The 72,089-nt window shown below is 38.0% G+C and overlaps 5 protein-coding genes across 9 annotated transcripts; 4 read left to right on the top strand and 1 right to left on the bottom strand.

The window, feature by feature from the left end:
• Positions 1–15,183: 15,183 nt before the first annotated feature.
• Positions 15,184–16,957, top strand: LOC141714917 (uncharacterized). The gene is made up of 3 exons (XM_074518413.1): positions 15,184–15,530; positions 15,767–16,559; positions 16,658–16,957. The coding sequence occupies exons 1-3, from the start codon at positions 15,184–15,186 to the stop codon at positions 16,955–16,957; spliced, it is 1,440 nt and encodes a 479-aa protein (XP_074374514.1).
• Positions 16,958–17,023: 66 nt separating this feature from the next.
• LOC141714916 (uncharacterized) lies at positions 17,024–17,512 on the top strand. Its single transcript, XM_074518412.1, has one exon. The coding sequence runs from the start codon at positions 17,024–17,026 to the stop codon at positions 17,510–17,512; it is 489 nt and encodes a 162-aa protein (XP_074374513.1).
• Positions 17,513–46,704: 29,192 nt separating this feature from the next.
• LOC141714915 (uncharacterized) lies at positions 46,705–47,332 on the top strand. Its single transcript, XM_074518411.1, has 3 exons — positions 46,705–46,909; positions 46,999–47,200; positions 47,242–47,332. Exons 1-3 carry the CDS (start codon positions 46,705–46,707, stop codon positions 47,330–47,332), a joined length of 498 nt encoding a protein of 165 aa, XP_074374512.1.
• A 613-nt stretch (positions 47,333–47,945) lies between these two features.
• Positions 47,946–49,612, bottom strand: LOC141714914 (uncharacterized). The gene is made up of 5 exons (XM_074518410.1): positions 49,519–49,612; positions 48,987–49,417; positions 48,628–48,737; positions 48,183–48,585; positions 47,946–48,071 (listed from the first exon to the last, which is right to left on the bottom strand). The coding sequence occupies exons 1-5, from the start codon at positions 49,610–49,612 to the stop codon at positions 47,946–47,948; spliced, it is 1,164 nt and encodes a 387-aa protein (XP_074374511.1).
• A 4,268-nt stretch (positions 49,613–53,880) lies between these two features.
• Positions 53,881–58,199, top strand: LOC141713216 (uncharacterized). Of its 5 annotated transcripts, none has more exons than XM_074516528.1 (10): positions 53,881–54,340; positions 54,798–54,945; positions 55,030–55,116; positions 55,283–55,410; positions 56,205–56,301; positions 56,395–56,472; positions 56,541–56,766; positions 57,016–57,239; positions 57,344–57,612; positions 57,695–58,199. In XM_074516528.1, exons 2-9 carry the CDS (start codon positions 54,844–54,846, stop codon positions 57,455–57,457), a joined length of 1,056 nt encoding a protein of 351 aa, XP_074372629.1. In that variant the 5' UTR covers positions 53,881–54,340; positions 54,798–54,843; the 3' UTR covers positions 57,458–57,612; positions 57,695–58,199. The 5 variants fall into 5 exon arrangements, with proteins under 5 accessions (XP_074372629.1, XP_074372628.1, XP_074372625.1 ...); XM_074516527.1 differs by having other exon boundaries at positions 54,788–54,945; XM_074516524.1 differs by lacking the exon at positions 53,881–54,340 and adding an exon at positions 54,526–54,708.
• Positions 58,200–72,089: the final 13,890 nt, after the last annotated feature.

The following is a 72,089-nucleotide window of genomic DNA, read 5'->3' as shown; positions in this document are numbered from 1 at the left end:
CTTGGCCCGTTCTTGTTTTGTTTTTGGCACCAACCCCGACTCGTATCCAACTTGGAAGAGCGAGTGGTTTTGTGTGTATTTGGATGCCGAGGAGGGTTAAGACCATTTTTTCAGGCCCAATTTCTCAAAAAGTATAGATGGATCCTTAAGAGACCAAAAATTGGGAATAGATGAAGATGCGGCCATCAAGGCCATCACAGTTGATAACTTGCATCATTGCGCTCTCATCCTTTCAGAGGGCAATTTGCAAAATTTGGGCCTAAGTGACCTGGGTCCTGAGGGTATTTATTTCCCCTTTTTACTTCGTTATTTAATTCCATACTTCTGTTATTCTTCTTATATATATGTACCTCTGTACAGCTAAGGCAGCTTTGGACTCCATTTTTAAGAAAAGGGAGGCCCGTGCTGCTAAGGGCTCCGCAGTTGAGACTCACCACGACAAGCGGGTAAGGATTGGCGACGGTCCTTCGGTCACGGTCAAGGAGACTGTCCCTACCTTCATATCTGAGAGGCCCCTTAGCCTTGATGAGGATACATCTCCCTTCACCGTGACATGGGGCCTGTAGATGAGGGATACAGTCGTGGGGAGCTCTGAGGTGGCCGCTATATGGTCTGAGAGCGTGGTGACGCCACGAGACCGGGCTAAGATAGTGGAGTCTTCTGACGATCTCCAAATTGAGCGCCTTGGTTCTCAAACAGTGGCTTCGGTATGTTTGTACATCCTTCTTTTAGTATTCCTTTCCTTCCCTTTGCGCTATATATTTAGCTAATTATGTTATATTATGCTTTTACAGATGAACACTTACCTTCAGGCTGCTCTTCATAACCCGAGGGAAGTGAGGGCCAACCCAACTATCACCGAGAGGGATAGGGACAGGTATTTCAAGGCTTCAGAGACCAACTTTACTCATTTTAGAGAGGCGGAGAGAGAGAGCTAGCTGATGAGAAGGAGAAGGTTCGCAGGCTAGAGTTGGAGGCTCAGAGGAGTCGAGTTGAGGTGATAGCTGATTACAAAGAATCCGAGGACTTTCAGGAGGTCCTCAATGCTGAGTATGATGCTAACTTCCATGTGATATTCGCCAACTGCTGGGAGCAGATCGTGGGAGAGATTGGGAAGAAAGTGTCAAAGGTGACTCTCGAGGTGTACCCAGTGCCTCCTGTTCCTGGGAAAGGGTCTCCTTTGGAGGATCTTCCTCCTTCTCCCATTCCTGCTACCTCTGAGACCATAGCTTCTCCTTCCCGGGATGTTACTCCGATGGAAGACGAGCCCATTCCCCCTCCTACTGCTACTGATGGGGGAAATAATGACGATGATTTGTTTAAGGACCTAGATTAGTTTTCTTTTCTTATTGGCCCATCGTGGATTTCTATGTATTAGCTTATTGTACTTTGAACTTATTACCCTTCGGGTTTTATATATGCTATTCTCCTTGCTTTTTCATAGCCTTCCCTTTAAGTTTCTTAGCACTTTCGAAATGTTATACTTTTAAGGAAGATGATTAACAACTTGAACTACACAGAGTCATAGATTGAATATTCGGAACAAGACTGAAAAACATATGGATACTCATACGATAGACTTGTAAATGCTACTCATGTTATTCTTATAATAGAAGAATTCTTGAACCTTTCTTTCTTTTGTTATCAAAGCAAGAATTTTGCTAAAGTAAATAAACCATTATCATAACTTGGATATCCAAAGTTTGATATAATTTTAAGGTAAGAATATATAACCCGGTCTTCCAAAACCTTATATAAAATGGGTCCAACCCTGATAATCACAAACTAGAATATAAAATCCTACTAAAAGTGAGAGATATAAAATCCTAAGCAAGCAAAACTTCAAGGTGCTTTTGAACCTTGTTACCACTATAGTAAGTACTAGCTATAGGTAGTAAACTTTCAGGTTTTGAGCATGCCAAGTTCGAGGTACTTCTTCCCCATCCATGGTCTCCAATTTGTAAGACCCTCTTCCTTGAACGCTCTTAACCTTGTATGGCCCTTCCCAATTTGGGGCGAGTTTTGCTTTCTGCCCTACTCCAGAAGCTTCCACCTTCCTTAGGACCAAATCCCCCGGCCTGAAAAATCTCTCCTTCACCCTCGGGTTATAGTAAAATGAGGCTTTTTTTATGGTATTCTACAATCTTTGCATGTGCTGCATCCCGTACTTCATCTATCAAGTCCTAGGGCTAACCTTTTCCCTTCTTCATTTTCCTCAGCGTTGAATGTTTGGATCCTTGGGGATGAATGTGATATTTCTACTAGTACAACTGCTTCTGCTCTGTATGCTAACATGAAAAGCGTTTCTCCTGTTGTGACTCTACATGTAGTTCTGTAGGCCCAAAGTACTGGCAGTATTTCATCCACCCAATTATTTATGGACTTTTCAATCCTTTTCTTTAACCCATCTAAAATGATCCGATTTGCAACCTCTGTCTGCCCATTAGCTTGGGGGTGAGCAACAAAAGTGAATATCAAGTCAATTTCAATCTCTTCACAATACTTTCTGAACTCTTCATTATTGAATTATGTTTCGTTGTCAGTCACCAAGATTCGGGGAATCTCGTATCTGCACATAATATTCTCCCACGGGAACTGAGCGACCTTCTTAGTCGTAATCTTTTCCAAGGGCTTAGCTTTAACCCACTTGGTAAAATAATCAATTGCTACGATCAAGAACTTCCTTTGAGCAGTAGCCATGGGGAAAGGTCCAAGAATATCCATTCCCCACATAGAAAATGGGATTAGGGGATTAATGGAAGTCAGGATTTCAGGAGGTTTCCTTACTACAGGGGCATGTTTCTGACAACGATCACATCTCTTCACATATTCTTTGGCGTCAGCCATCATTTCTGGCCAATAGAAGCCTAAACGGGTGATTTTATGGGCTAAGGCCCTGCCCCCCAAGGGTTGGCCACATATGCCCTCGTGTACTTCCTCTAGAGCAAGTCGAGCCTCGTCTGACCTGAGGATCTTAAATAAGGCACTACAAAAGATCTTTTATATAAAATTCCATCAATCAAGGAATACCCTTTGAGCAGTAGCCATGGGGAAAGGTCCAAGAATATCCATTCCCCACATAGCAAATGGGATTGGGAGATTTTGGAAGTCAGCATTTCAGGAGGTTGCCTTACTACAAGGGCATGTTTCTGACAACGATCACATCTCTTCACATATTCTTTGGCGTTAGCCATCATTTCTGGCCAATAGAAGCCTAAGCGAGTGATTTTGTGGGCTAAGGCCCTGCCCCCCAAGTGTTGGCCACATATGCCCTCGTGTACTTCCTCTAGAGCAAGTCGAGCCTCATCTGGCCTGAGGCATCTTAAATAAGGCACTACAAAAGATCTTTTATACAAAATTCCGTCAATCAATGAATACCTCAGTACTTCCACGGCTAACTTTCAGGCTTCAGTCATATCATTCGGGAGCCAACCAGTTTGAATATGGGTCTTAATAGGATCTATCCATGATGTCCCCATCCCTGTAGAGGCAAGAAGCTTAACATCAATGCTTCGTGTTTTCAAAATGCGGAAGTACACACTCCCTGAACTTTTCTCTATCTTTGATGAGGCGAACTTAGATAATGCATCTTCCTTAGCATTTTCCTCTCTTGGAATGTGCTTAACATGGCATTCATCGAACTGAGTCATCACGGCCCTCACTAGGCGCAAATACCTTGCCATGGTTTCATCCCGTGCTTCAAACTCCCCCTTGACATCGGATACGAAAAGCTTCGAATCTTCACAGACTTTTAAGTTCTTGACCCTCAATATCCCCGCTAGGCCGAGGCCAGCTATCAGAGCTTCATACTCAGCTCCATTATTTGTGGTTGGGAAGTCTAACTTCATAGCATATTCAATCAAGAATCCATATGGCCTTAGTAAAACTAGCACTGCCCCGCTCAAATTTGTCTTTGATGCTCCATTAAAATAGAGAACCCAGTATTCCTTCTCTTTAACACCCTCTTCTTTATCTCCTTTATTACCTTTCGTGTCTTGAGGTATAGTATCTTCCTGCCCCCGACTTCTTGGTTAGGTATGGTACACTCCACCATGAAGTCAGCCAATGCCTGGGCTTTTATTTTCGTTTGCGGCTTGTACTTGATGTTAAATTCTCCCAATTCTATTGTCCATTTAATCAGCCTCCCACTAGCTTTGTGACTGTGAATGATGTTTTTCAAGGGCTGATTTGTTAGCACTTCAATTTTATGAGCTTGGAAAGTAAGGACACAACTTCCTTGAAGCCATCAATAGGGCTAAAGCAAACTTTTCAATGGTCTAATAATTCAACTCAGCTCCGTGCAGAATCTTACTATCATAATATACGGGTTTCTGGACTTTAAGTTCCTCCTTAACCAATACAGCGCTCAAGGCATTTTCTGAAAAAGCCAAATATAAGCACAAATTTCATTCAGAGCTGGTTTGGCCAACAACGGGGCTTGAACCATATACTTCTTCAATTCTTCAAACGCCTCCTGACTTTCCCCAGTCCATATGAAAATTTTACCTTCTTCAAGGATTTAAAGAATGGCAATCACTTGTCTACGGACTTGGAGATGAATCGTCCTAAGGTAGCGATCCTTCCAGTAAGTTTTTGAACATCCTTGATAGACTGCAGAGGCTCCATATCCAAAATGCCCTTTATCTTATCAGGATTTGCTTCAATTCCCCTCTTGGAGACCATCAATCTCAAGAACTTTCCAGATCCCACTCTGAAACAACACTTTGCAGGATTCAACATCATTTTGTGGTATCTCGGGACCTCAAATGCTTCCCTCAAATGGGTTATGTGGTCATTCTTCACCAGAATCTTGACTAACATGTCATCTACATATACTTCCAATATTTTCCCAATAAGATCTTTAAAAATTTTATTCACTAACCTTTGATAGGTACCTCCTGCATTCTTGAGACCAAACGCCATAACAAGATAACAAAAAACACCAAATTCAGTGATGAATGATACCTTTGGGATGTCATCCTTATGCATCTTGGTCTGATTGTATCCACTTAATCCATCCATAAAACTTGGCATCTCGTGCCCAGCGGTCGCATCTATCAATGTATCTATCCTGGGCAGGGAAAATAATCCTTCGGGCATGCATCATTTAGATCAGTGAAATCGACACACATTCTCCATTTTCCATTAGCCTTCTTTACCATTACAGGGTTTGCTAACCATTATGGAAATTGTATTTCTTCAATGAAACCAGCCTCTAAGAGCTTTTCTACTTCTTGCTTGCCTGCCTCCTGCCTCTCAGGGGCGAAACTCCTTTTATTTTGCTTCACAGTCTTTCGATTCAGATCTACATTCAATTTCTGAGTGATTAGCTCCGGGTATATTCCAGGAGTATCAGCTGCCGACCATGCAAATACATCACTATTCTCTTGTAAAAACCTCACCAACTTCCCTCAAAGGGGCTCCTCTACTAACGCTCCAATGAAAATTACTTTCTCAGGATCCTTGGGAGCCAAAGGAATCGGAACCAAGTCTTCTACTGGCTCCCCTCTTTTCTCGTCATTCTCGCGGATATCCAGATCTTCAATATGCAATACCCGCCCCCCAACTTCTTCAGCCCTAATGGAGGCGACATAACAACTCCTTGCCATCTTTTGATCTCCTCTCTCTTCTCCAATCCCGTTCTGGGTGTGAAACTTCATCACCGAATGGTAAGAAGAGGGGACTACCTTGAAAGCATGTATTCCTGTTCTTCCCATGATTGCATTGTAATTTGATCCATCCTTTACCACTATAAAGTCCAACATCTGTGTTGCTTGTCTTGGTTCCTGACCTATAGTCAGGGGCAACTTAATTATTCCCTTCATGGGGCACTCGACTCCAGTAAAACCATATATAGGCATATCAGTTGGTGTTAATTGAGAATTATTGTAACCCATCCTTATAAAGGTATCATGGAGTAAGATGTCCACTGAAGCTCCATTGTCTACAAGGACTCTTTTTATCAGGCTATTCCCTAGTATTGGTGTTATGACCATAGGATCGTCATGAGGAAATTTGACACCCTTTAAATCAGAATCATCGAACATCATTATTACTCCTCTCTTAGCCCTCTTCGGGGCTTCTCCGACAATATGCATAACTTTTCTAGTATATGCTTTCCTTGAGTTTTTAGACGAACCAACAGCAGTTGGTCCTCCAAAGATTGTATTTATTACTGGGCCTCAGGGTCTTGGTCCTTCAAAGATTACGTTTATCACCATTCACCTGGGTTGGGGATTTCGCCCCTGATCATCCTAATCCCTTTTGCGATCATCGAAGTTCCATCTTCTATTATTACTTATATCTCCTCCATCTCCAGTATACTTGCTCAGCCTTCCTTTTCGAATGAGGAATTCTATTTCATCTTTTAGTTGCCTACACTCATCGGTGTTATGGCCAGCGTCCTTGTGAAATCTACAATATTTGCTCTTATCTAGCTTAGTAGGATCAGCCTTCAGGGGCTTAGGCCAACGATCTTCCCTATCTCTTTCGATTTCCATTAGGATCTGACTTCTAGGAGCGTTCAGTTTAGCATATTCGGTGAACTTTTGTCCAGGTCCTCCCTTCTTCGGGGTTGAATCAGTGTTTTGCTCAGTTCTAGGATACTTATCCTTAGTATTATATTCTAGATCAGTCTTTCGCTTCTTGCCACCAGCAGGCTCGTTATTCACTACCGTCTTCCTCATGCTTTCCTCCACTTTGATATACTTCCCGACCCTATCTTGGAGCTGCAACATGCTTTCAGGGGGGCACTTGGCTAATGACATCTTAAAGAACTCATCCCTAGTTCCTTGCTGCAGTGCTATCATAGCTAACTTGTCATCAAGGTCTGGGACCTTCAAAGCTTCCTTTGTGAAACGGTTCAGATAATCCTCAAGGACTCCTTTGCTCCTTGCACAATGCTCATGAGAGATGCTGAACTTTTCTCATGTACTCTTTCACTGATGAATTGCTTGATAAAAGCTTGACTTAATTCCCTGAAGGACCCAATTGAATTCGGAGGCAAACGGCTATACCACCTTTGAGCCATTCCCGAAAGGGTTTGAGGAAAGGCCTGGCCCTTAATAGCATCGTTCACGGGCTGCAACAACAGTGCATTAGAGAATATTCTAACATGATTAGCGTGATCTCCAATACCTTCATGTGCTTTCATGGTGAGCATCTTAAACTTCCTTGAGATGCGGGCATTCATTATTTCTTCAGTAAATGGCGGAGTTGGATTGTCTGGATCTCTTTAGGGGCATGAGATCACTTGGGCCATCCCTTGGGACAACGACCCTTCTTGGTATGGGACCATCCAGGTCTATGATTGGAGGAGGATCCCTCCGTCTTGGAGGAAGTGGGGGTCTTGGAGTTAAGTGCGCCTCCAGGTCACGCTTCAGCCTTAGGATCTCAACTTCATGAGCCCTGATCCTCTCCTGCACTTCTTGGGGATTTGTCCCTCGGGTGCTCCCGGGACGCTGATTAGCATCAGGCATTGGTTCTTTACCAGCACTGTAATATCCCGAATATATCATGTTATTATCAATAATAATTATTATGTGATTATTACGTGAATTTTTGGTGAATTATCTGATGATTGATATTGATATTTGGGTGTTTATATATGATAAAATTAGGATATTTTAATTTTTAATTATCAAGAATCAAATATAGATAATTTTGGTATTTTTCTGGTAATTTTTGGATTGTTATATGACTCTATAAGGATTTATAGAATTAATAATTATTATTTTTAGGTAATTATAAAATTACTTTATGAAATCGGGAATCGTCCAACCTCAACCGTTTTTGCGTTTTTACAACCCGAAACTCTTCGAAAAACTCCTTCCTAACCTAATCTGATAATTCTGAATACTTTCTGTTGTTTTGACTTTTTTTATCCGGGTACGGTTTGACCTGTACGAGTCCCAGCGTAAAATTTATACGACAACCATCTTTATAGATCGATAAAACCCGTATTCTCGAGAGACGGGGTAGTATTACTTTATTTTCGTATAAAGTGTTTTATAAGAAGCCTGGTTATGATAATTATCTAAATCTGGTATTAAATTGAATCATTTTTATAGTAACTTACCGGTTAAGTAATCTATTTTCGGATTCCGATATATAAGTGTAATTATGGAATTATTAAGTAAATAAGATGTGTCACGGTTCTGCCAACTGTGCGTTACCATATTATTAATTATGTGTGATTTGTTGGGTACGAGGATTATTGGTATAATTAATTATTAAATTGAATGGTTTTGTTTTTTTTTACTTTTAAAAGTGATTTAATTGATGATTTATTTTCATAAATGTTAAAATTATTTCTAAAATTATTTTTATACTTTTATAATTTTAAAATTTATTTTTAGGAATTTATAAAATTCAGAAATCAATATTTTATCAATTATTTAGCTTTAAATGATTTTCCGATTGCATTTAAGTGTAAATTCAATATTAAATTCTAGAATTTTTCAAAAATTATGAAACTCATATTTTCTTAAGTTTAAATTATTTCGAGAATTTAAAATTATTTTGGAAATATTTTTTGGAATAAATTTACCCGCACGTTTGTTCGCTAAATCATAAAATACGGGTCCGACTCACGATTCAAAAATATATTAAAAATTACAAAATTTTTATTTTTATTAATTTTTGAATATTTTGAAAATTTTAAAATTATTGTGGAAATGCTTCGATGAATTGTTGCACGCGATGTCGATACTTAATTTCACAACTCGGTGTTAGAATTAGGATAATAACAAGAATTAAAAATACCACAAATATACCCATGTTTCCCCCACCTCCATTTCAGTCGTCTCTCTCTCAAATTTTCTTCTCTCTCTTCTTTTAATCTCTCAAAAATCTCTCATGTACTCTCTCCCTCTCTCAAATCTGTCTCTCTCACGATTCTCTACTTCATCCGTTTCTTTTCCCACTGATTCTCCCCTCCCCGTTCTGGTAAGTTTCCTCCGGCCGCCGCCTTACTTTTTTCGATTCATTTTTCCAGTTGATTATTGGTTCGGTTCCTGCCTATTCGATGTATATACATATGTATACACGCATGTTACAAGCGTGTGTTGTGTGTGTAGTTTCGATTGATGTTTTACTGTGTAGCCGGTTTCTCTTTTTTTTCTGGTCGCCGCCGGTTTCCACTCCGGCGAGGTGACCGGGTGCGCGTGATACGCACGTTTGCGCGTGTGTTGTTACCGTGTTACATGGATAATTCGAAGTATGGTTTTGTGTATATTCGAATTTTTTAATTTTGTGAATAAAATTTGAATGAATATTTTGTGATTATTCGAATTATTATTTTGGTTATTCGGAGATTTTATCGGTGAAAGTCATGATTGGAAACCCGATTCGGGTATCTCCGGGTTTTACCGCCGTCAGCGATGAATTTCGATGAGCTGAGGGGGACCGTGATGTAATAACTGAGTCTTATAATTTACAAAATATTATTTCGTAAATTAGTCGGTTATGATTATTTAATCCGTAGTGGACATTGGACTGTGAAATTGTGTTGATTGTTGTTGATTGTGTCGATATGATATCGACTCGTGGTCCGATAAATAGAAAAAATGCTGCCCGATTTCTAAGAAAATATTATTTTGGAAATTCAGGAGGGTGTTCTTTAATTATCAGAAACTCTAATCGATTAATTTGTGTGTATAATTATGTAAATTGTTTTATAAATTTACTTCTCATTACGAGAAACTAACTCGGAATAGTGTGACCTTGAGTTGTATTTGGTTAAACGTTACTCATATAAACTTACTGATATAAATCAGTCGATTTGCCTTATTAATGCTTAATTAAATATAAATTCGGTTCCGCCAATCTAAGTTAAATTTTGAACCAAGATTCAAAACAGCTAGCAGTATGTAAATCAGTTAGTGAAATATTTTGCAACAAGAACCCTATGACCTTATTTTTCTGTAACTATTGTAATACGTACTTTCCGAAAATAAGTGCTGAACCGAATTTCGAAGACGTAAACCTTGATTTTTATGTGTATTCTAATAATACATTTAAATACGAGTCGGGATTTCATATTGAATGGGTAGATTTGATAGCAAGAATATGCTAAGCATAAATGATTGTCTATATTAGGGTATTTCGACCCTGTAGGTTATAGTTAGAAGACCCGAGGGTTGACGACAGACAAAAAGTGGCCTAGTAGTCAGTCTTCAAGCTCAGCAAGGTTCCAATCGAAGGACCTGAGTATTGGAATCGTATCCAGGATAGTTTAGTGGTTAGAAGATTAAGTCGAACGTCCAAGTCGGTCCAAAGTCAACCAGTAATAATGGTTAAAGCTCATCAAGGCAAGTATTCCTGAACTTTCTCATAATATACTAAAAATTCTTCATTCATATTCTAAGTTTAGAATAGTTAACTGTTTTATATTCCGATGCAATTACTCTTAATTATGCAAGTCCCTTTCATTATTGTTCCTATATTATTGATTGATATCTGTTATGCCCGCTTTCGGTCATGGGCCCTAAACAGGTCCCCATAGGTGCATTGAATGGCTGGACTATCATGTGTGGGCTAGAATCATGGACCAATGTGACTTGGGCTAGCACATGCGAGTTGGGCTCATGACATGCGAGCTGGGCTCACACCTGTAAGGTAGGCTCATACTTGCCGACTGGGCTCTGAGGTGGGCTCAAGTGAATTCATGCGAGGTGGGCTCAAGTGACAGTACTCGAGTTGAGCTCGGTTGCCCACACGCGGGCTGGGCCCATGAGCTCACATCTAATGGAGTTGAAGATAATATTGTATTTATTGATTGAAAATGAAGGCGGTGCAGGCCGAGGCCGCCAGGCCGGCCCGCATTAGAGGACTTTGTGTTCGATATGGAAAGTAACTCATAGATGATTGAGTTGCTCGTAGATTTCGGGGCCGACAAGGGTTGTTCCTACAATCACGGGAAGGATTGTGGAGATGCCATGAGATTGTAGGAAGCATGTGGAGCCGGTTGAGATTTACGTGACTAAATTGGCTGAAGGCCATACTCTATCATAGGCTTGGGCTGCACGGGCTGAGGAGTCCTAACCCTAGCCTATATGACTTCTTCCCCAAGAACTACGTGAGGCTTGATCCCTATAAATAGGGTACGTAGGCACTTGTATGAGACATGAGTCGACACTTGATAGAGAATAACAAACCCTATTCTTTCTTAAGGAGTCAACATACAAGCTCAGCCACCACCAAACAACCTTCCTCCGCCCTCAAATACCATCCTTGATCTTTGTTCCGCCCATTAACCTCCACAACACTGTTATACAAAATTCTCCCTATAACAATTGGCGCTAGAAGGAGGGGGTTTTTCATCTTAGGGAGAAAGATGACCAAAGAAAGCAAACAAGCGGCGACACCAGAAAGCGGAGGCAAGAAGAAGGACCATAACGAGGTCGAGCACACGCCCCTAGAGAATCAGGCGCCACCTCCACCAATTGCAATCGTGGACGGGCAGGCAGGTCATGACGTATCTCGAAGGGCTAGCCGATCAGAAGAATTAGATCAACGCCCGGATGTCAAGGGTAGAGAGAAGCTCGGTCCAGAACGCCAAGGGTAAGGCGCGCCGCCTCAAGGTCTCTCAGCGTAGCTGGAAGGGCAAAGGTCCTCAGAAGAGGCTAATCCACGATTTCGATGACGTGGCAACTGAGACCAAGCAGAAGAAAGAAACATCGCACGAAAAGAAAGATATACCCCGAGGTCATGATGAGCGGGGCAGCCAGATCTCTACGAGATCGGGGCAGAAGCCAGCTTCATCTGAGGCAAGGTCGACTAGCGTGCTAGACCGAGTGGGTAAAAAACTAAGTGAGCATGACCTCAGGCTCAAATTAGAGAATTGCAAGAAGGAAAGAAAAGAGAAAGAGCCCGTGGATCAGAGAGGCTCGAAAAGAGAGCGGGCAGCGACCCCTCCGGAAAGACGTCAACACGCCTCGCCCAGGAGGGAGGAGCGACGTAGGCGCAGAGACAATCGTGAAGAGGAGTCGCAAACGCGAGCTGGAGGAGGGGGACGCCGCAAGCGACCTCAGGGCTCACACCATTCGAGTAATGCGGGAGGTGATAGAGAAGGAGAAGTTTTTAGAGTAAGAGACCTAAGAAGGATCTTGGATGATATGGAGCGAAAGAAGAGGGGGGCCCCGGCCTCAGCTGCCCCCTCTCCATTTACGGCTGCTATCCGATCATCCCCCCTACCTCAGGTGTTTAGGCATAACCCCGACCTTCTATTCAATGGCGAGGACAACCCAGCGAAATACCTTATACAATTTAACACAGAGATGGAAGTCTATCAGGTGCCAGAGATGACCCGCTCCAGGCTCCTCACTGCATCACTTAGAGGTAGTGCCCAACAATGGTTCTCCAAGTTGGGACCGGCTAGCATAAGGACGTGGAGGCAATTGGAGGACTTGTTTGTCAGAAAATTTCAGTCCACCCTCCACTACTCACCTCATGTGGCCACGTTAGCCAACATCAAGCAAAGGGAAGGGGAGCCCCTGGCAGAATACTTTCGTCGGTTCAACGCCGAGGTCCCCAAGGTGAGGGGAGCCAGTGAGGAGACTATCAAGAACTTCTTGATTGCCGGGTTGAAAGAAGGGTCAAAATTCTGGAAGAGCCTCCAAGCAAGTGAGCCGAGAACCTTGACTGAGTTCTATGAGCAAGCCGAACCCTTTAAGAGGGTAGAGAAATCGATGAGAGAGCTGAAAATCAGCGAGAATTATCGAGATAAAAGAGACCGGTCTTCAAGCCCTGATGAGAGGAGAAAGACGTATCGGCGTAGCTCAAGCCCCAAAAAGTCTGCCCGAGGTAAAGAGATAAACAAAGATTAGGGGAGACCTTATACAAGAAAATGGCAAACACACACCCCTCTGGTAGCCTCTATTGACCATATTTATGCTACCTATGCTGGGAAGGGGGTATTCAGAAAGGCAACCCCTCTCATAGACTATAACAAGAGGGATACTTCGAAGTATTGCGCATACCATGAGGTCACGGGGCACGATACAGCTGATTGCAGACAATTGAAGGATGAAATCGAGACATTGATAAGACAAGGGAAGCTTACAGAATGGGTTGTCAAGGAGGTTCGAAGGCACAAAACTGATTATCATACCGTCCCTCCTCCACCCCCGGAAGATAAAGAGAGGGTAACTCGGGCCAGGAAGCATTCATATTATTCTAGGCGGGTCTCACATTGGCGGAGATAGCCGGAAGGCAATGGACAGATATGCTCAAGAAGCAAAGGATAAGCCCCTCACCAATGTCAATCATTTGAGCCAAAGGCCCCCAGAGCTCTTTGAAAGGGAGGCTGACGATATCGTGTTTAGGGAGAACGATGCCAAATGAGTGCATTACCCTCATACAGATGCCCTGGTCATAAAAATGAAGATTGGGAAGGTGAATGTTCACCGGGCAATGGTGGATACCGGGAGCTCAGCTGATGTTTTAACTTATGATGCATACAAGAAGCTAGGATTGCTGGATAGAGAGCTAACCTAAACAGGGGGACACTTGTACGGGTTCACGGGAAACTCGATCGGGGTGAAAGGGACAATTCGGCTCCCAGTGACCATAGGAGAAGAGCCTTATGTGGCCACCCGGATCGCTACGTTTATAGTAGCAGAACAGCCTTGTGCCTACAACGTTATAGTGGGAAGACCCCTTATGAGGGCAATGAGGATGGTGACCTCAATCCACCACATGACGGTAAAATTCTCAACCCCCGTGGGGGTCGGCTTCCTGAAGAGCTGTCAATATGAATCAAAGGTCTGTTACAACCAGGCACTCAGGGCAGCCGAGTCAGGGAATGCCTCAAGGGAGGTAGATGAAGAAGGTGAGTGCGACGTCCCCATGGAAGAGGCAGAGGGCAGGAAGAGAGTACATCCCGAGGGCCACGAGACTTGTAACTTGATTTCAATCGAGGAGTTGCCCGAGAACTATTTCGAGCACATGGGGATTTGGGTGGAACCGTGCCCAGGGGCCTTGCTAATGGAAGCCTCTCAGCCCATCATGTTGATACAAGAAGGGATTATGGAGGAAGCAAGTGATGAAGAAGAGAGCCCAGAACAAATCACTGCAAGGCTCAGGAAAGGGAAATGGGCATGTGAAGAGACGACAACAACTATGGATCTTCCCAATGGAATCACTCGTACTGTCATTACGACCTCTGAATGCTTGATAAATCCGGCCCGAGTCTATCAGCCCGAGCCCGAGGATTCGGAGGGTTTGACAATCAAGGCAGTAGGAGAATCTAGGGAGGCTCGAGCAGAATTAGACCCGAGAATACCCCCAATGGTTGAGAGGGCTGGGGCCGTAGAGGATACGATCCCGATCTTGGCAGACCCAAGTGATCCCTCCAAGGTACTCAGAATAGGCTCTAACTTAAGTCCTGACTTGAGGGAAGATCTAGCCCAATTCCTGAGGAGAAATTTGGATGTCTTTGCATGGTCACACTCGGATATGATAGGGATTAACCCGAATGTCATGTGCCATCGGCTCAACTTGGACCCAAAAAAGAAGGGGGTCAGACAGAAGAGGCGGCCGATTAGTGGAGAGAGGGCAGAGGCCCTCAGAGAGGAGGTGGATAGACTGATAGAGGCAGGACTTGTAAGGGAAGCCTTCTACCCCATATGGCTGGCCAATCCCGTGCTTGTCAAGAAGCCCAATGGCAAATGAAGGACGTATGTGGACTTCACCGACCTGAACAAAGCTTGTCCGAAGGATATTTTTCCCCTACCCCGAATCGACCAGCTGATTGATTTCACGGCTGGGCACGCATTGCTTAGCTTTATGGATGCTTATTCGGGATACAACCAGATCCCCATATATGGGCCAGATCAGGAGCACACCTCCTTTATTACTGATCGGGGCCTCTACTATTACATCGGGATGCCCTTTGGGCTCCTTAACGTTGGGGCAACGTATCAAAGGCTGGTAAACAAGATGTTCAAACACCAGTTGGGAAAAACCATGGAGGCCTACGTAGATGATATGCTTGTGAAGTCAAAGGAGGAAAAAGATCATGTCCTCCACCTATCAGAAATGTTCCATATCCTGAGAGAGTACAGAATGAAGCTCAATCCCCAGAAATGTGTGTTTGGGGTCAAATCGAGGAAGTTTTTGGGATTTATTGTCAACCATAGAGGCATTGAGGCCAACCCCGCCAAGATACGAGCCCTACTCGAGATGAGATCCCCCCGACGGGTGAAGGATGTTCAAAGCTTAACGAGGCGAGTGGCTGCCTTGAACCGCTTCCTCTCGAAGTCCTCCAATAAATGCCAGGAGTTCTTCAAAGCTATTAAAGGAGTGGGGAGGAATTTTAAGTGGACAGAAGAATGTGAGGAAGCCTTTCAGAATATAAAGAAGCATTTCAGCAGCCCTCTAATATTGTCCAACCCAAAGGCAGGAGAAACTCTGATCCTATACTTTGCTGTCTCCGACTTTGCAGTAAGTGCGGTATTAGTCCGAGAGGAAGATGCTATCCAGCTCCCGGTATATTATGTGAGTAAAAGGCTAGCCGACGCCGAGACTCGGTACACAAGCCTCGAAAAGCTAGCATATACTCTGATCCTGGCCTCCCGAAAGCTCAGACCCTATTTTCAGGCGCACAAGATAGAGGTGCGAACCTCCTACCCCCTCAGGCAAGTGATGCACAAACCAGAGTCCTCTGGTCGAATGTTAAAGTGGACGGTTGAGCTCGGCCAGTTCGAGGTGGATTATAAGCCAAGGACCACAATCAAAGGCCAAGCCCTGGCTGATTTTGTGCTAGAATTTCCTCCACATCAAGAAGTGGAACTGGAGCCCTTGTTGTCATAACTAGCTCAGAAGAAGTTGGGCTGGAGGGCCAAAATAGTGCCCCATGGTGGAGCCTATTTGTGGATGGAGCCTCTAATGGTGATGGAGCAGGAGCTGGAATTGAGCTAATCAGTCCAAAGGCGCACAAGATCAGACGTGCGACCCATCTGGCCTTCCATGCAACCAACAATGATGCTGAGTATGAGGCCCTGATCAACGGCCTCAAGCTAGCTTTGGAAATGAAGGTGGAGAATTTAAATGTGTTTGGTGACTCCATAATTGTGGTCTATCAGATAAACGGGGGGTATCAAGCTAAGGGGCCGAGAACGGAGCCTTACTTGAAGTGCGCGCAGAGGATAATCGCAAGGTTCAACGAAGTGAGGCTGGAACTAATCCCGCGCGGGCAGAATGAAGGCGCGGACGAGCTAGAAAAACTCGGATCGCGTCGCGAGGCCACCGTACTAGGGGTCGTGCCCCTTGATATACAGAGGCATCCTAGTGTGCCCGAGCACGAGGTGGGCAGCCTCAGTAATGACCTCGGCCCCACATGGATGACACCTATTCTAGCATACATAAAAGAAGGTTCACTTCCGGACGAAAAGAATGAGGCAAGGAAGATAAGATACAAAGCGGCCCGCTATGTGGTATACGATGGGATCTTATACAGAAGAGGGTTCAATATGCCTCTCCTCAAGTGCATAGATGGGGATGAATGCAATTATATCCTAAGTGAAGTAACGAGGGCATTTTTGGCAATCACTCGGGGGGTAGCTCTCTAGCTCAGAAAATCCTCCGTCAAGGCTACTACTGGCCAACGCTAAAAAAAGATGCCTTTGAATTCTCCCGAGCTTGTGATAAGTGTCAGCGATATGCCAATTATTACAACAACCCCGTGGCCTCTCTCACATCCCTCATGAGCCCTTGGCCCTTCTCTATATGGAGAATTGATCTGATTGGGGAACTCCCGAAGGCCAGGAGATGTGTCAAGTATGCGGTGGTTGCGGTAGACTACTTCACTAAGTGGGCAGAGGCCGAGCCCCTAGCCACTATCACGGCAAAAAAGCTCAGGGAGTTTGTACACAGGGCTATTGTGTGTCGCTATGGCATCCCTTACAAGTTGATATCTGACAATGGGAAACAATTCGATAGCAAGGAAATGCGATAATTTTGTGAGCAGCTGGGGATTCATAAGAGCTTTAGCGCAGTCTGCCACCCCCAGAGTAACGGGCAGATGGAGGCCGTTAACAAGATCATTAAGCACACCCTGAAGGCAAAGCTAGAAGAGAAAAAAGGGACATGGACAGAAGAGCTCACCCAAGTCCTATGGTCTTACAACACGACACCCCGAACTACAACTGGAGAGACCCCTTTTTCTTTGGTGTATGGATGTGAAGCTATGGTGCTCGTTGAAGTGGGGGCAAGATCTTTCCGGAGGGACAACTACGACATAGAGGAAAATGAGGTCAACCATCGGCTCTATATGGGTATGATTGAAGAAACTCGGGAAGATGCTCAAATTATGATAGCAGCATATCAACAGAGGACAACTAGGCACTATAATAGTAAGGTTCGAGCCTGGACTTTTAAGGTGGGAGACTTGGTTCTGCGCCGGGTCATGCCAAACACCAAGGTTGTGAGCCACGGAGTCTTTGGGGCAAATTTGGAAGGTCCCTACAAGATAAAAACTAGTGCTCTGGGAGGGAACCTACCACCTCAATGATATGCAAGACAAGTTGATCCCGAGAGCCTGGAATGCGGAACACCTCCGCAAGTATTATCAGTAATATTATTCTTTTCAGACTTATAATTATCTTAAAATATTCCTAAGTCTCGGGGGGTAGTGCCATATATGTGCCTCTCTGAGACCACAAGCATGTACTCCTTTCACTTTCCATTATCTATGAATAAATGATTGATATCTATTTGTGCACTTGATATTTTAACTTCTGTTAATAAATTAAATACCCAGCAGGGGAGCCCATCCTTGGGAACCCATGCGAGGACAGAACGATCATTTTATTAACATGTTAAAATCACAAATCAGGCCGGACCCCGACCCGCTTGACAACAAGTATAGGAAACGAGCTGGGCCACGGCCCACTTGAAAAAGATATGAGCACAAAGAGAAGATAAAACTATATAAACAGTGAGAAGCGCCCATAAGTTATAAAAGTTAGAGACGACCGCGATGCGAGCCCAAATTTGTGGGCTTGCAGGATGATGGATGCGGGACAGGTAGCCCAGCCCTCTAACATAGCCAGGGCCGCATGATGCGAGGAGAAGACACATGAACAAGATATGAGCTCCTAGACCCGGCCCGCTAATGCGAGCAAACCTACAACACTTGTGAGTTAGTAATGAGGCGAGCCCGCTCTACTTAAATTATCATTGATTTTTGCTTAATTAAACATGGATGCGAGCTGACGAGCTCGGCTCGCTGGGAGGGTGTAATACCCGCCATACGCGGCCAGGGCTATGATAGCTTTTGGTCAGTAGGGGCATGGTAAGTTTACACAAAATAAAAAAAAACAGCTAGCACAGTAAAGACATATGCGGGCTCAAAAGACTTGACATTTTATACAAGCAAGTTGTAAATAAGTTATGCCCCAAGGCAGAATATTTCAAATACAAGCGCGAGGCAAGAAGGGTGCCCGCCTACCCAGTCAAAAGTTTAGTTTCAAGATAAAATTAAATCTAAGGGTTATCAGCCTCTTTCTCCCGAGCTTCATCAGCCACGACCCGAGCCTGCTCAGCTGCGAGCCGGGCCTCCTCGGCAATTTGGGCATCCCGCTCCATCTCAAGCTTCAGTTTCTCGGCATGCCTAGCTGTGCTCGCACCCAGAGCCGTCCAATCGAAATCAGGAACCTTCTTCATAAAAATTTTCATGAAATTCCTGGCCCCCAAGTTCCTAGCATCAGCGAGGGTGGCCTCACGACCCTCGGGCAGGGCAGAAAGTGATCCCTCCAGCTCGAGCACCCTCTCCTCGAGGCTATCCTTCTCCTTCTTCCACGCCTCAGCGGCCAGATCATGAGCTTCCTTCTGCTCCCTTAAGGCCTTGTCATGAGCAGCGTTCAGGTTAATCATCTTCTGATTATAATTGTTCACCAGCGTAACTTTCTCTTGCCCGTGCTCAGCGACCTTACTCTGAAGATACTTGACTTTGGACTCGAGCTTTGTGTTGGTCTGGCTGAGGACTCGCATCTCTCGAGCCTTAGATAGCTGACGATAGTATACTTCGGCCGCGGCTCGGGACAATGGTAGAAAAGACGAGAGCGGCCAGGGAAGACTTACATGGATTGTAATAAAAAAGAGTCTGGACCCGAGGCACCTCGTGGATATAGAAATAGGGGCTCTTCCACTTCCCTGAGTTGTTCGGCCCATTGTGGATGAGGTTCTTTTTGTTGAAGCACGGCTAGACAGAAAAATAGAAGTACCTGAAGTCATTGGGGGAATGCTTCAGGTTAAGAAAGTAGCCGAGCTGCCTCGTTGTGAGAGGAGGAAATCCATATTTGCTGTACATGATATACAACGCGAGGGCGGCCCAGTATCCATTCAGGTTGATCTAAAGGGGTACGAGCTGGTAGTGCTCACAAACATCTTTAATGAAGGGATGAAGGGGTGAGGAGATTCCTAGCCTTAGTAGGAAGATGGACAAAACCATGCGAGGCACCCTGCCTCCATTCTCCGGATGGTTAAATTTGTAGCACCTCATGTGAGGCAGGGGCAGGACAACATAGCCCTCGAGCTGGAATTGCTCAATGTGTTCGACCAGGTGTTTCTGAGTCAGCGAGGTGGGAAGGTACCGGCAAGCGAGCACCTTAACCTCCTCGTTTGCAGTTGATCTCCCCTCCCCATCAGGAATGATCTGCCTCTTAAAAATAATTTCTCCCTCAAGCTCGGGCTGGGCAGGAGGCACATAAGGCTCAGGAGAGGCCACGGAGATGTAGTTATAGTTATAAATCTTGTATTGACTTGTAACATCTACCACCTCCTCGCTCTGAGGAGAGTCATAGGACCAATGCGAGCCGTCCTCTTCAACCTCGAGCCCCAAGATAGGATATTCAGCAGCTACGGGCTCCTTTCCTTTCTTCTTGGTGTCATAGTATGCACTCCTCAAGTCACTGTCGGTAGATTCTGAGTCGAGGTGACTGAGGTCGAGGTTGTTAGCTACAGCTTGCCTCAGGCGGGCTACCCTCTCCTCAGCCATTTCTCTTAAATCTCATCGGCTCGCTCTTTATCCAAGGGAGCGGGCTCGCGGTTTAGCAGCTCTTCTACCCCAAGGGAGGCTGGAATATGAGAGAGGTCCACGGGCCTATCTCTCTAATCATATATATTCTTCTCCCTGGTGAAATCCTCAGGGTTCGGGTCGAGGTGAATTTCAAGCGAGCCGGATCCAGCTGCTCGCATCGAGTTCTCAACTCTGGCAATGTTCAAAGCCCCTTGAGGGGTGATAGCTGAGCTAGGAGAGATGGGTTGGCTAAGACGACCAGAAAGAGAAGTCAGCTCGCGTTGAAAGTCCATTGAGCCTCGCTGCTCGGGTGGATATTGGTTTAATGGAGACGGGGTGGCTGAAGAATGAACCGGGCTAGCAGAGGTGCGAGCCGGGCTCGAGGAAGAGTGAGACGATCCATAGGAGCGGGCTGAAGACGCACTCGACATCTGTAAAAGATGGTGAAAATTAGTGTGTGGCCCTAAAAAGAAAACAAAAACAAATATGGGGGCGCACCTAAGTGTTCTCAAATTTCACACGAAATTGCACCTAGGTATCTAAAATGGCGGGCTCGCATCGCATGTCGTGATTGTGTGTGGGATCGCATCGAATTACAAGAATGGGTGAGAGTTCGCATCGCATGTTGTGAATGTGTGTGGGCTCGCATCAAACAAATGGCTGTGTGCTCAAATTGAAGGACTAAGTATGAATGCAAATGGGCTCGAATCGAAGAATACCTGTTGGAGAAGTGTATGAAGATCCTGATGAATCTGTGCCGGGAGAATATCACCACCGGTAAACGGTTCTTGTGGAGATTATGATCTTCGCCGTGGTAGATCCTTGAGCAAATTTAGCAGCAATTCGAGAAGTGTTCTTGGAAATGTGAGAAATGAATTGAAATCTCACATGTTTATAGGGGATAGGAGAGAGAAAGGGGAAGTGACACGTGTCACCCTCTCAGATGATGACACAGATCCCCATGCCAGTTGTCCAATGGCTGTCAAAATGAATGTTAAATGAAATGCATGTGAGGCAAGGCATGCGAGGCGGTTTGGTGCGGCCTGGTGGGCTCGCACCTTCGAGGCCATAAAAGACTAAAAAATTTCTAGCCTCAAAAGGCGACCAGGAATTTTTGGGGGTAGTTGTTATGCCCGCTTTCGGTCATGGGCCCTAAATAGGTCCCCATAGGTGCATTGAATGGCTGGACTCTCATGTGTGGGCTAGAATCATGGACCAATGTGACTTGGGCTAGCACATGCGAGCTGGGCTCATGACATGCGAGCTGGGCTCACACCTGTAAGGTAGGCTCATACTTGCCGACTGGGCTCTCATACGCGAGGTGGGCTCAAGTGACTTCATGCGAGGTGGGCTCAAGTGACAGTACTCGAGTTGAGCTCGGTTGCCCACACGCGGGCTGGGCCGATGAGCTCACATCTAATAGAGTTGAAGATAATATTGTATTTATTGATTGAAAATGAAGGCGGTGCGGGCCGAGGCCGCCAGGCCGGCCCGCATTAGAGGACTTTGTGCTCGTTATGGAAAGTAACTCATAGATGATTGAGTTGCTCGTAGATTTCGGGGCTGACACAGGTTGTTCCTACAATCACGGGAAGGATTGCGGAGATGCCGCGAGATTGTAGGAAGCGTGTGGAGCCGGTTGAGATTTACGTGACTAAATTGGCTGAAGGCATGACTCTATCATGGGCTTGGGCTGCACGGGCTGAGAAGTCCTAACCCTAGCCTATGTGACTTGTTCCCAAAGAACTACATGAGGCTTGATCCCTATAAATAGGGTACGTAGGCACTTGTATGAGACATGAGTCGATATTTGATCGAGAATAAAAACCCTATTCTTTCTTAAGGAGTCAACATACAAGCTCAGCCACCACCAAACAATCTTCCTCGACCCTCATACATCGTCCTTGATCTTTGTTTCGCCCATTAACCTCCACAACACTGTTATACGAAATTCTCCCTATAACAATATCCTAAGCAAATACCTATTATGTCGGGTTATTTGCGAACCCTGAATCAGGATGTTTTGAAATCAATGTAATTTGACATCAAAATACTCTATGGACTGGATGGTTATGATGAGGGCCAGTGATGGACTGGACCCTAATGGCCAAATATTGCTGGACCCTTAATTATGGAGGCCTTAGTTCCTGGGTACCTTATATGTTGGTGGGTCTATACAGACGGGTATAGATCTGCACTGTATCCTGACTGATCAGCAGAGTATAGTGCATATGTTGGTTCTAGTGTCTAGTCTAATTTATTGTTGATCTCCATTAACGGCATTCCTTCTTGAAAAGTTTTATGATTACAAAACCAGACAAAACCTTGATTCAGGAGATGAATCCGGGAATTGCTCGTCACTTTTGATTTATAGTTAAAGGCTAGTAACGACCAATGTTTATTCACTGAACTACTTCAAATAAATAGAAATAATTAAAAAATTATGTCCGGAAATTTCCTTTGATAGTGATACTTGGAAATCAGTTATATACTTGCTGGGCATTTTTTGGCTCACTCTTTCTTTGTAAATTCTTATTTTTTTCGGAGACAAATGAGGATAAAAGTGAATAGCTTTTAATAGACAACAGAAGTTAGAACAATCTCAGCTGCAAGAGGATGAAGATGCTAGAAAGATAAGACAAGGGAATTAGTAGAAAGGTATTTAGACTTGTGTTTCAGTTATTGTAAATTTTAGAAGGTTAGATTTTTGTTTCATACCATAACCTGTAAGCGATCCAGAATTAAGGGGTCATTGTATATTATTTTATATTATGTAAAAATTGTTTAGTAGCACCAAATCTTGACCCCGGATTTGGGGTGTTACAAGTTGGTATCAGAGTTACAGGTTATTGGTCCCAAAAATAGAATATGTGAGAGTAAGATAGGAGTAATAGACCATACAAGCTAGGAAAGACCCTAAGTATACTCATTTTGAGTTCGAAATGAGTGTGAATTAGGATTAGTGGATCCGATATGGATTAGTAAGGGAAGCTATTGTTAAGAGAAGTGTAAGGCGAATATATTGACGCTATAGATATATTGAGTTCTCAGACCCTATAGTAGTGAAGAGTCGACAGCTCGGCGGAGACTGGGTAAATTACCCTGCCTTGCATATGGTTTAAAGAAAGTGTGATTGTTTCTCGTGGGAACTTTGTATAAGGAAAGCTAGGTGAATTTTAGAAAGATCCAACTTAGAATTGCGTAGTAGGGCAAACTCTAGCCTGGAGGTAACGAGTTGATTTAAGCTAACGAAGAACCAACTTCGCAAGTTTAAAGGCACCACTGTGGTGAGAAGCTTCTTATCACTTTTCGGGTGTAGTGTAAGGAATGACATATAATATATTAGGTATACTTAACAAAGATGCGACTTTATTTGCGGGTAGAACATCGAAGGACATCAATTGGTTATAACTATAACATCAGGAATGACACTGAGAATGTCAAAAATAATACCAGACGTCGGTATTGGGATTAGAGTTACGAATAAAATGGTATACAATGGTAAATGAACTTTCGCCGACTAGTAAATGCGAACAGAATCCAATGAGAAATAGAAGATATACCAAAGTGGAGAGGCCCTTATATGGACGTTCCTTTAATTAGATATCTCATTAGGAATTATAAGAATGATGAGTAACTTATATAGTAATGACGACCACATGTCTGAGTTTCAAAATTTTAAACAAGTTTTCGAAAAAGTTTTTCTTAATAAACTTTCAAAATATTTTTACACAAAATGAGTTTTAAAAATTGGTTGTCAAATTACTACTTGAGTTCTTGTTGTGATATGTAATAAATTACCGGGAAAATAGGCGATCAAGATTCAGTATGGTTTATTCAGAGGGCCAAATAGACCCACTATTATAGAGAAGATTAAAGTTTTCTCATCAAAGACGTATGTAAACCTTGTTTAATAATAACAATAATTGAATAAACATGTTAAAACATTATTTACCCAATTCATAAAATTATTAAAATTAACAAGATTTGTGATTTAAAAAGATAGAGGATGATTGATGGAAATGGAAGAATCTTCCAGATGATTGGAGAAAAATAATATTCCTATCGACGAAGTTGAGATGTTGCGATGGTTATTCTACGCAACATAGATGAAGTTGTAAGCAATGACTATAAATTTCGTAAGGACGCGATTATGATTGAATTATTAAAGTATTTAATTTGGAAGCATTTCCAGATGACATTCTGAAGTTATGATGTGACCTAAATTGCGAATCTGTTAATCGAATGATCCCTGAAGGTATACTTAAGTGAAACGTGGACGGTGACCAATAATGTCATTCTTTTCTCTAATACGATAACATATATTTTTCTTGATTATTGCATACATATGAGCTTATTTTATTAATAAATTATATGAGGCGAGAAGGAAAGAAAATTTATTGTATTCCTTCCGAATTATTTCTCTTCTCAAAATATTGCTTTCTGATTGAGACAAACAGGGTTGTGGTGTGACGCTTTGTCGGAATGATGAAGAGTCTGATGGGACGCAACCTAATCATGTGTTGTATGCCATATAGTATGAAAGACTGGCCATCTTGAGTACAAATATGGTTGTCTCATTCGTATCTAAATCCTCACTCATTCTTCCTCCTTCAATTATGATTTGACCTACAGATTCTCCCAATTGTTTTGTTGCGTTGTTGTTCTTTACACAGCAGTTCAATCAAAATCATATACACAAAATCTCCTCTTACGTAAAGTCTACTCTTTGAAGATTTTAAAAGAAGTGGAATAGTCCAGTGTAGCAGGTGGAATTACATGTCGAATATAGATATGATTGCAAGCCGATAAACGGTGGACATCTGCAGGCAAGAAAGAATGGATACACCGATAACGTGGTCGTTACAAAGACATAAAATCAGACGGTTGTTCTTGTTACGAGGATTTCGTCAGTACGGTAGATTGCATTATCACGATGCACTTCAAGTCAGGAGATTTTGACGTGAAATGAATAGTTAGTGAACCGTAGTAAGTAAATTAATTATAAAATAAGAAAGTGAAGCTATGTACATCAGACAAAGCGAACGAGTGTCGGGACGATAATCGAAGACTAAGGAATCCTTAAAAATGACTCAGACAAGCGACTAATATGTGAAGCATCCTTCCATCGTGGGAAGATATTTATCATGAAGATTTAGGATCGAAGAAATCTTAATTGAAAACAAGTTTTGAGTGTGTTCTTCAAGGAATTGTTAGGTTCTCTAACTTGAGTAAATGAGTATGGTGAATTTAAATACCCATAACCGAGCCAACGACGAAAGTTCGGTACGGGAACATAAGTGGAGATGAAGGGATGGTGATTTAACTACGAAATCTTTTAAGAAATAATATTCTAGAATCATTTGAAATCCCCCATATTACGATAGTGTCGGTTGAGACCATGTACTGATTAAAAGAAGCTAAATAAGTTAACTAATAAGAATTAGTATATATCTTTAAGGATAAAGGATTTGTGTGATTAGTTGAAGAACGCAGTATAATTCTTAAAAAGTAACTATATGCAAGTATCACTGGTGAGAAATAAGATTAAAAATATAAGTTAAAAGAATCGTGAAATAAAGTTTTGAGAAATAACAAGGTAAATTTTAAGTTCATTAGTCATATTTTGAAAGAATTGAGAAAAGGTACGGTTAAATTAATCATCGTTGGTTTAAGACCTTAGTCCAATTAGAAGATGTATGATATTTTAATTAGCAATTTATGTGGTGGTCAGTATGATATATTCTGAAAAATGGTGAAATGATGAGTTTGGTTAATGGAAGTGTATTGATATGATTGTGAATGCTTTGGTTGAGTATGGGTGTCGGCTTGAGTCCAACTGGTAGTCAATATTATAGGGGAATGCTTCCCAAATTTTCAGAAAGTACCCTACCAAAATATAAAATATACTTTCATATGTTATTGAGATTCTCATTGATACTCCAAATGATTGCGATCTCGGTTCTTGAAAAAGGTTGTTATGACCAAACCGACTTTATATAATTGGTCTTTGATTTCATTTAGCTAGTCATCACTTGGTTTAATTGATCAATTAAAAGAGTTAATTGATTAACTTTACCAATTAATGGTCAGTTAACTGGAAATCGATTCTAATTAGATTAAGTCAGATTCTGACATGATTTTCAGATCCATAATCAAATCAATTAGGGATTTGAAGGAAGTAAAGACCTTAGTAGAAATCAGACGTCTAGTAGAAATAGCGCAATGTTACTGCAAGCCCGTGTGAGGTTTTATCTAGATGAATATGCCCTTTTGCAACAAATAAGAGGAACATGAAGTTATTGGTACATGCTAGCGAGAAGAACATTTTCAAGAACTAAAGGTGCAAGATAGAGCAAAAAGATGTTACCATCTGTAATAGTGCTCCATGAAGGACGGGAATGTATATCCATATAGAATGACGAGGTAATGGAAGTTACTTTGAGATACTAGAAAACTCGCGAATATAAGTAGCTGATGTATAATAAAAGTGGGTAGTGCTAACATGTAAACTAGAAATAAGAGGATAGTGTCCAAACAAAAAAAAGGCAAATAAATTGTTCGCTTACTAATATGAAACATATCTTTAATTCGAGGAAGCCGAATAGGAGATAAGGAATAGTGGGAGTTAATTAGAAATAAAAGTGTGTGCAATCAGTGATGATCTAAGAAAGGCTAAGAAAATAGCTGTCAATGGGTTTTGATGATTCTGTTAGTAAGAAATTTAATGTTTACAAATAAAAAGCCTTCATTCCAGTGTTAACCACAGAGATGACTTACCTAATGATGAACATATTAGTACTATCAGGAAGAAGAGATCACTTATGTTTAAAAGAGACAATAAATTATGAGAATGGAGAATTAATTAAGAAAATAAGTGGAATCAAAAGGATGATAAATAAATTGTATAAAATGTTGGATTTTAAACGCAGCGGAGACATGGTAAAACACTTTTTACACATAAAATCCAAATAAAAGCATATAAATCGTGGTAAAAACATATGGATCGATTACTAACCTTTAATATACGATCCAAAAGCAACGATCGGAGATCCTTAGCAGCTGCTCCTCAAACGTGAAGCACTCCGCCGGTATCCACCAAGAAAACAACATTAAGGAGGAGGAGGAGGTGGAGAGAATTAGGTTTTTCTAAAAATTGGGGTTAGAATAAAAATAGGGTTTATAATAGTATATTTATAGGCAAAATTTTCAGCTAAAATTTTCCCATAAAATATTATTATTATTAACCCTTTATTATTCACATTAATAATTAAAACACCTTTTAATTATTAATCCTTTTTCTAAACACTTTAGAAATAATTCTCTCTCTTAATTTAATTTCCAAAAATTAAATTCTTAATTAATAATATTAAGAACTTTTCTTAATTAATTTATAATCAATTAAATCTCATTTAATCAATTATTAAATTTGCAAATTAATTATTTATTTCATAAATAAATAATTATTAGCCATTATTAATTAATTTCTCCACCATTAAATCATTCTCTTTTTATGGTGTGACCCTATAGGTTCAATATTAAGTCGGTAGTAGAAATAAATAATAATAAAACTATTTTATCATTATTTATATAAATTCTCTAATTTATTAAATATGATTAATTAATTAATCATATTTAATCTATATCGTGAGGGATACTTCTCAGCATATCGCGACTATCCGGATAATATGAATTCACTGCTTAGAATACCAAGAACCTATTCAATGAATAGTTACCGTACAATAAACTCCTTCTACCCTACAATGTCCTGATTAAATACAAGGCATGGATCTCGTGTCAAGCCTATCTAATTTAATCACTTGCTTACCAATTACTATGCTTAGTTCTATGCAAATTAGAAACTCCTTTCTAATTTCATTCACTCTGGCCAGAGATTCCTGAACTAGCATAAGTGGATCAGCCTTGAACATTCACTTCCTTCACTGGAAGGGGTAGATCCTTTATTGATCATACACTATCTTCGTGTACAAATTCCTATACCCAGTAGAGCCCTAATAATTGTCCCTGGAGACTAAGAACTAAACCAAAGCATAGTTCAGTATACACAAGATGACTACGATGACCTCAAGTCTAAGGATACTTGTACAACTATCACTATGTGAACAACTGCTGACACGTGAGTGAACTCCATCAGTTGTTCAGCTGGGCGAGTCATGTTCAGTGAACTTATTCTATAATAAGCACCTACATACTAGCTATAGTGTCACCACACAAATGTCTATGAGAACAGACATCCTTCATAATGAAGCAAGCATAGTATGTACCGATCTCTGCGGATTATTAATTACCATTTAGTAATCCTACGACCAGGAACTATTTAAGTTTAGAGTTATCATCTTTTAGGTCTCACTATTATGATCTCATCATAATCCATAAAAAGCTTTACTCTAAACTATGGTATATCTTATTTAAACACTTAAATAGATAAAGCCCGTAATAAAAACAAAACAAGTCTTTTATTAATATCAATGAAATCAAAACAGATTACACAGGAAGTTATTCCTAAATCCTAATACATGATTAGACTTAGGACATATTCCTTTCAATCTCCCACTTGTACTAAAGCCAATCACTCTGGTATCTAATACTCATCTAGTCTTTATGACGATCAAAGTGACTTTCAGAAAGTAGCTTTGTGAGTGGGTCTGCTATGTTGTTATGTGTGTCAACTCTATTTCAATACAATACAAGAAATGTTACCGCGCTCCCACTAACCCTTTTGTAGACGCATGGTTCATCTACGTTTTTGATAAAATCAAACTCTTCGATTGTCTCATCAAAACGAATGTTCCATCTTTCGAGAAGCTTGCTTTAAACCACATATGGTTCGCAGCAGCTTACACACTAGGTTTTCATTTCCCTTGGAAAGAAAACCATCTGGCCATTTGCCAGATTTCATAGTCGTAGTAAGCAGCAATCACAAGCAAAATCCGAACTGATTTTAACAGGGCTACATGTAAAAGGTTTCATCAAAGTCAATCCATTGCCTTTGTTTGAATCCTTTTGCCAAAAGCCTGGCCTTATAGGTCTCCACCTGCCCATCTGCTCTAATCATTCTTTCGTATACCGTATACATAGATTCCATTCCGGATTTCATGGCACTTTGCCATTTCTCTGAGTCAACACTACTCATAGCCTCATTATAGGTCACAGGGTCGTCATCATCAATGATCGACAACTCATTGTCATTCTTAATGACAAGGCCATATTACCTCTCAGGTTGGCGAGACACTCTCCATGTTCTATGAATGGGCTGTTCCACAAAAGGTTGTTCAGTCAGAACAGGTATTTCCACTTGAATCCGTAGTAGTTTGTGCTTCTTGAACTTCATCAAGTTCAATTTTGCTCCCACTGTTTCCTTCAAGGATAAACTCCTTTTCCAAGAAGGTAGCATGCCTGGAGACAAACACCCGATGATCGGTTTAAAAGTAATACCCTAAAGTCTCTTTAGGATATCCCACAAAACTACATTTTACGGATCGATATTCCAGCTTATCTGGGTCAACTTTCTTGACATAAGCTGGACATCCCCAAATCTTAACGTGTTTAAGACTCGGTTTCCTTTCTTTCCATATCTCATACGGAGTTTTGAGGAATAGATTTGGAAGGCACCTTATTCAGTAAATATGTTGAGGTTTCCAATGCATAACCCCATAGGAATACTGGAAGATTCTCATAGCTCATCATGGACCGAACTATGTCTAACAAAGTTCGATTTCTCCTTTCAGATACCAATCTGGAGGAGTCCACTGGGAGACTATACCATTTACTTTGAGATAATCTAGAAACACTCCATTAAAGTATTCACCACCTCGATCTGATCGAAGAGTTATAATACTATGTTTGGTTGTTTCTCCACCTCATACTTATACTCTTTGAACTTTTCAAAGGCTTCAGACTTGTGTTTCATCAAACACATATCCGAATCTAGATTTATCATCTATGAAAGTAATGACGTATGAAAATCCACCCATGGCTTGCGTAGACATTGGTCCACATACATCTGTGTGTACCATTCCTAGCAAATTTGCAGCCCTCTCTCCATGTCCACTAAATGAAGACTGCAGTGCCACAATAAAGTGAGATTTTCATCATCCTTTTTCTTTTATTAGTTTGTTCAATCTGAAGTAAATTATGTCACATTCATACAGACCATTATTTAAAGTACCACGTCCATAAAGAATATTATATCTAAGAATAGAACATTCATTATTCTCAATAATAAATGAAAATCCAGCCAAGTCTAATATGGGAATAGAAATAATATTCCTCACAATCGAGGGAACAAAATAACAATTATTTAAAACAATAGTCTTACACGTAGGCATATGTAAATGAAATGATTCTACATCTTTAGCAGCAACTCTTGCTCCATTTCCCATCAGTAGAATCACCTCTTCTTCTTTAAGAGTCCTACTTCTCCTTAGTCCCTGCAACAAATTGCAGATATGAGAACCACAGGCGGTATCTAATACCCAAGTAGAAATTTGATTTAATGACATATTCACTTCTATCATGAGCATACCTAAATCAGAAGCAGTAGTCTCACTACCCTTCTTCTTCTTCAATTCTGCAAGGTAAACCTTGCAGTTCCTCTTCCAGTGCCCCACCTTGTTACAGTGAAAGCAAACAACTTTGCTCTTGGGGTCTTCAGCTTTTGGTGGAACCGGTATTTTCTCACCTACTATCTTCTTCTTGGAAGGGTTCCTCTTCCTTTTCTTAGGATTAGAACCTTCACCAATTAGAAGAACAGAACTCTTCTTAGGGGGAAAATTTGATTCCGCAGTCTTCAACATGTTGTGGAGTTCAGGCAGGCTGACATCCAACTTATTCATGTGAAAGTTCACAACAAACTGCGAGAACGAACTCGGAAGCGATTGCAAGACCAGGTCTTGGCTCAGCTCCCCATCCATGGAAAAACCAAGTTGTCCAAGACGTTCAATCAAATTGATCATCTTAAGTACATGGTCATTCACAGATGATCCCTCAGACATCCTACAACCGAACAGCTCCTTCGATATCTCATATCAAGCTGTCCTCCCTGCCACATCATACAACTCTTGTAGATGCATGAGGATAGTGTGAGCATCCATATGCTCATGTTGCTTCTGTAGCTCAATGTTCATGGAGGCTAGCATGATGCATTGAGCAACATTTGTATCATCTATCCACTTACGATACACAACATGTTCATCATTATGCACATCGCTGGCAGGTTCAGTAGGCTTAGGTGAGTCAATCACGTATTCCAGCTTCTCAATCCTGAGAACAATTCTCAAGTTTCGAAGCCAGTCAGCATAATTAGGACCAGTCAACTTGTGAGCATCTAGTATGCTACTGAGTGATAGTGCAGAAGACATAACGTACAAAGTAAATCTGTAAATGATAAACACATAACAACACTTATCAAATATTCGATTTCATTTTAAAACACTATATGAATCGGGTCTTTATTCATAAGTGGCTCCCACTAGTTTATCTAATTTATTACAACCCCCTACGTGAAAAATTAAGCATTCATAATGCTAGTGGGAATAGGGATCCTACATTCCATTACACAACCCCGGCTATAGCACGAACCGCCATGTAATGTTCAATAGGCAGACAACTCTTGTCAATTACATCTTATGTTATTCCCTAATCAAACTTTAGCCTCTTGAATAATTGAGTCACAGTTGTGGTACGACAAACTCAATATTCTAAGTCAAGTCTAACCCAACATTCCGTACAATTAAATCAGTCTCCAACGGCCCACGGCTGTGGCACGTACCGACCTTTAGATTCTAATTCAACGTACACATCTCTATGTAATAGACAAGTATTTCTTATTTCGAAATCAAAGCCCTCGGCTGTAGCAGGAACCGACAATGATTCAAAAATAAGAACTACTTTCTATCATGTTGGAAGGCTATGACCGACACAAGCCCGTTGTGTCATTGGCCAATTACTACTTGATATTATTTAATTTTAGAGGGATTATATTACGTTACAATCATAATCATATTATAAAGAGATTCTTCCTTTTAAATTAAATATTTCAAATCAATAATCAATAATCAGATGATTCCCAGATCGGGTGGAGCATTGTCAAGAGGCGTCACTTAATAACCCTTTCTTACAGATAGAAATCTGTTGTTGACAGAATCATCCTTTCTCTCATATCGAAAATTCATATTCAATTACGTGTTTCATAAACACAAGAATCTCATGATTGTATTCATAATATTATCATTAAGGTTATGAAACAATTTCACTATACTAGGTTGTCTAACAAACGCCTTATGTTCATTTAAGTTCACCTAAATCTATCATCGCATGATAAACTAAGCATATATCACATATATAAACATGAATAAACGTCAAGGTAGGCATGTTACATCATCTAGCATATTGGTCTAAGCATTATACATCTCTATGTATCACATGAAGCATTTAAAAGCAATTAAAAACATTCAAAAATAGCTTAAAAACACTTCTATTAGCTATAAACAGTTTGAAATATCATATAATATACCATTAGAAGCCTCGAGAAGACGAATCCAACGGCACCAAAATCACCCAATTCTGAGCTCCCACGCGCCCTCACGCGCCAAAAGAAGCTTCCCCACGCGCCCCCACGCGCACACGCGCTGTCCGGCGCGTGTGTGACTGTCTTCCACGCGCCCCCACGCGCACGCGCGCGTCACGCGCCTAACCCCTATGATGACGTCAGCATGACGTCATCAGTGCGTGTCTTCCACGCGCCGCGCGTGGCACGCAAGCGCGTGAGCCCCACGCGCGCGTGGTCGACGCGCGGTCCTCCGTCCGGTTTTCAGTCAATCGCCGTTTATTTTTATTTTTTTCTTGGTCACCGAGCCGCCGTACTGTACTCTGTCTTTCTCTTTCTCCGTGCACCACAGAATGTTACAGCAACAGCAGATGTACAAATATATATACATACTTACAATTCATATATATATATATCTTTATTTAATTATAAATTTAATTACAACAACTTCAAAAATTCATAATAAATAATCTATACATCATAAAATTATGAAAAAAATACCCAGACGATCCACAACACTTGTAGAACCCAGATCAACATTCAAAATTATTCTGAGAAATGATTTCTCATCAGACAAAATTAATCCATGATATAACTTATAAAAATCATAATTAATTCATATAAGCACATAAAATTCTGAAAATTTTACCACAGATCTATATGCATACAGCCTATGCTCTGATACCATTGTTGGATTTTAAATGCAGCGGAGGCATGGTAAAACACTTTTTACACATAAAATCCAAATAAAAGCATATAAATCATGGTAAAAACATATGGATCGATTACTAACCTTTAATATGCGATCCAAAAGCAACGATCGGAGATCCTTAGCAGCTGCTCCTCAAACGTGAAGCACTCCCCCGGTATCCACCAAGAAAACGACGTTAAGAAGGAGGAGGAGGAGGTGGAGAGAATTAGGTTTTTCTAAAAATTGGGGTTAGAATAAAAATAGGGTTTATAATAGTATATTTATAGGCAAAATTTTTAGCTGAAATTTTCCCATAAAATATTATTATTATTAACCCTTTATTATTCACATTAATAATTAAAACACCTTTTAATTATTAATCCTTTTTCTAAACACTTTAGAAATAATTCTCTCTCTTAATTTAATTTCCAAAAATTAAATTCTTAATTAATAATATTAAGAACTTTTCTTAATTAATTTATAATCAATTAAATCTCATTTAATCAATTATTAAATTTTCCAATTAATTATTTATTTCATAAATAAATAATTATTAGCCATTATTAATTAATTTCTCCACCATTAAATCATTCTCTTTTTATGGTGTGACCCTGTAGGTTCAATATTAAGCCGGTAGTAGAAATAAATAATAATAAAACTATTTTATCAATATTTATATAAATTCTCTAATTTATTAAATAAGATTAATTAATTAATCATATTTATTCTACATCGTGAGGGATACTTCTCAGCATATCGCGACTATCCGGATAATATGAATTCATTGCTTAGAATACCAAGAACCTATTCAGTGAATAGCTACCGTACAATAAACTCCTTCTACCCTACAATGTCCCGATTAAATACAAGGCATGGATCTCGTGTCAAGCCTATCTAATTTAATCACTTGCTTACCAATTACTATGCTTAGTTCTATGCAAATTAGAAACTCCTTTCTAATTTCATTCACTCTGGCCAGAGATTCCTGAACTAGCATAAGTGGATCAGCCTTGAACATTCGCTTCCTTCACTGGAAGGGGTAGATCCTTTATTGATCATACACTATCTTCGTGTACAAATTCCTATACCCAGTAGAGCCCTAATAATTGTCCCTGGAGACTAAGAACTAAACCAAAGCATAGTTCAGTGTACACAAGATGACTATGATGACCTCAAGTCTAAGGATACTTGTACAACTCTCACTATGTGAACAACTGCTGACACGTGAGTGAACTCCATCAGTTGTTCAGCTGGGCGAGTCATGTTCAGTGAACTTATTCTATAATAAGCACCTACATACTAGCTATAGTGTCACCACACAAATGTCTATGAGAACAGACATCCTTCATAATGAAGCAAGCATAGTATGTACCGATCTCTGCGGATTATTAATTACCAGTTAGTAATCCTACGACCAGGAACTATTTAAGTTTAGAGTTATCATCTTTTAGGTCTCACTATTATGATCTCATCATAATCCATAAAAAGCTTTACTCTAAACTATGGTATATCTTATTTAAACACTTAAATAGATAAAGCCCGTAATAAAAACAAAACAAGTCTTTTATTAATATCAATTAAATCAAAACAGATTACACAGGAAGTTATTCCTAAATCCTAATACATGATTGGACTTAGGACATGTTCCTTTCATAAAATGGTCCGGAACATAAGTCAGTTGCGAACGCCAGGTGTGCCAGAACTGATGTAGGAACAAAGTGAAACACCAATGATTGGAGATATGAATCTCATTCAGAGAATGTGATTAAATAGGGAAGAATAAATGAAGATATTGGTGGGCGTGGCATAAGAACAGAAATGGAAGGACATGTAAGTAAATATCATATCTACCGAAGAACCAAAACTAGCATAAGAAGGTGAGCATGATATGGTAATAATTTCAAAATTAATATAGCTGTTAAGGGGTGAGATAGTGGAATCACTTGAGAAATAGAGACGAAGAAAGCTGTTAGTCCCTAACAATGCAACAAGAATTACAGAAGGGGGGTTGAATGGAATTCTTGAACCTTTTTAAAAAATATAAAATATTATATCTTAATAATATATAAGTGTTTGATTTGCAAAGTGCGGAATAAGAAGTTAGTAAAATCAAAGCACAAGTAATTAAAAACACGTCTTTAAAAACTTTCTGGTGGATTTGAATGTATCCACCAGAGATATATATTATATCAAGAGAACTCTGTGTAGCAAGATTAGCTCACAGCTGCTTACAAATATGAACAGCTAAGTTTATAGAGAAATGCTAATGATGCAGCTTACAATTATTTCTCTGAGATAATGTTCTTAGTCTTGTCCTGCTCATTTATTCTATTTGCTACTTCTTGGTTTATATATCACCAAGATTACAAAGTAATAAGACAAGATAATAAAACAAAACCTATCAAGTCTAATACTATGCTGCTTCATTACTCTATTCCAGCATCTTTGAATATCTTCATAATAGCATAGAAATGGCAATGCTTCTTTGTTCTCTAAAACCCAGTTGAATAGGGTTCCACATTCCTTTTGCATACACTCGACGCATGTGACTGTGTTGTCACTATCAAAGGATGTTTGAATTGATTATCCGTCGGATACATGATCATCTGTCGGGTTGCCCTGTTGATCACCCGTCGAGTGGCATTATTGTTTATCCGTCGGGTAGCTATCTGGCACTTGACTTCATTTCATTTATGCATAATTACAAGACATCATCTATGTACAATTAATTAACCTATTCTGCATATCTAATTAAAGTCAACATGACTTGAGTGCTACTACATAATCTAAACAAGGTGTATGCATAAATGTGCTACAGACTTATTATTACACAAGCTACTCACTCGATGGATAATAAATCATCATCTATCGGGACTATATTGAGTCATCCATCGGGACTATATTCCTTATCCATCGAGTGCTATATTTTTCACTAAATAAAATCTACTAAGGTGTTTTTTAATGAAATCATCAAGTTCACTACATATCCACAATAAAAGCGTTATTTGAATTACTAGAAATAGGTTAACCAAACCTGATTTTCCTTTTTATTGTTAAATATTTTACTCGGGGAATAAATTCATTATTACTTCAAGGAGATGGTGATATGCAATCAGATTTAAGTATAAATTGTATTTAATTGATACTATTATTTGATTAAGATGTTGGCAGAAATATGGGAAACGCTATAAACCAAAATAAGATATATCATTCATGAATAGATAGGTACAAGTAAGGCAGAAGTAAGAGATAAGAGTTGGTTAAATCCTGACAACCCGGGAGACTCAGGTTACTCCGATAATATGATGCAAGACATAAAGATAGAAGATGACTTTCTGATAATGTGGCGTGAAGAAAAGAATGAACGTTATATGTGACAAAATTTCAGAGAAAAGCATCGCAATAAATTTTATATTAAGACTCCCTAGAGCCAAATAAAATGATAATATAAGTTATATTATATGGAAAATGTATCCAGATTAATATTTTTTCTTCTAAATAGTAAAAGATTTTCGCTCGATAAATATATTTGATAGTAGGAAGTAAGGTATAATAATAAGTGGTGAGTTAAATGCAATTATTGAGATTCTCTTTTTAATTCGAAATTCTGGAATTTATTTAGGAAGTTTAGAAACCAAAGACGCCATGAGCTCAGTATATCATTCGCAGATGGACGAAAAGTATAAGAGATTGAGTAAAGGGTCTCGAATACAATTGGAAGCGATCACAGGCCAGGATAATTGAACAAAGAGAGACGTGGAAATGAAGTAGAATAGCCCGTGAAAGTGGGAGGCATTCATGAGCACGAATTAATTGAAATTAGAAAGAAAATAATATTAGTATAAATTAAGTTAGTCCTTTAAGAAAAAGATTACGAATGAGTTGGCCTTGTTGTCACAGGTATAACGAGCTCATAAGATGTTTATATATGTATAACCAGGAAGAGTAATTTAGCTCCATATGTATGAAATGGAGACTTAAGCCAGGTTGCATGAGCAACTGATAGATTTTGATGTTGGCAAAAGACTGTTGAGTAGTGATTAAAGTGATGAGTTAAGTTTATGGAAAAGTAGTTTGGGTAAGAAATTAACCTGAGAAATTATAGGTGAGATACTTAAAAAGTATCATTATTTGTTCCTTAATATGATTCCGAGGGCAAAATCCTTTTAAAGGGGGAAGGATGTACTATCCGGGATATATCGTGTTATTATCAATAATAATTATTATGTGATTATTACGTGAATTTTTGGTGAATTATCTCATGATTGATATTGATGTTTGGGTGTTTATATATGATAAAATTAGGATATTTTAATTTTTCATTATCCAGAATCAAATATAGATAATTTTGGTATTTTTCTGGTAATTTTTGGATTGATATATGACTCTATAAGAATTTATAGAATTAATAATTATTACTTTTAGGTTATTATAAAATTACTTTATGAAATCGGAAATCGTCCAACCTCAACCATTTTTGCGTTTTTACAACCCAAAACTCTTCGGAAAACTCCTTCCTAACATAATCTGATAATTCTGAACACTTTATGGTTTTGACTTTTTCGATCTGAGGTACGATTTGACCCGTACGAGTCTTGACGTAAAAAATTTCGATCTGATAATCATTTTTATAGATCGATAAAACCCGTATTCTCGAGAGACGGAATAATATTACTTTATTTTCGTATAAAGTATTTTATAAGAAGTCTGGTTATGATAACTATCTAAATCTGGTATTAAATTGTATCATTTTTATAGTTAGTTGGCGGCTAAGTAATCTATTTTCGGATCCGATATATAAGTGTAATTATGGAATTATTAAGTAAGTAAGATATGTGATGGTTCTGCAAGTTGTGCGTTACCATATTATTAATTGTGTGTGATTTGTTGGGTACGACGATTATTGGTATAATTAATTATTAAATTGTATGGTTTTGTTTTTTTTGCTTTTAAAAGTGATTTAATTGATGATTTATTTTCATAAATGTTAAAATTGTTTCTAAAATTATTTTTATACTTTTAAAATTTCAATATTTATTTTTAGGAATTTGTAAAATTCATAAATCAATATTTTATCAATTATTCATCTTTAAATAATTTTTTGATTGCATGTAAGTGTAAGTTCAATATTAAATTCAAGAATTCTTCAAAAATTATGAAACTCATATTTTCTTAAGTTTAAATTATTTTGAGAATTTTAAAATTATTTTGGAAATATTTCGGATTAAATTCACGCGCACGTTTGTTCGCTAAATCATAAAATACGGGTCCGACTCACGATTCAAAAATATATTAAAAATTATGAAAATTTTATTTTTATTAATTTTTGAATATTTTGGAAATTTTAAAATAATTGTGGAATTGCTTCGATGAATTGTTGCACGCGATGTGGATCGTTAGTTTCACAGCTCGATGTCGAAATTGGGATAATAACAAGAATTAAAAAAACCCACAAATATACCCTGTTTCCCCCACCCCCATTTCAGTCGTCTCTCTCTCTCAATTTCTCTCTTCTCTCTCTTTTTAATCTCTCAAAAATCTCTCATGTACTCTCTCCCTCTCTCAAATCTGTCTCTCTCACGATTCTCTACTTCATCCGTTTCTTTTCCCCCTGATTCTCCCCTCCCTGTTCCAGTGAGTTTCCTCCGGCCGCCGCCTTACTTTTTCTGATTCATTTTTCCAATTGATTATTGGTTCGGTTCCTGCATATTCGCTGTATATACATAAGTATACACGCATATTACAAGCGTGTGTTGTGTGTGTAGTTTCGATTGATGTTTTACTGTGTAGCCGGTTTCTTTTTCTTTTTCCGGTTGCCGCCGGTTTCCACTCCGGCGAGGTGACCGGGTGCGCGTGATATGCATGTTTGCGCGTGTGTTGTTGCCGTGTTACATGGATAATTCGAAGTATGGTTTTGTGTATATTCGAATTATTAAATTTTGTGAATAAAATTCGAATGAATATTTTGTGATTATTCGAATCATTATTTTAGTTATTCCGAGATTTTATCGGTGAAACTCGTGATTGGAAACTCGATTCGGGTACCTCCGGGTTTTACCGCCGTCAGCGATGAATTTTGATGAGCTGGCGGTGGACCGTGATGTAATAACTGAGTCCTATAATTTACAAAATATTATTTTGTAAATTAGTCGGTTATGATTATTTAATTCGTAGTGGACAATGGACTATGAAATTGTGTTGATTGTTGTTGATTATGTCGATATGATATCGACTGGTGGTCCGATAAATAGATGAAGTGCTGTCCGTTTTCTGAGAAAATATTATTTTGGAAATTTAGGAGCGCGTTCTTTAATTATCAGAATTACTAATCGATTCATTTGTGTGTATAATTATGTAAATTGTTTTATAAATTTACTTTCTAATACGAGAAACTAACTCGGAATAGTGTGACATTGAGTTGTATTTGGTTAAACGTTACTCAAATAAACTTACTGATATAAATCAGTCGGTTTGCCTTATTAACACTTAATTAAATATAAATTCGGTTCGGTCAATCTAAGTTAAATTTTGAACCAAGATTCAAAACAGCTAGCAATATGTAAATCAGTTAGTGAAATATTTTGCAAAAAGAACCCTATGACCTTATTTTTCTGTAACGATAGTAATACGTACTTTCCAAAAATAAGTACCGAACCAAATTTCGAAGACGTAAACCTTGATTGTTATGTGTATTTCAATAATACATATAAATACAAGTCGGGATTTCATATTGAATTGGTAGATTTGATAGCAAGAATATGCTAAGCATAAATGATTGTCTAAATTAGGGTATTTCGATCCTGTAGGTTCTAGTCAGAAGACCTAGGGGTTGACGACGGACTAAAAGTGGCCTAGTGGTTAGTTGTCAAGCTCAGCAAGGTTCCAATCGAAGGACCTGAGTATTGGAATCGTATCCAGGATAGTTTAGTGGTTAGAAGATAAAGTCGAACGTCCAAGTCTGTCCAAAGTCAACCAGTAATAATGGTTAAAGCTCAGCAAGGAAAGTATTCCTGAATTTTCTCGTAATATACTGCAAATACTTCATTCATATTCTAAGTTTAGAATAGTTAACTATTTTATATTTCTCTGCAATTACTCTTAATTATGCAAGTCCCTTTCTTTATTGTTCCTATATTATCGATTGATTTCCTAAACAAATACCTATTATATCGGGTTATTTGTGAACCATGAATCGAGATGTTTTGAAATCAAAGTGATTTGACATCAATATACTCTATGGACTGGATGGTTACAATGAGGGCCAGTGATGGACTGGACCCTTAATTACGGAGGCCATAGTGCCTGGGTACCTTATATGTTGGTGGGTCTATACATATGAGTATAGATCCGCACTGTATCCTGACTGATCAGCAGGGTATAGTGCATATGTTGGTTCTAGTGTCCAGTCTAATTTATTGTTGATCGCCATTAATGACATTCCTTCTTGAAAAGTTTTTTGATTAAAAAACCGGACAAAACCCTGATTCAGGAGATGAATCTGGGAATTGCTCGTCACTTTTGATTTATAGTTAAAGGCTAGTAACGACCAATTTTTATTCGCTCAACTACTTAAAATAAATAGAAATGTTTAAAGATTATTTAAAAATTGTGTCCGGAAATTTCCTTTGATAATGATATTTGGAAATCAGTTATATACTTGCTGGGCATTTTGTGGCTCACTCTTTCTTTGTAAATTCTTATTTCTTTCAGAGACAAATGAGGATAAAAGTGAACAGTTTTTAATAGACAGCAGAAGTTAGAACAATCTCAGCTGCAAGAGGATGAAGATGTTAGAAATATAAGACAAGGGAATTAGTAGAAAGTTATTTAAACTTGTGTTTCAGTTGTTGTAAATTTTAAAAGGTTAAATTCTTGTTTCATACCATAACCTGTAAGCGATCCGGAATTAAGGGGTCATTGTATATTATTTTATATTATGTAAAGATTGTTTAGTGACACCAAATCTAGACTCCGGATTTGGGGTGTTACAAGCACGCCTCCTTCTTGGGGCCACGCCATCATCCGAAGATTCAGAGTCTCTTTCAGTATAAGGCCTAGAGAATTCCTGATCCTCCGGAATAGGAGCCAAACCACGTATGTATTGTGGCGTCTGCCCTTGTGCTTCACTCCGATTGGAGTGCCCACTCCCTCCAATCTCTGGGTATAAGGGCATCCCGTAAGTGGGATTAGTGGTCACAATTGTCGAATACTCATACCCAACGGGTTGAGGATTCACAGGTGTTTGTAGCTGCTGAAATTGGGGATTCGTCCCTTGAAGAGTCGGGGTATGCGTCCCTTGAGGCGGTGCCTCGATTTCTCTTGCCAGGGTTGCTTCTTGGGTGGAGGCGTAAGTTGAATGCGGAGGTATCTCCACCACCGACGAGATTGGTTGAGTTGTCCCAGCCGGTGTTCCTTCAGGGGCATTGTTTCTGCGCCATGTGTTCACCATGGTTGTTATTATGCCTTCCCACAGATGGCGCCAAATGTTATGGATAAAAAACTGGGTAGTATTTATTACTAGGAATCGGGAGCTCAAGGCCTTTAATGGCTGCTCGCGTGTTTCATAGCTTAACTCTGCATTTACGAGATGTCTACGTATCTCTGTGAATTAGAGAATCAAACCAAAAAACGTAGTTCTAATAGGAGGGGTGAGAGCCCTTATATAGATGTTGGGAGTCCTTAAATTGACTAGGGTTATGAGACTTCGGGGCAAGTCTCAGAATTTGGATAGACTTTAGAGTCCTATAATAAAGGAATCAGACTTCTTGTTGGTTTAGGTGCCCTCTAGGCTATCTTCCATAGAGTTATATTACTGATTGGACTCATTTAATGAGCTGTTACTCCTCCCTATTTATTAATTACGAAATTAATAAATATTCAGGGCTATTGGACCTTCTTTGTTCCATCAGGCCTGATCAATGTGTTAACCTTCTTGGTTTGAATGTCATACATATGACCTTCTTTAATGGGCCTTGTAATCCTAGATGCAATATTAATGACGTAATTAAGGTTTATTTTATCCCCTATTAGATAGATACGAATTATTCTTTGTCTGATATTAAATTTGTTTTTTCCCATATCGATAATTTACTTGATTGTTTTTTAATCTAAGACCCATTAAATCGACCAAATCTAATTAATTATTTTTAGTTCCATTTTAATGTTTTCATTTCCGGATCAATAGGATAATTTTCTTTTAGCCTAGATAAAATATATTATGAATTTTATTTTTTTTGGCCGAATTATGTGTTTGTTATAATTTTATTTCAATGCGGATCAATTGTATAATATTTTTCAGCCTGGATTAATTTTACATATTATCTTATTTAACTCGATTCAAATATATAATCTTTTAGCCGGATTAATAACATTTATTATTTTGTCATAACATAAGGCACATTATATTATATTCACCGAATCCAACCAATTAAACTTAGTTTGCTATAAATTTTATTTTAATCCGGATCAATAATATAATTTTGATGTAACCTGGATGAAAAGTGTAGATTATTTTATTTTATCTCGAGACCCTTATACAAATCAACAAATTATCCTTTCAAAGTATAGATAAACAGATTTATAATATCTATATAATAGATATTATAATATATATTTTATAGTTCAATTATATAGTAATTAATCTGGTTGATTTTTATAGTAAAGATTATTTTATAATTTATTTAAAAATAAATAAATTAGTAGAATAAGTTGTTTTCAATATTACTTATAATAACATAAATTTTAATATGAATTAGAATTTAAATTGGTAAAAAAGCTCACTTTAATATCAATTACGATAATATAAAATTTATTATGAAATATAATTTAAATTGATTAAAAAACTAATTTCAATATCAATTAGAATTGATCGGTCGACCAATCAACCACATCAATACATAAAATTATTACTTGTACACGACCAATCATGCAATATCATTTCGAGCCCGACCAAGAGATTGTGTGCTTAATTAAATAGTAAAAATTACCTGAAAGGAGGAAGGAACGGCATGCCATTTGTTTTGATCCTACAAATAACAAATAAGGCAGTAAGATCGTACTCATCGTTAGTCAATTTGCATAAAATTGTTTCCATAAGCTAGCTGATGAAAAATACATTTTTCGGAGGTGTTTAGAAAATATAATTTTTTTTACTAATAGTTGATTTGAATTAATCAATAATTTTTAATAATACCTTTAAATAAAGTAAGGATAATTTGGAAAAATTAGTGTGAATTAAAAACAGGTACCGTACCATAATTTTTAATATTTCATATTTTATATAGTACTAATAGATAATTGTGTTAATAGATAGACTGAAAAATCAAGTAAACATAAACCAAAATTAGGAAGTATTTTAATAAATAATATTCATGAAAATGGCTAGTCAAAAAAGTGTTCATGAAAAAAAAAATTTGAGAAATGATGAGAAGAGATAAATTGTGGAGGGAGAAAAATTGAGTTGAGAGTACGGAAAATTGGTGGGATGGTTTACAAAAAAAATTATGAAAAAGGAAATGAGGAGGAAGGTGAATTAGTGAAAATATGCAATTAATAACTCTAATTAAAGTAGGAAACAGTCATGTGAGAATCGAACCCGGGACGACGGAGCGATAGATAATAAACTCTTAATCACGTTATTTAACCGTGCTTTAGTTGTACTTTATTTTAATATAATATAGAATGATTTTCATCATTTTTATTACCACAGTACTCGGGTATAGTTTAATCAGCTCCTTTTTTGGACGGGAAAGCTAATCAGGTCTTTTTACTAATACACAATTTGTACATACTTCAGTACATGCTCCCTTATCAAAATTGGTATTTATAAAATTTTAGAGTTAAACATCATTCAACTAATAATTAACAGTCGTAGTTAAAATTTATGAAATTTTGATAGTTTATATGTTCTTTTATCAAATTTAATTTTAAAGATTCTAAAATTATAAATCATTAATTCATAATTTGAAGTTAAGCTTAAATAAATTTGACTCCTGAGCATTATAAATTACTGTACAATTTTTGGTGAGACGAGGAATACTACTTCCAAACATCATCAGTATGCTCATTACTGCACATTGTTGTTAATTAAAGGACACATCATAGTACAAAATTCCAAAAACAAGCCACAACGGAAACATAATAAAGGGGTTTTTAGCAGAAATTGTACATGATGCTACTAATACAAATATACAAGAAGCATCTTTACAATGCGTGGGAGCCAGGCTGTCACGAACATGACTTGAATCATGGACAAAAGAATGATTGCCCATTCTGCTTTCTCGTGTTAAAGTAAATACGCACTTTTATTTCTTTTCTACTGTTTTGCAAGATCATTTCAAAACTTATCCCTTTCCATATTTCTTTTCTGCTGTTTTGCGAGACTATTCCAGACCTGTCCCTCCCCAGTTCCCCTTAAGTTCAAATCAATACAGCAATGAATTTATGGGAAAAATGGATTAGGTAGGGTAGTGTTACCATCAGATTTCTGCGAGAGCGGAAAGCTGCTGACTAGAACGTCTTCCGGGGGTCTTGCGAAAAAAGAGAACGCCTATTTTTTCCATGAGTCATTTTCGGTATAAAAATTAATTAGGAGGTGTATTCATTTGAGATTTTAATGAATTTACAAAAAGTTTCCGGTATAAAAATCACTAGGGGTGTATTCATTTGAGATTTAAATGGATTTACAATAATCCATGGATTTTAGTAGAATTTGTAAATCCATGGACTTTTTAAATTCCACAAAAACTTGGATATTGACTTTTTAAATTCTATACAGATTTTGATGAATTTTAATGGATTTATTTATAAAGATTTTAATGGATTGATAATAATCCATGGATTTCATTGCATTACGTTACTAATATTTTTCTTATATTCACAATATCATATTTATCTATACTATACTATTATAAGCGAAACATGATTTTGTTTGATGGGTTGGTTAACAGCTTCCTAAAATATTTGTTTTCACATTTCAAAATAAAGTTAAAACAAAAATAATTTATTTAAATATATTAAATCAGGTATCTAATATAATTACAAACTCTTTAAACTACAATTCAACTTAACTTCTAATTGCCCTCCACTTCTTTCTTATCTCTTGCACAAGAAATATTTCCAAACTTAATTTTAATAATTCATATTTTTAATTAAAATACTTCAACTAGGGTCTGGAATATAATTCAAAATTAAAATACTCTTTTCATGTATGTTAGAGCATCTCCAATAGAGATGGCTAACAAAGTTGCCAAACCATTACAAATTATTAAATATATTATTTTTTAATTTTTTCTCACATTCATGTCACTTTTGACAACATTTATTAAAATTTTGCTCCAATAGTTAAACAACTTTAAAGGTTGCTCATGTGATCCCTCTATATTAATTTTATATTTAGTTTAATATAAAAGTGAGTTGAGTAATATACACTTTAGATGTTTTTTATGACTTTTTGCTAATTTAGGAAGTTACCAAGGGGTTGCCAAATTTTGACAATCTTGATAGGCAACCTTTTGGCAACCTCTCAACTCCAATAGATAGGCAACCAAGGGTGTCATGAGGGGAGGAATTAGGGAGACCGAAGGGAGCCCCGGTCCCCGCCAACTGCGGAATAACTCCAAAATTTTAATATAAATTTTTAAAATTTACTATCAAAAATTTTTTTGGTCCCCCTAGATTTAAAAAAAAAAATTAAAATTGAGAATTGATTATACAAAATTTTATTGATTTTGTTAATTATTTCATTCAAAATAATATTTATTAGATGGAAATCATGAAATTTGTTCATTAATCTTAATAATTAATAAATAAACATATAAGATAAAGATAGTACAATTTGAAACAAAAAAAAGATGCTTAAAACAGAACATACTAGTTCAGTTGTTCTGCTCCGTTCCCAAAACCCCCAATACACACTATACATACAAGTTACAAAATTACAATCCCTAATATCATCTCTCTTTATCTACTCTACCTTTGCATCTAATCCGTAAGAGAAAAGAGATTACATCTTATTTTCAACCCAAGAAAAAGCAAACAACTACTTGTTAATGTCTTATGAATTTGTGTTTATTTTACATGTGGTTAAGGAGATAATGGCTATTACTGATCTACTTTGTCGAGCATTACAACAAAAGTCTCAAGATATTTTAAATGCCATGCATCTGGTTTCTACTACAAAGATGTTGATTCAAAAATTGAGAAGTGATAGTTGAGAGAGTCTCTTAGAAAATGTGAGATCATTTTGTGAACGACATACTATCTTGATTCCAGATATGAATGCTCCCTACTTTGATGTGCTTAAATCTCTTCGTCGACAAGGAAAACAAAAGCAAATGATGACAATGGAACATCATTACCGAGTAGAAATCTTTACAGCTGCCATAGATCACAATTATGGAGCTAAACAATAGATTCAGTGAATAAATGACGGAGTTTCTCATTTTAAGTGCATCACTAAATCCTAGGGATGGTTACAGGTCTTTCAACATAGAGAACATTTGCAAGTTAGCTGAAAAGTTTTATCTAGAAGATTTTTTGGGAGATGAAAAAATCCATCTACAGTGTGAACTACAACATTATGGGTTAGATGTTCCGGTTCATCCAGATTTGAAGAATCTGTCTACTCTTGGTGATTTATGTCATGGATTGGTAACACAGGGAAAGCTGACATGTATCCATTAGTTGATAGACTATTAAGACTTGTCTTGACTCTTCCAGCATCTACTGCAACATCTGAACGAGTTTTTTCTGCTATGAAAATTGTGAAAACAAGTCTTCGCAATCGAATGGAAGATGAATTTCTTAGGGATTATTTGATAGTGTATATTAAAAAGGAGATTACGGAGATCATTTCTGCCGAGGAGATCATTGATTTTTTTTTATTTGATCAAAGAAAGGCGTGCACATCTCAAATAAATCGGTATGTTTTCTACTTTTATTTATTTTGGTCCCCCATGTTAGATTCCTGGTTCCGCCGCCCAGCACCTGGGTGTCATGCCACATAAGCTTGACAACCTCCTTGGCAACCCCCGTTGGAAATGCTCTTAAGTGAGGTAGAATATGACCCTTTGTTAGGTTTTATTGAAACTTGCATAACATGGATCATTTGGGATGGTTTGGATTATTTATCGTGGATGCCTGACCTCTAAGATTCTACAAGTATTGGCAACTCTTCATCTCTGTTATTTTTTTGAATGTAATAATCATGATATTCTGAAGTTTGTTGGCATAGAAAATATATTTATTAAAAATTTCTTTTATGGATTTGTGTTTAAAATTTTTGTTATAATTTACAAATCCACCAAAATTCTGGGTGGTATGATGAGATTTCAAGTTGGTCATTTTACTTATAAAATTTCTAACAAATACTTTAAAATTCATGATTTTTATAAATCCTTTAAAATTTGAATACCCTTATTTTGTTAGATTTTTCAAAATCCTGATTATATACATACAGATTTTGAAGGATAGTTTTAAATCTCAATTGAATACCTAGAGATTTACTAGTATTAATTGAAATCTCAATTGCATACCTGTAAATTTTATAAGATTATTTAAAATCCATAATATATACCTCTTGATTTCAAGAATCAATAAAAATCCATTAAAATCTCAAACCAATACACCCCCTAGTCTTTTTTTTTGTCAAAAGAAGAAGCATTTTATTAAACTTTCAAATCGTCATACAAGACAGAACTAAAGAGTTGATGGACATCCCCACCACTCCAATTACGATCAGCTATAGAACTCGAATGTCTCACTAATTCATGAGCCACCTTGTTCGCAGATCGCTTAACAAAATTTAACACCACATTGTGTTGTTTAAGTTAAGACAGCATGGCCTTACAATCATCAACCATTCGGCCAAAGTAAGATAAAGTGATATTCGAACATCTAATTACCTGGATAGCAACCAAGCAATCTGACTCCACCACCACATTTCCCACATTCTTCTCCTTCACCCAGCTCAACGCTTCCCTGATTCCCATGGCTTCTGCTATTTCTGAATCCACCTGGCCTTGCTTGCACTTTGTTTGAGCCTCAACCACATTCCCCTGACTATCTCGAACTAGAAATGCAAAGCTGTATTTGTTAGAATCTGTGAAACATGTAGCATCAACATTGATTTTTAATTCTCCTACGTTTGGTTTCGTCCAACGCTCGTTGCCATCCGCTTGAGTCATGAACCCAAGAGAAATATTAAATGACTTGTCTTGAGCGTATCTCCACTGATTAAAAATATGCCTTGCTGATTCTACAATTTGAACAAACTCCTCACCTTTTTTATTCCAGACTATTGCATTTCTGTTACGCCAGATTGACCAGCATATTGATCATATCCATTACAGATCTTCAATCTTATACACACCAACAGCCATCCTGAACCAATCAAAAAAATTCGTACAAGGCTGAAAATTGAACACATACCCTGCGTACACCCAGCAGGCTTTGGCTACCTGACAGTGAACCAGTGAATGCATAACAGACTCCGTTTCTGCGTTACATACTGGACATAAAGTATCCACTGCTACCCTTCTGATTTGCAGTTGATCTTTCGTAGGAAGTATACCAGACAGAGCTCTCCACATAAAAGTTTTAATCTTTGGAGGTAACTTCAAATTCCACAGCTTTTTTCAAGTACTCGAGTTATCCCCTGAGTTCGGTTGATGGTTATGCTCTGTAAGAATGCCATACGCACTCTTTACTGTATATAAACCCAGCTTTTCATTATTCCAAAACCATGAGTCAGCATCACTATTGCTTAAAGGTATAGAAAGAATTAAGTTGGCGTCTCTACCGTTAAAGATATCCTTAATCAAATCCTGGTTCCATTCTCTCTCGCCAGTGACCATTAAAGAATTAACCTTCATATCTTTTAACGCTTCATGTGATGTGTGAATGTACGGATCTTCTTTATGAGGCAGCCAAGGATCATTCTCAATGCTAACTGTTTCACCTGACCCTATTCTGCGAACTGCTCCCTTCTTTAACAGTACCTGAGCCTCCAAAATACTTCTCCGCGTGTAGCTTGGATTATTACCCAACGTTGCCTCCAAAAACGAGCTGTTTGGGAAATATCTTGCCTTGTACAATCTGCTCACTAAACTATCTGATTTCTTAGAAAACGCCAAGCTTGCTTTCCAAGAAGGGCAATGTTGAACTCGTGTAACTTACGGAAGCCCAAACCACCTTGAGTTTTCCTTTTGCATAAACGATCCCAACTGAGCCATGAGATACCCCTCTCATTCTGTTTAGACGTTCTCCACCAGAATTTTGACATAATGCCTTCGAGCTCCTTGCATGTTTGTTGAGGAATTAGAAAAATTCCCATAGCGTAGTTTGGAAGAGATTGAGCAACTATTTTTAAAAGAATTTCTTTTCCCCTCCTGATAAATATTTCTTGTCCCACCCTTGAACTCTATCTCTGAGACGATCCTTCAGGTAACCAAAATTCGACGTTTTCTTTCTTCCTAACATGTTTGGTAAACCCAAATAGGTAGAGTTGTCTCCTGCTTCCCCAACTCTGAGAATATTACATATGTTCACCCTTTCATGTTGTTGAGTATTTCTACTAAAGAATGTCGATGATTTGTCCACATTAATCTTCTGACCAGAGGCATGTTCAAAAATCTGCAGCATATTAACCATTTGCCCTGCTACCTCTGGTTTTGCTTTGCAAAAAATGTATGTATCATCTGCAAAAAACAGATGAGAAAGCGACGGAGCACCACGAGCTACCTGAATTCCTTTCAGCAAACTACGTCTTTCAAAATCTTTAATCAATGCTGTAAAGCCCTCCATACAGATCAAGAACAAATATGAAGAAAGGGGGTCACCTTGACGGATACCCCTCGAGGGAATAACAGTACCAAATTCTTTACCAGCATGAGTTATTTGGTATCTCGCAGATGTCACACATTCCATAAAAAGATTAACCAACCTCTGATTTAAGCCCATTTTAAGCATCATTAACTCCAAAAAACTCCATTCCACACGATCGTAAGCCTTACTCATATCTAGCTTGAGCGCCATCCAACCTGTTTTTCCTGTGGATTTTCTTTTCATATAATGCATTATCTCATGAGAAATCAATATATTATCTGTTATGAGCCTACCAGGAATAAACGCACTTTGAGTCTCAGATATCATACCATTCAGGATACGTTTAAATCTGTTGGCCGTTACTTTAGATGCAACTTTATACAGGACGTTGCACAAAGATATGGGCCTCAAGTCAGTCATCTTCGAGGGATTCTGCTTCTTAGGAATCAACACTATATTTGTATCCGTAACCTTGTCATCAAATCTGTCGGTTGCAAAGAATTGTTTAACAAACTGAAATACGTCCTCGCCTACAATGTGCCAGCATCTTTGGTAAAAACCTAGGCTCATCCCATCTGGCCCAGGGGACTTGTCAGGATGCATACTAAACAGAGCACTTTTGACTTCACTTTTCTTTATATCTTCCAATAGAAGTGCATTCTGCTCGTCTGTCACGCACCTAAAAACACAATTAATGATCCTCTCACAGCTTATATCCGATCTTGAGAAAAGCTCACTGAAATATTCTATCATGACTTCTTGAAGACCATCTTCCCAACCCACTACTGTTCCATTCTTATCCTCCAGATTCGATATATAATTCATTTTGCGCCTCACCTTCGTAGCTGCATGAAAGAATTTGCTGTTTTGGTCTCCTTCACGGAGCCAAAGCTGTTTAGAACGTTGTTTCCAAAAAAATTCTTGCTGGGTATAAACTTCTTCGAGTTGCTTAGAGGCATCTTGATAAAGCTTTACTGATCGATTATCTCTCCTGCCTTTCATCGATATCAACATCTTTTTGCTCTGTCTGATCCGATCTTTAAAGTTTCCTGTGATCTCCTTACCCCAACTTGATAACGTTTCTGAGCACAAAGCTATTTTCTCTTGAATCGACTTGTGTTGATGCATACTCCAAGTTTCTTTGACAATTTGCAGACACATTGGTTCTCTCAACCATGCATTTTCAAATTTAAAATGCTTGACCTGGAGAGGCTTTGTTACGATCTTAGGCTCAAGAAAAATTGGAGAATGATCTGAGGTTGACACCTCAATATTAGTCAGCTTAGCCTCCGTAAATACCTGCATAAAACTGTTTGAAACCAAGGCTCTATCCAGTTGAATTTCTACCCATGCTTCAGTATCATAACCTCTTTCCCATGTATATCTATAGCCTTCCAGTTTCATATCATTAAGATCGCACTCCTCCACCACTGACTGGAAACCTCGAAGAAGCCACTGAGGGTACGGCCTTCCTCCTTTTTTATCTTCATTACTTAATATATTGTTCATATCTCCTATAATGCACCAAGGAGATGTATCAGCTGCGTGCAAAGTTCTAATAAGATCCCATGTCTCCTGTCGTTTGGCTCGATTTGGTTCTCCGTAAAGACATGTTAATCTATACCTTTCCCAGTCTTTAATCTCCACCATCACATCAATATGGTTCCTGCTATACGATAAAATTCTAACCTCATTCATATTTTTCCACAGCAAAGCCAGTCCTCCACTTTGACCTTGAACCTCCACAGTAAACGAGCCTTCAAAGCTGAGCCTATTTTTGACATACTCTACTCTTTCTTTTTTATATAATATTTCACTAAGGAAAATAAAATTGGGACGTTTCTGGAGACTTAACTCCAACAGGAATTGGAAGGCCCATGGGGTCCCAAGCCCACGGCAATTCCAACTTATAAGACTCATTGTTGTGGGCGGACCCCTGTTCCAGAGCCCGCCATATACCCAGTTTTTTGAATCCATTGGCATTGTTGGATTATTGATAAAGTCCTGATCCATCCCATCCTCTTCTGTTACTATCTGATGCAAGTCCAAGTCCAAATTAGATTGCTGATCCAGCCCACTAATTGTTCTTCTCTTCTTGTTTTCGATAACTGTAATCCCCTTATTTCCCGTTTCAATTTTATTTGCCAGCTCTATCATATCTTTCTCATTCAAAATACCTGATTGCCCGCCAACTTCCTTATCCTTTGAGTTGTCTCCATGATTTACTCCATCTGTAACTACTTCCTGATTTCGTGGATCTAGATTGTTCCTCACCGTATTCCTCCCCGAGCCACCATCATTTGCCGCTTTCCAGTCACCCTCCACCCCATCTTCCCTTAGCCATTTTGAACCAATTAATTGAGTTTGACGCCTTAAAGGAGCTCTCATCCACACCCCATAAGGTTTTGTAATCTCAGCCTCAGGCACCTCAAATAAACGACTACAAAACTTTTCTGAATGACCCATTATCCCACAGATGAAACAGAAGGTTGGTACATTTTCGTACTTGAAATTTATCCAAAACCATTCAGCTCCAGAACTCCTGATCTTCATTCTCCTCTTGAGTGGACGTGTGACATCAATAGAGACTCTGACTCTCAAGTACTCCTTCCATATACTATGAAAGTTCTTCGAGCATGATTCCACAAACACACCTATGTAGTTGCCTACCTCCTTTAACACCCTTTCTGTCATGAACCCCACACGAAGGTCGTGCACCTGAACCCATAAATCAATATTATTTAAGCTAACGCCCCTTGGGACATCACCATCCTGCATACGAGATATTATCAAGGCCTTCCTGTTAAAAGACCAAGGGCTCCCTTCCAATACTCTTTTAATGTCCACCTCATGATAAAATTGGAACAGATAAAGATTTGGCTCAACCTCTCGAATATAGACACCTCGTCCTGGTCGCCATAATGCTGCAAGCGTTTGTTTCACTGCAACAAAATCAATCACTCCATCAACTAAGAAACGCCCCACCAGACATAATTTAGTATCTATATTATTATCCACCCCTGCATTCACTCCTCCCTCCCCAATATCAAAGGCTATTCCTCCTTCCTCCTCATCATCCAAAGTGATGTTGTTCATCGCTCGGGTGATATTGCTAGTCGACGCCATTGTTTGAATGAATAAACGAAATAGAGAATGAAATAAAATGGATGATTTGATTGAAACACTGACCGATAACACCTCGAAAATGACACTTAAAACTTACTACTCACCATGTAAAGTTTAGCTTTTCTCCTTTTATCATATTATAGGAAATCAAAATTGGAGAGATACATACACCCCCTACTAGTCTAGTTACCGTGGGTTTTATAATACAAGAACTATTTCAAACAAATCAGTTGAACATTACATGGCACCTTCTAGGTAATTATCAGTGTTTTTAAATCTGCTACTCAATTTGACTCGAAGTAATAAGTACTCGGAGTAGTTGGGGAGTACTCGGAAAGAGTACTCAATTAAAATAAATGAGATATCAGGTAATTAATTATAATTTCGAGTATCCGGAAAGAATACTCAATATGATATTCAGAATTTTAAATGTCCGATAATTTTTAATCTAGTATAAATTTAACTTGTTATATTTTATAGATGATATACAATATATATATATATTTATCTTAATTAGCCTTTTATAATAATTTTAACACTAAAAATATTTAAAAGTGTACTTCTTTGTTACAAACTAGTTCCCAGGTATATTTTATTTTTGAAACATCTCTCATAAGTAAAACAAGTCTTGCATTGACTTTACATGGTACCTATGCCATGGTTCGTTCGGGAATTGAATTCCATTTTTAATGTCTTTTTTCTAAAACCGTTTTTTATCGAGTAATCAAATTTTGTCTGAGTTTAATTTGAGTGAAGTAAAAAAAGGCGAGTTATACCAAATCAGAATCCTGATCGAGAATAGGTATCCGAGGACAGAGGTTTTGAACACCGGTAATTACAAAAATGTCCACCTGTACTACGGTGGGTAATTGAATTTCTCAGTATTCACTACACAGAGCTGACCGGAAATTGAAAAATTCGAATCCATTACAACAACCGGAGTCGTCGCACAGAAAACAAGTGTTTAGAAGCGGGAGAAAATCTTGATAACAAATTAATTAAGAAATCTATTGTTTTCCATAATTTTTGGAGCTGGGCTTCTGGGGATACATTACATCAGTTGGTCTTTCACTTCCACTATCATCAACATCTACTTTTTATTTCTTGTCAGGTAAATTTATTTCATATTTAATTATTGCTTAAATTTGAGATTTTTCTAATGTATATCAATATCCTTAGTAGTAGTAGTTGCTGCCTAATAAATGCTGGGTTTCTTTGTTTTGGGGTGCTATATTCGTTGTCACTTATCTGGAAAGGTGATCTTGTTTGTCTCAACTCCAATTCTATAACTCTTTTGTTGTGCCAATAATTTTGTAGCCTTGCATTTGATCAAGTTATCAAAACCCCTAAGATGTATCTAATAGAACAAATTAATAATACTTATTATCTATGGATTTCTGCATTTTTGCGGTAGAACTTCAGAACAATGTACATTGTTGTTTTCTTGTTATTTTGTTTACCGAACAAACATGTCGGCATGTAAGTAATGCCCACATCTGCATATTCCGAAGCACACGGACATTTTAATTTTGGCTAACTACGTTGGCATTTTTTGAAGCTTTGTGCAGTGAGGTAGAGAGAACAAATACAACTTTAAAGGCCAAGAAAGCGGAGATGAAGGATGAAAAGAGCTCTTTGAAGCCTTTGGTGGAGGAATTGACATTTTCACTCAACTCTGTTCCCTTCGATAGCTGTCACGCCTCAACAATTGTTGAGGTTACCACACTACATTTAATTATGATATGCTTGAGGCATCAAATATTTCTGTACTGTGTTAAAACTTATTTATGGTTCGTGTAGGTTGGAAAAGATCATTTTTTGCTAGCTTATTTTGGTGGTTCATATGAGGGGGCACCTGATGTGGTAATTTGGTTACAGACTTTCAAGGTATATTCATTACTCCGGACTCAAAAACAATTTCTGTATGTTGAAAGTAATCTACCCAAGTATCATGTTGCGTTCATGGCTAACTGAATAAAAATCTACCCAGGTATCATCAAACATTCATTATTAAAGGCTTGCTCTTGCTAATGGTGTCTATATATTTCTGCAGGATGGTTGTTGGCACCCTCCGATTATAGCTGATAAACAAGAAGGTGTTCCAATGTGGAATCCTGTACTTTTTAAGCTTCCATCCAATGAGGTGCTTCTGTTCTACAAAATCGGACAGGAGGTTCAAAAGTAAACTCTCACTGAAACCATGTTCTTAGCTCTCTTGTTTAAGTCGTTGAAAAAGCATGATTTTCTGGTGGAGGGTTTATTTCTTAAATGGCATCACTTGAAGTTAGATTTACATATTAATAACAATGAAAGTACTAATTAGCAAAATTCTAAAAGAAAAGCAGTTGTCGAGGGATTGTGCAAGCATGTACTCCATAATTTCTGAAAGAATTCATACAGTTGTGTAAACAATGAATATTAATCCGATAAGTCTAAATACATGAAAAATCATTGCGAAACATCTGCAGTTTTATCATTTATGATATGGTTGGCTTTAGAGTTTAGCCTAATGCCTAATTATAAAAGGGTCAGTGTATACATTTTCAGTATATAAATTTCTAACATAAAGTTTATACAGATGTTGATAATGATTTTTTAATCCTAAAAGTCCAAGTCTAAGTGCATGTATAATGATTCTAAAACATGTGCACTTTCATGATGTGGTTGGCGTTAGCCTAATGTTGAATTTTACAAGGGCCAGTATATACATCTTCATATGGTCAACGTCTGCCTTGATGTTGGGAGGGAAGTGTATTGTTATTAACACATTTAGGAAGGAAATATGTCCTCACTATATGTCTTTTTGGTCATGTCACGTCTTCTCTTCTTATCCTTTTTTAAGGTGACAACTACTGACAACGTTTGATTACAAACTGTAACAAATTATGAATTAGTGAATTATGCAACAAACTGTAACCAAGTAGTCTTTTTCCTATAAGTTCGCTACTTAAAGTTATCGTTTTTAATGACTTAAGGTGGAGTGGATGCATGAAGAGATCGTATGATGGAGGCACAACTTGGAAAGAAAGAGAACAACTTCCTCCTGGGATATTAGGTCCAATAAAAAATAAGGTGCTGCTTTGTTTTTATAGTACAACATATACATTTTCTTGCAACCACATTTTTATATTTTTGTCTTTTAGCAAAGCTCTCTCTCTTCTGCAGCCTCTGTTGCTAGAAGATGGGCGATTACTTTGTGGATCTTCTGTTGAGAGCTGGAACTCGTGGGGCGCATGGATGGAGGTTGTACTGGGAACTTCAGTAAAAGTTCCATAAAGTGTTCATTTGATTGATAGTTTTACCTTAAACAGATTACAGCCGATGCAGGGCAATCATGGAGAAAACATGGGCCTATTTATATTGAAAATACATCTCTCAGCGTGATTCAACCAGTTCCTTATCAGACTGCGAATGGACGCTTGCGTGTTCTCATGAGATCATTTGAGGGAATTGATCGAGTTTGTTTGTCAGAATCTTGCGATGGTGGTCAAACCTGGAGTTTTGCAAAACCTACTGAATTACCCAACCCAAATTCAGGTTGTTGCTAAAACCACATAGTGTGCATAATAAGAAACTGTGTAATAACCAATTACCTATGAAAATACCAGAAGATGCGTTCTTTGAGATGATTGAAAAATTGATCTTGTTTTTAATGTTGTTATAACTTTTATCTATGTTCCATCTAAAAGACAAAAGGGTACTCCATAGCTAGGATATCTACTTTTTTCACCACATAAATTTTATGCATTTCTTGCATAATGGCTGATACTGGGACTTCCTTTATAGGAATTGATGGGGTGAAATTGAAAGATGGACGTCTATTGCTTGCTTACAACACAATCTCCAGGGGTGTACTCAAAGTTGCAGTGTCAGCTGATGATGGAGATTCATGGAACAATGTTATAACGTTGGAAGATACTTTGGGAACGGAGTTCTCTTATCCAGCTGTCATTCAAGCTAGTGATGGGCTAGTTCACATCACTTACACTTATAAAAGGACACAGATTAAGGTATTAGTAATTTAAATAAGATTCCCCTGATGTTTCCGTTTTCTCTTCTTTTTGTTAAATATATGATCCTATTGGGGCGTTCCTCTAACACCTTAAGGTTTTAGATAGACTGGTTACTCAACATGATATTAGAGCTTAGGCTGGCGGGAGAACTAAGGTTCGATTTCCAGCCACCTCCAACATTCTCACAGTTTATTGTGGACACTAAAGGCAATTAATGCTCTAAAGACGGGCACCGGTGTTCCACTCTTCGACCCATAAATGGGCTTTCGAGTGAGGGGGAGTGTTAAATATATGATCCTATTGAGGTCTTCCTTAACACCTTAAGGTTTTAGATGAGCTGGTTACTCAACACTTTTCCTTTTATATCTAGGTATAAATATGTTATTCTCGTAATTTCTGCAACATCATTTACAAAGCAAGTATATTACTAATGCATCTTTTTTCTTTCTCAGCACGTTGTTCTTCAACCTAGTCTGATTCTGTGTTAAACTTCTACTAGAAGAATTACAAGAAAAATGTCATTCAACTGAGTTGCCTTGATGTGCTAATTTGAATCTTGCATCTTGCTGCAATTTACCTAGCTCAAGCACAGGAGAAGAGAATATCTGAACAAGTGTACCACAGAAGTTTAGGCATTACCACCAGGTGGCTGTATCAGTAGGCTTTTGTGCTCCCTTTTATAATTTCATGAATGGTCCGTAATATGAAGCATAGGAATGAAATTATTGGAGCACCCAGATAGACTAGTGTTCAATATTTAAAGCCCACTATATCTGTATTGGGCCTGTCTGTTTGTTTACCCAATCATATCAGATAATAAAATGGCGTAATCATTTCACACTTGATGTTCAACCCATATCAGATAAACATGATTTCACTTGAAATTCAATCCATATCTGTAAAGCTTTACTTTATTGGGGTCGTCAACATGTATTGGACTATTGGCTACTTGCTCCACTAAAGTCCAGCAAAGGGTAAAGTAAACGAAAAGTATTTCTTCAATTATGAAAAAGCTTTGCGGTTGTTCAGCCAGCTCGAGGTATTCAATTAAGCTTTGTATTTTTGTCTGTATACTGTGTGTTAGTAATTACTTTGAATATTATTTTTGATTATATATATATAATTTAATTTGAAGTAAAAATTTTAAGTTATGAAACTTATTTATTTGAAATTTTAATAATATGATTCGATAATATTTATTAATATACACATAGCTTTATAAGTTAGTGATATTACAGTTTTAAAAAATAATGTAATAATTCAAATTTATATTTTAATTGATATTTATAGGTGTATTTATGAAATATTATAAATTAAATGGTAAATTTTAATTGAGATCAATATTATGCGAATTGTCATTAGACCAAATGCAACTAGCTATATTAAGATTTATGTTAGTTTAATACGTTTAAAACCGAATGAATGGTAAAACGTGTCAATGACAAAAATATTATATTAACTTGAGACCTGTTATATTAATCAAATTCAGCTAATTATATTTATTATTTTGTTTAATTTTATTTTAGCCCGGGGTGATTATTATTTTATTTTAGGCCGAATGAATAATATGTATTATTTTATTTTAGTTTGATGACATTATTTCGACCCCACGAATTTTCTTTCCAATTTTTATTTTGTTATAGCCCGGTCCAATAATATATATTATTTTTATCAGGATCAATAATATTTATTATTTTATTTTAGCCCGATTCTTGAAATCTAACTAACTATATGTATTTTTTTTTGTTTTTTATTTAAATTTTTATCAATAGTATAATTTTGTACGGCCCGGCCAGGTAAATTTTATATATTATTTTGTTTTAACGAAAACCAAGTACACATTGTTATGAATACTTATCTATTTATAAGTGTTTTATTTTAAATTTATCATAGTTATTGTGATCAAATCGACTACCAATCAAACTTTCATTATTTTGTGTTTAATATAATAATATAGATAGATATCAACGAGTATATTGACCAAAGACGGCTGTGAAAGAGTATCATGAAAGAAAAAGACGAGCATCGCTCCCTCCGTCCTTTTGATTTCTTTACGGTTTGCTTTTTAATATGTTTTATTTATTTTTTTACATTTCAAAACTTATGAAAAATAGTCAATGGGTCCCCCCATTTTCTCACTTTTCCTCTCTTTTCACACTACTTTTACCCCACTCTCTCACTTTTATACCTTTTATACATTAAAAATTAATGGGTCCCACCACTTCACACTTCACCCACTTTTCTTTCTCTTTTTCACTATTTTATATATATTTGTTAAACTCCGTCCCCAATCCTTTTGATAAGGACGGAGGAAGTATTTTTTTAGGCAAAAATTGCATTTCGGCTCAAAATTTCGAATTAATTTCATTAAATGTTAACAAAATTTGAAATATGTTCGATTCGATTCGAGTTCGATTCGATAAAGATACATAATATATAAAATTTTATACAAAAATGTATTTACAATTAAAAAATTAAAAATAATGGAGACTCGATAAGGCTTGCGAACATTACGAGCCGAGTAATTTGAAACTCGAGCTCGACTCGGTTAAAAATGTAAAAAGCTCGAGCTCGGCTCGATTATTTTTGAGCCGAATTCATTTTTTTTACGAGTCGAGTTCGAGTAGCTCACGAACAGTTTGGCTCGTTTACACTCCTATGTAGAAGTTATACTAAGTTACTACTCTCGATTTTTAAAAAAAGTAGGGAAGTATGTCTAGAGTAAATAAATTGGTTTGAATTACATTTATAGTCGTAATTTCGAATTTTTAGAAAGAGCGAAAATAAGTGGTGAAAAATACAAATGTTAGGTCCTTAATACAATTGTAGAGGGGGTGAATACAGTTTATGCAGATAAATCGAAATAAGCATTCAACAGGATAAACAGTTTTGTATTGATTAATAAAAACTGATTACAAACTAACCTAACATATATCCTTAAGAGCTACTAGGTTACACAAAAGATATATCAATACGCGACACATAAAATGTTAACTTAATCTGTGCTTATATACTTCACAGCTACACAATCAAATAAGAAATTTTATTCTATTACAATAAGGAATCATAAAACATATCCTTATTTTGATTGCTACACAAAGTAAAGTCCTTCACTGACTTGAATTCCGCAAATCCTTTCCTTCTTCAATATCTCTTGTCCTTTAGCTGAAGTGACTAAATACTGATGTCATTTACTGATCAACAAATGCTGATGATGTCACCTTGTGTTAAACTCTGATATCAAATACTGATAATAAACTGATAGTTTATAAGATGATATCATCAATTTCTTCTAACAATCTCGCTCAACTTGTGCATTATGAAATATGGACAAGTTCTAAATTGATGATGTTAAAACTATCTAAATGCATAAATACAAACAAATAATCTATCTTACAGTCAGTGCTTCCAAACTTTATCTTCAATCTTGAATTTCAGTATAGTCAGTAGCTTCATCAAGGAATTTCTAGAGTAGTGGACCTTCAAAAACATTTACATATATTTTCATTCTCCGTCTTCTATCCTTAATCTCTTCTGTAGATTCATCATTCTGATAAATAGCAGCTATGAGGTCATGTAGATTTGATTCTCCAAGTGCCAAATCATCCAGTTCCAAAAATTCAATTTTCTTTCCATCAGTATTGAAAGTAAGAACTTCTCTTCCTAAATATTTAACCACTTTGGCTCCTCTAGTAGGCATATCAACAGTATGTCCAGATTCATGGATGTACTTTGGAATATAATTGGACTTGTATGTCATTCCTCTATGCTTCATGTGTACTAAGTTCTTCAAAAATTTAGACCATCTAGCAGTAGTAGAGTTGGTTACCTTGAGTGAAGTAGTGACAAATTCCAACTCATGTCATGGTTTGTTCTTCAAATGCTCTTGAGTGATCCTCAACCTTCATCCAGATTCCAGAAAATAGATCAGCTTTTCACCAACTAGATCATTTACAATCTGTACTGATTTAATTTTCTGCAAATCTTCAAGCTTTGTATTATCACTAATTTCTATCAGATTTTCAGGCTTCCTTAGAATCAAAGCATCAGCAACATAAGAATTAGCATTTAGAAATCTATAACCATAAACATATTTCATTTTGTTAGGTTCTGTTCTAATTTACGGCAACTCACACTCATGCTTTACTTATTATGCACCCTCTCAGCTTATATTACTCTTATTATTCCTTTAAGTCCATAATCACATCATGGTCGCTTCATTTTTTTAAGTATCTTAGGTTCATTCTTATTATCGTCGTCGGCTCCGCTTATGGATTCTTAAGGGTTTCTACTCGCGCGATCTCGGCTCCGACATTTTTATAAAATTAAAAAATAATTATTTTCACTTGAAATTTTTATGGAAGTTAGGAAACTAAATATGTTACTCTCTGTAAAAATTTCATGATTTATGAACACTTTCAAGTTGATCCTTTATATTTTCAAAGTTCGTGATTTGTAGCAGTTTTTGTCGCGTAAATCACTTTTAGTAAAATGGCCATAACTTTTTATCCGTAAATCGGAATCAAGCGATTCAAGCGCCTAAATGATCCTTATAACATTGTATATCCTAAACAAGGGTTAGTTTTCAAAAAATACAGTTTACAACTTCGGGAATTTCTGCAGAAATTTAAAGTTACGATTTGTTGGTTTTAACGAAGTTATGTTTACGATCGGGGTTTCGTTTACGCCCTAAATCTTAACACAACCACCAAAAATCATCATTCCATCATCAACACACAAAATCCTCTCAAGAACATCATGTTCTTGAGGCAACAACAATCAACCTTAAATCTACTTAACTTAAACACCAGGATTTCATCAATACCACTCATTAAACTAGGTTCACTACCACATATTAAATGGATCTTAAAAATGAATCTTAAATAAAGTTGGGCCATAGATTTTTACCTTTCTTGAAAGCTTGAGATGTGTTCTTGAGGATGGTGGAGGCTTGGAAGTGCTTGGTATGATTTTTGGAACCTAAAACCACCATTGAAATCAAGAAACCAAAGAGAGGTTACTATTTATACTATTCACTAGTGAGTTTCTTGATTTTATTTAACCCATCAAACCTTGATAAAAAGAGATGAAATAATTTTCTTACCTTAGTTTAATTGCTAGGAGGTTTGAGAATTAATGGGAGAATTTAACAAGAGCTAGAAATTTAAGTTTTGAATTTGAATTCCCCTTCTTTTTCATCAATAGCCGAATGGAGCATCAAGGGGGGGGGTATTTATACTACTCTCGGTTGCTTAGCTTGGTTGATTTGCTAGGTTGCTTCTAGGAAGATGGGGTGATATCTTGCACTTGATTTTATTCTTTCTAGTATAGCATTCTAGGTTTATTCTTTGTAGCAAATCTTGGGGATAAATCTTAATAGCTTGCTAGGTTACAAGCTAAACTACATGGTTAGCTTCCTTAGCACACTATTTTGCTAGCTAGCTTGATCATCCTATGGTTAGCTCACTATTTGATAAATTAACCATGGTTACTTTCTTACCATGGTTTAGTTAGTGCATTACGTTTATTTAATCATTTACGCGTTCGCTCGGTTGCTTAAACGTTTTCGTAATACTTACTCGTAAATGATTCGCGACGTAATTCCTTTCATATTCATTCCTTATATTTTTAATTATCCTACTTGAATATAAATCCGTAGGGTTTTAATCTCGTAATTATATTGTGATTCCTGTAATCCTCGATGAGTCGTAAATACAGTCATTTTTCAAAGTTCGTTTTCTTCGAAAACTAATAGCGTTTACATACACTCATTTGATACGTATAATTGTAATATCAACTCCGAAACTCATTTTCTCATGCACTACATAGTGTGGGCTCAAAAGTTTTTCCCGTCCGCCAGGGTTACTATTCATTTAAATATTTTACAAGGTCTCAAAAATTCGAGTTATTACAGTCTTCCCCTCTAACAAGGATTCCGTCCCGGAATCAATTAGAAAATAAGTGGGGATATCTATTCCTCATTGCATCTTCAAGTTCCCAAGTTGACTCTTCGACATTTTGATTTCTCCATAAGATCCTAACCAGCTTCACAGTCTTGTTCCTCAGCACTTGTTCTTTCGGGTCCATTATCCTTACTGGCTGCTCGATGTAGGTCAGATCTGGTTGTAAATCTACATGCTCGTATTCTATTACATGTCATGCATCTGCATGGTACTTCCTTAACATGGACACGTGGAACACGTTATGTACTTGTTGCAAATTAGGAGGCAAGGCGAGCTCGTAAGCTAGAGGTCCTATTCTCCTCAAAATTTCAAAGGGTCCTATGAATCTGGGACTCAGCTTCCCTTTCTTTCCAATTCTCATCACTCCTTTCCACGGAGATACCTTCAATAGCACAGAATCTCCTACTTCATATTCTTTATCCTTCCTGGTCTGGTCGGCGCACTTCTTTTGTGTGTCCTGGGCTACTACCAGTCTTTTCTTGATGAGTCCTACCATTTCTCTGGTCTACTGGACTAACTCCGGTCCTAATATCTTGTGTTCTCCAACTTCGTTCCAACATAGGGAAGAGCGACATCTCCTTCTATAAAGAGCTTCATACGGGGGCATTCCTATTCTAGCGTGATAGCTATTGTTGTAAGCAAATTTGATCAGGGGTAAGTGGTCATCCCAATTTCCTTTGAAATCAATGGCACATACTCGTAGCATATCTTCTAGGGTCTGAATAGTCCTTTCGCTTTGTCCATCAGTCTGGGGGTAGTAAGCGGTACTCATGTTTAGTCTGGTGCCTACGCATTCCTGAAAGCTTCTCCAAAATCGGGAATTAAACCTCGGGTCTCTATCTGACACTATGGCTACCGGAACACCGTGTCTAACTACTATTTCCTTCAAGTAAATATCTACCAACTTGTCTACAGTGTATCTTTCGTTGATTGGTAGGAAGTGTGCGGACTTGGTCAATCTATCTATGATAACCCATATGGCATCGTTATTGGTAAGCCTGTCATAAAATCCATGGCTATATGCTCCCATTTCCATTCTGGAATCTCTAAGGGTCGTAATAGTCCAATAGGTCGCTGATGTTCAGCCTTCACTCTCTGGCATTTCAAGCACTTGCTGACCCACTCTGCTACTTCTCTCTTCATGTTAGGCCACCAATAATATTCCTTAAGGTCATGGTACATCTTCATGCTTCCTAGGTGGATTGAATATCTAGAGCTGTGCCCTTCGTGCAGCAGCTCATCCTTTAACTCTTGCACATTTGGAATCCAAATTCGGGACACATACCTCATGATCCCTTTCTCGTCCTTCTCGCATCTCACTTCTTTCACCGGTCAATGTTTCTCTTTCTTCGCTCATCTTCTTTTCCTGACATACTCGTATCTTTTCAGTCAGCTCCGGTACTAGCTTAATCTCAAATAATCGTTCCGTTCCCCTACCGGTCATCCTCACGTCAATTCCCATCTTCTCAAATTCCTTAATCAACTCCTCCGATGTCATTATCATCTTGATTCTTTCCTTCCTACTAAGGGCGTCAACCACCACATTGGTTTTACCCTGGTGATACAAAATTTCACAGTCGTAGTCTTTTATCAACTCTAACCATCTCCTATGTCTCATGTTCAGTTCCTTCTGAGTGAAAATATACTTGAGGCTTTTATGGTCAGTGTAGATCTCGCATTTCTCACCGTGTAGGTAGTGTCTCCAAATTTTCAGGGAAAATACTATGGCTGCTAATTCTAGATCATGCGTAGGGTATCTGCCCTCATATTCCTTCAATTGCCGAGAGGCATATGCTATAACTTTTCCGTGTTGCATCAGTACACATCCTAATCCTTTAAGCAATGCATCGCTGTATATCACAAACTCTCCCTTTCCATCGGGAAGAGCGAGCACTGGTGCTGACACCAACCTCCTTTTCAGTTCTTGAAAACTTTCCTCACATTTCTCTGTCCATACAATTTTTTCGTCTTCCGGGTCAGTCTAGTCAGTGGACCGGCTATCTTAGCAAAATCTTGCACGAATCTTCGGTAATATCTTGTTAAACCCACAAAACTCCAAACCTCTATTGGGGTAGTTGGTCTTTCCCAATTGGATACCGCCTCTATTTTGGCAGGGTCAACTAAAACTCCTTTTCTACTCACCACATGTCCTAAAAACTGAACTTCTCTCAACCAAAACTCGCACTTCGAGAACTTGGCATACAATTTCTCATTCCTCAAGATTTCTAAGACTATCCTCAAATGTTCTGCGTGTTCTTGCTCTGTCTTTGAGTAGATCAGAATATCATCGATAAAAACTATCACACATATATCCAGTTACTTTTTCAACACTCTGTTCATTAAATCCATAAAGGCTGTGGGTGCATTGGTTAACCCAAACGACATAACTAAGAACTCATTGGTCAACTGGGGCTAGCCTATATAGGGCCTTGGATACTGGTGCTGTTCCTGATGCTAATTCTATAGCAAACTCTATTTCTCGGTCAGATGGTAATCCTGATAAGTTCTCTGGAAATACATCCTCGAATTCGTTTACTACGGGTATATCCTGTATATTAGGGACTTCCTTCTTGGTATCTATCACATAAGCCAAATAGGCCTCGTTACCTTTCCTAAACAATCTTTTTGCCTGTAGCATGGTTAGAAACTTCTGGTTCTGTCGTTGACCTTTAAACACTACTTCTTTTTCATTTTTCACTCTTATCTTTACTCTCTTCCGTTCACAATCTATTTGCGCTCCGTTACTGGATAACCAATCCATTCCTAAGATTACATCAATTTCTCCTAACACAAATGGGATTAGGTCAACCTCGAAGATATTCCCTTCTAACTTCAACTTGCACTTAGGGTGTACTTAATTTACAAGAATTATTTCTTTGTTTGCTATTTCCACTCGTAATATCTCACGTAAGGGTATGGCATTAAGTTTTAACTTTTTAGCAAAATCTTGAGATATAAAACACTTGGTTGCTCCAGAATCAAATAGGAAATTTGCATGTTCGGAATTTAACAGAAGGGTACCTGCTATCACATCAGTGTTTCAAACAGCATCTTGAACAGTCATGTTGAAGGTCCTAGCAGCTGGGGGTCGGTTGGATGCAGCTCTGCTCATACCTGAGACTGGGGGCTTTATTATCGGGTAATCCTTCCTCATATGTCCTACTTTCCCACACTAGAAACATGTCTTGCTATATTGGGGATAGTTGTGGGCAAGGTGTTCGTGTTGTCGCACCTATAACATTTCAGAGGGGCTCTTGCCTGATTATATATCCCAAGGTGTCTTCTCTTACAGGTCTGGCACTCTGGTATTAAGGCACGGGGTTGGCTATGAAATATGGCCCTAGATTGTCCGCCGCCCCGGCCAACACTCTCACTCGGGGCCTTTCTGAATCCGGGGCCTCGTGCAGGTTGGGACACCGATCCCCTGACGAACCTGCTCGGAAGGCTCCTATTTCCGGTTCATATTCCTTGGCTTCATATCTTCCTTTTCCTATTTTCCTTCTCCTTCACACTCTGCTTATTGCCAACTTCAACAATCGAGGCTTTCTGTACTAAGGTGGCATAGTCTGTCAGCTCTAACACTGCCACTCGGTTCTGTATCCACTGTTTCAGACCAAGTTGAAACCTTCACGCTTTCTTCTCTTCGGTGTTCATAAATTCAAACACAAATCTCGACAACTCAGTAAATTTGGCCTCATATTCTGCCACAGTCATCTTATCCTGTTTCAACTCCAGAAACTTAATCTCCATCTGGGTTTCCATAAATCTAGAGAAATATTTGTCTAAGAACAGTCGAGTAAATCTATCCCATGGAATCACAACATCAGTATCTAGGTTTCGTTTGGACTCCCACCAGTAGTTAGCTTCTCCCTTCAGCATGTAAGAAGCGAAAATGGTCTTATGTCGTTCATCAACTCCTAATATCTTGAAGGACTTTTCTATCTCCTTGAGCCAGGCCCGTGCTTCAACGGGGTCGGCAGATCCTAGAAATTCTAGGGGTTTGAAAGATTTGAAGGCCCTAAAGGCAGTAGATGTAGTCTGTTGGGCAGCATGTGGCCGTGGTGGTATAGGCTGTTGGTTCAGATTTGCTCTTAACAGTTCCATAAATTCATTCATGGGGTTCCCTCCCTGATGGGTATCCTCAGCCGCTTCTTCTACATATTCTTCCTCATCATATTAATTATAGTCTAGGTCTTTGTCACTTTCCTCATTCACTACAGGGTCAGGTTCATCTCGTTGTTGGTTAACAGATTCTGCGGGCTGTGCCCTAGTTCCTCTTCTACGGGGTGGCATTGTTCTGATATTGAAAATTGGTCAACATAGTTGTAATTATAACAGTTAGATTATTTTATTCGTATGTAAGCATGTCATTTATTATCTAGCAGGTTTTTATAAAGTGCAGTAATATAGATATCATTTCTTAATAACTGCTTAGATATATATTAATAAGATCTCCCATTTATATCTTGGGGAACGAAACAACTAGCTGAGTTCATACATGCCTGATTACAATACATCACTACTAGTCCTGAATACTGAAATGAAAATACATAAGTCGTGTACCCTGAAGGGCTAGGAACGCTATCTACCACTACCTATCCTATCAAAATTGGTGACAAGTCACCCAGCCTTCTTCAAGGTCCATATTTAGTCACTAGTCTCTCAGTCACTATCACTGCGAGTGAGGTCACGCACCCTCCTCATCGCTCCTGCAATCATCAGCTCTGCATCAACTACCGGGATGTATCCTCCCACCGCTGTCATCCTCATCTGAACCCTGGTACGGAGCTTGATCCCATCGATCTCTCTACGGGCTATGGCTGGGGAAGCAGCTCTGAAATCTCCTGGGTATCCTAGTCGGGTGGCTCTCTTAGCTGTCAGTGCCTGGCGTAACTCTGTAATGCGAGCAGATGCCGCAGTGATCTCAGCGTTAAGATGACCCACTATCCAGTCGTGTACGGCTACATGCATGGTCTCCGGTGGTGGTAGAGGTGAATCTGGGTCGCTAGAGGATATGTCATGAACCTCGTGGAACTGTGCACGTATCTCCTCATCCTCATCATCATCAGTATAGGGCATAGGGCTCTGAATCCCTGAGGGTGGTATAGGAGAGTGAATAGCCGGGTGAGGGTACATCTCTACATCTCTCCAGACTACGCCATTAGCTATGGGGACAAGAAGCTCAGTCTCCTCCTCTAGGACATCCTCAGTAGGGTCATCATCTGAATTATCAATGGGTGGGCTTTCTGGCTCGGGAATAGGGTCACGCTCAAGGACCATGACATCATCAACCGGATCAACCTCCCTCCTAGGCTCCACTGGTACCTGACACAATAGGCACATTATTACTAACTTAGAGTCGGAATTCCCTTGAGGGTAAAACAGTCAAGACTACCCGTGTAGCCCGATGACGAACTCGACTTGAGTTCTAATTGATTATTTTATTATTCCTATGTCTACGTATTTTATATCCTATCGTTTCCAAGATTTGATAACCTAAGGCTCTGATACCATTTCTGTGGCGCCCCAAAACCCGAGGTCGGGAGTCTCGGAGGCCACGCCATCTAAACTCACACAACTCACACTACAGTATATAAATACTCACGCTTCACGACCCCAAACTTATCACACACACACTTACAGGTTATTATCTTGGAAACGAACCATCATACCTAGAGTAATTGTCAACCATCAAGTGATAATTATTACAACCCAAAAGTAATTAATCTTACCGGGGAGTGACCTTTAGGTAAGGCTAGTCTGCCGGCCAAATATATGTTTCTTGTTTCTTACCTTACATAAGTCATACTTATAAATAAGTCGAACTATAAACAACTGAAAACTATTCCAGCTTATTCTGACTACCTGTGGTACAAGCACCAAACAATCTACTGAACAACTAGCCATTTCCTACCCGTTTCCTGGGTGTGGTTCTCATGGCAGGCATCTTGATTCACTGTTGTGTTGTGTCAATTTAAGAAAACAAGTGTGAGCTATAATGCCAGCATAATAATGTACAGTATGAAAATGACTGTATGATAACATCATATATGATAATTATGTTTTATTCAAAAATAGTTTTCCATGGAGATATACACCTTCTTATGAAAATAATTCTTTTAAGGGATTTTATTATCCTGTGAATATCTTAATAGTAATCCCAGCACCTAGGCTTGGGTTACGGTATTGCATCAGAATTCCAATTGGAAGAATTAGGACATTCTTTGGAGCCACCACATACGATGATCAGTCATACTGCGTTAAAAGTAACCTTTTCTACTAGTAGAGGGACGACACCTTCACATCTCGGTTATCACCCTTGCCGCATACGGGCTATGTTTCCTCATTTCGGGTATACACACACTTCGCAGGTCCATAGGTATATATTGTACCGTCTCCTATGGTACCAGTAGTCTATCCAATACACGAAGTACTTGGATCCTACCCCTCCCTTGTCCCTTAGGAAATCCTATCATATCTCGAGAACTCGAACCACATCGAAGTTCCTCCAAGCGTTTTGCTTGTTGATAGGCAAAGCTTTACTGTATATATATATATGTACTTCCGAAAGTTTTCGGAGGAAGTACTAAGGATGTGAGTTGACCGTTGTCAACAGATAATTAAATAAGGGGGAAAAGTTTCTCCTTGAAACTATATTCAAGATATTAAATAAGTGGGGATAATATTCTCCGACGATCTGAAATTACTCGAATGATTTTCCGAAATCAGAAAGTATGTTTTAAATCAGGATCTATTATTTTAAATCAAAATAAACTCTCTAATTAAATAATAATTAATTAAATGATAATCGATAAATAATTAAACCTCGAATGAGTTTACTCTTCAAAAGAGTATTTAAAATAATATTCCTCAACTAGTTTATGTTTACGCAATCAATAATCTTTAATGATTAATCAGGTTTGAAATAATTAATTGCTGGGGTATACTACGCCCATGATAAAAGAATAAGTATATAGTATTTATTATTCGAATCAATAAAATATAGTTGAGGGAATATGATCGTTGGGAAATCGTTTTAATAAAAGTTCGAGAGGTTTTAATGTTTCGTAAGTGGACGTTGAGTCCCTTTTAAAACGTACTACTATGAAATTATAACTGTCCTACATAATACGTCACGCTTAAAGCGGAATAAACATTTCACGATATATACTTATCGTACAACATCGCTATATTATGCGAAAATTCAACAACTACGTATCATGGCAAACATGGTACTTATGCAATGATAATAAAATAATCCTTTCACAACACAACAGTAAATGGAGTTGGGTTCGTAAACTTGCTTGTGTTGGATTTTTAACGCAGCGGGGGCATGGCAAAACACTTTTACACATATAAAATCCAAATAAAAGCATACAGATCATGAATAAAAATTCGAGGGATCGAATCTAACCTTTAAAATTAATTCGGAGACAACGATCAGAGATCCTTAGCAGTTGCTCCTCAAGTGTGAAGCACTCCACCGGTATCCACCAAGAAAACGATGTTAATGAGGAGGAAGGAGGTGGAGAGAATTGGGTTTTCCAAACTTTTTGGGTTTTTGAGGTTCTTTTGTTCGAATAAAAATAGGGTCTATAATAGTATATTTATAGGCAAAATTTTCCCATAAATATTATTATTATTATCCCATTTATTATTCTCATTAATAATTAAAACACCTTTTAATTATTAATCCTTTTTCTAAACACTTTAGAAATAATAATTTCTCTTGATTTAATTTCCAAAAATTAAATCCTTAATTAATAATATTAAGAACTTTTCTTAATTAATTTATAATCAATTAAATCTTATTTAATCAATAATTAAATTTTCCAATTAATTATTTATTTCATAAATAAATAATTATTAGCCATTATTAATTAATTCCTCTACCATTAAATCATTCTCTTTTTATGGTGTGACCCTGTAGGTTCAATATTAAGCCGGTAGTAGAAATAAATAATAATAAAACTATTTTATCATTATTTATATAAATTCTCTAATTTATTAAATATGATTAATTAATTAATCATATTTATTCTACATCGTGAGGGATACTTCTCAGCATATCGCGACTATCCGGATAATATGAATTCACTGCTTAGAATACCAAGAACCTATTCAGTGAATAGTTACCGTACAATAAACTCCTTCTACCCTACAATGTCCCGATTAAATACAAGGCATGGATCTCGTGTCAAGCCTATCTAATTCAATCACTTTGCTTACCATTTACTATGCGTAGTTCTATGCAAATTAGAAACTCCTTTCTAATTTCATTTACTCTGGCCAGAGATTCCTGAACTAGCATAAGTGGATCAGCCTTGAACATTCGCTTCCTTCACTGGAAGGGGTAGATTGTTTATTGATCATACACTATCTTCGTGTACAAATTCCTATACCCAGAAGAGACCTAATAATTGTCCCTGGAGACTAAGAACTAAACCAAAGCATAGTTCAGTGTACACAAGATGACTATGATGACCTCAAGTCTAAGGATACTTGTACAACTATCACTATGTGAACAACTGCTGACACGTGAGTGAACTCCATCAGTTGTTCAGCTGTGCGAGTCATGTTCAGTGAACTTATTCTATAATAAGCACCTACATACTAGCTATAGTGTCACCACACAAATGTCTATGAGAACAGACATCCTTCATAATGAAGCAAGCATAGTATGTACCGATCTTTGCGGATTATTAATTACCAGTTAGTAATCCTATGACCAAGAACTATTTAAGTTTAGAGTTATCATCTTTTTAGGTCTCACTATTATGATCTCATCATAATCCATAAAAAGCTTTACTCTAAACTATGGTATATCTTATTTAAACACTTAAATAGATAAAGCCCGTAATAAAAACAAAACAAGTCTTTATTA

This window comes from Apium graveolens, chromosome 3 (assembly GCF_009905375.1).
Source record: "Apium graveolens cultivar Ventura chromosome 3, ASM990537v1, whole genome shotgun sequence".
In the NCBI taxonomy this organism is placed as follows: Eukaryota; Viridiplantae; Streptophyta; class Magnoliopsida; order Apiales; family Apiaceae; genus Apium; species Apium graveolens.
The sequence above is the reverse complement of the archived record's forward strand: the minus strand, read 5'-3'. Positions and strand labels throughout refer to the sequence as shown.

What these genes read in the sequence shown, in the direction of transcription:
- LOC141713216 (XM_074516524.1), top strand. Translation starts at nt 54,656, where the DNA reads ATGTACATTGTTGTTTTCTTGTTATTTTGTTTACCGAACAAACATGTC. An exon ending in CCGAACAAACATGTCGGCAT is followed by an intron (nt 54,709 to 54,797) that starts GTAAGTAATGCC and finishes AGCTTTGTGCAG; the next exon opens with TGAGGTAGAGAGAACAAATA. An exon ending in TTTGGTTACAGACTTTCAAG is followed by an intron (nt 55,117 to 55,282) that starts GTATATTCATTA and finishes ATATTTCTGCAG; the next exon opens with GATGGTTGTTGGCACCCTCC.
- LOC141714917 (XM_074518413.1), top strand. Translation starts at nt 15,184, where the DNA reads ATGAGATCCCCCCGACGGGTGAAGGATGTTCAAAGCTTAACGAGGCGA. An exon ending in CTAGCCGACGCCGAGACTCG is followed by an intron (nt 15,531 to 15,766) that starts GTACACAAGCCT and finishes ATTTTGTGCTAG; the next exon opens with AATTTCCTCCACATCAAGAA. An exon ending in TTTTGGCAATCACTCGGGGG is followed by an intron (nt 16,560 to 16,657) that starts GTAGCTCTCTAG and finishes GATAAGTGTCAG; the next exon opens with CGATATGCCAATTATTACAA.
- LOC141714915 (XM_074518411.1), top strand. Translation starts at nt 46,705, where the DNA reads ATGACGGAGTTTCTCATTTTAAGTGCATCACTAAATCCTAGGGATGGT. An exon ending in GAAGAATCTGTCTACTCTTG is followed by an intron (nt 46,910 to 46,998) that starts GTGATTTATGTC and finishes TGACTCTTCCAG; the next exon opens with CATCTACTGCAACATCTGAA. An exon ending in TGCACATCTCAAATAAATCG is followed by an intron (nt 47,201 to 47,241) that starts GTATGTTTTCTA and finishes CCCCCATGTTAG; the next exon opens with ATTCCTGGTTCCGCCGCCCA.
- LOC141714916 (XM_074518412.1), top strand. Translation starts at nt 17,024, where the DNA reads ATGGAGGCCGTTAACAAGATCATTAAGCACACCCTGAAGGCAAAGCTA.
- LOC141714914 (XM_074518410.1), bottom strand. Translation starts at nt 49,612, where the DNA reads ATGGGAATTTTTCTAATTCCTCAACAAACATGCAAGGAGCTCGAAGGC. An exon ending in AAAAGCTGGGTTTATATACA is followed by an intron (nt 48,738 to 48,986) that starts GTAAAGAGTGCG and finishes GTTCACTGTCAG; the next exon opens with GTAGCCAAAGCCTGCTGGGT. An exon ending in GTGTATAAGATTGAAGATCT is followed by an intron (nt 48,586 to 48,627) that starts GTAATGGATATG and finishes CTGGCGTAACAG; the next exon opens with AAATGCAATAGTCTGGAATA.